This window comes from Bufo bufo, chromosome 4 (genome assembly GCF_905171765.1).
Source record: "Bufo bufo chromosome 4, aBufBuf1.1, whole genome shotgun sequence".
Lineage (NCBI taxonomy): Eukaryota > Metazoa > Chordata > Amphibia > Anura > Bufonidae > Bufo > Bufo bufo.
Window position 1 is genome coordinate 84,615,383 of NC_053392.1, and position 72,089 is coordinate 84,687,471.

Sequence of the window (72,089 nt, forward strand, 5' to 3'; positions counted from 1 at the left end):
CCGCCTACCCGACGTCAGCTACCTCCTATTTTCCTCCTTCCGATTGGTCCTCGTCATCGGATGATTCTGCGCATGTCCAGTAGGCTTAGGTGTTCGCCGATGCCTGTGTTGGTGCGCATGCCCTCCGACTTAGTTATCGGCCTCTTCCCATTCAGGATCTTACACTTAGCTACGGCGCATGCCCGCAGACTTAGGCTCTGGCTCTGGCGATATCATTATTCATATCGTACTTACTACTCAGTTTTCTTCAGGTGATATTTGCCCATATCCTGCGTTTGTAGCCATATTTTACTTTATACTCTGCCTTACCTTTGCCATGCTCACGTGAGCGTGAGGAGGACACGCTCACACTCTGCCCTAACCCCTGAAGACGCCGTGTAACGGCGAAACATGTCGGGGGGCAGCGTGAAGCTCTGATTTTATGGCAGTAAATCACTGAGGCTTATTAACATAAAGGAAATGAATCGCACAGTGCCTGGTGGCACAAGTGTGCATCAACCTTACTAACCCAGTCAGGTGACAGCCCTGACAAGGTGGTCTATGTGACATATAAAGGCCAGTGATCACTGAAAGTTTTAAACCAATTAGTCATTCACACCAGTAATATTAAACAATAAGAATTAAAAGTTAAGTCTTAGTTAAGTAGGTAGGTGCAGGAAAACTGGTGATATTCAGTCCAAATGGACATTAGTAGTAGCGTATGTTGGTTAACACACCATATCCCTGCTCTTAAAGGGGAAGTACAAAAATTGTAGTTCAAAAAATAGGGTCAAAATCCCATCAATTTCCCAATACCTGGGGAGAGATAACCTACAGGAGGGACAACAGTACACCTCAATCGGTGAGGAGAAAATCAATGGCAGGCTTTCTCTCAAATCCGACAACAGCTCAAGCGTTTTTGGCAGAGGCAGGGAGGGTGTTCTCTACTGAAAGTTTACCAGTGGACTGTCTGGATGTAGCTCAGGCCTTCAAAGAAATTAACAAAACGTATAGACGATATATCCGAGGCGTCTGGGAAACAGCTAGCCTCGAAACGTACATCCAACAAAAAAATCGTATACAGAGGGATGAGAATTAATATCACTCCCAACACCCATCAGGAGGACAGTGAATTTATAAAAGGGTGGGAAATACTCCTTACAGAAAACTCATTGCGGATGCAAGGGTATCTGCTAGACTACGAACAAAAGTCTTTGGCAAAGATTACGACGCAATTACAAAAAGAGATTCAGGAGATCCAAACATTTAGAACTAAACCAGAATTTGTGGAGTATGAACAAAAGCTGCAAAAAAACGTAGAAAGCCTTCAGGGAGAGATTAAAGAACGCAAACATAGGAAATACAATCGAGATAAAAAAGATTTCGATACCGGTAACATTTATCCTAGAAAACAAGGGGGGCGATTCCCGTTTAGACAAAAGGAGAACTGGAGAGAGTACACAGACATATCTGAATCAGAAACCTCTGAAATAGAGGGCAGTAACATTCAAACAGCAGGAAATACTAAACGAAAATCTAAAAATAAATTACCTTACTCACAGAGGAAAAACTCCCAAAGGAACGCCACCTCTAATAGTAATCCAAATCCAACTGGAAACACAACATGGGCAACAAATCAAGACCCAGGGCAAAACGTGCAAGCACAGTACTCACAATTTCCACAATATCCGCAATCATCCTCCTTACCTGTATCCACAAATACTGTCCAACAACCTCAGAATGTAACACAGGGGGGTTTTTTAGGACTAGGAATGGGAATACAATTACGCGACAGAGAGAAATGGGGCTACAATCAAAGAATGTGATAGTAAGAGCACCACAGACAACAGAGGGGAGTATAGACCTAAGTGCAGCACCAAATAGAAGTAATGAAGGGGCAATGCAGATTATCAATAAAACCAAGATAAATCTAACAACAGAGCATATCAGTCTGATACAAAAAGGTCTCTCCTTTACTCCAGCACCACATTTCAACTGTTTCCTGTGGGTGAAGGACATTAATTTGTTCGCTAGGAAACTAGCGCTGCATAAGGAATTTAATTCCAGTGAGCAAGCAGAAATTAGAGCACAAAAGCGCGAGAGGGAAGCAGTTGAAACGTTAGAGTTGCTGCAGAGAGAAGGAGAAGGTGAAATAATAGCCCCCAGTCCACCATTTAGCACTCTAACTCCCAAGTCCAGATTCACCCCCCCTTTTGGTAAATACGCTAACATTCAAACGTTTGTGGATGTTGTTACTAGGGACTTACAAAAAATCAGAGCCCCTAAAAGGAATAAGTATAGTAATTTAACTACAGAAGAGCAAATAGCTATGAAAGATCTAATGAATAATGACAACTTAGTCATAAAACCTTCGGACAAAGGAGGAAACATTGTCCTACTGGAAAGGAAAGACTACAAACAAATGATAATGGATCTCCTCAATGAGAGTAACACCTATAGGGAGCTAGGAACAGACCCCACGGAAAAATACGTCCTAGAGCTAAAAAAAAATCTCAAAAATGCCAAGGACCGTAACCTAATTACTAAGGAAGAGTATAAAATCATGTACAGACCACGACCCACCATAGCAACCTTCTATGCTATTCCGAAAATCCACAAACAAAGAGAAACAATCCCAGGGAGACCCATCGTCTCAGGTAACCAAAGCTTATGTGAAAGCATTAGTGAGTATGTGGAACAGGTTATTTCTCCATTTGTTAAAACACTACCGTCATATCTTAGAGACACTAAGGATACTGTCGTCAGGTTGCAGGAAATCCAAGTAAATTCACATACACTCATAGCGAGTCTTGATGTTGAGGCGCTTTATACCAGCATTCAACACCAACTTGGCATACAAGCAACACAATATTATTTGAATACAAAAGGGACACAGTACTATGAGCACAATAGTTTTGTTATTTCACTATTAACGTTTTTGTTGGAGCACAATTACTTTATGTTTAATGGGAAATATTATTTACAGGTCACCGGCACCGCTATGGGCACGATTTGTGCACCAAGTTTTGCTAATTTATTTTTAGGGTGGTGGGAAGATCGTATAGTTTTTAGGGACACTATGGAAAGATACACGCAACACATATTATTTTGGGGTCGTTATATCGACGATATTTTGATTTTTTGGTATGAAATTCACAGCCGATATACATAAAAATACCCTCAATTTCTTGGATCTAAAAATAAACCTGCAACCTGACGGCAGAATCCAAACCGAAATACATCGGAAAGCAACATCGACAAATAACCTGCTACACTGGCAAAGCTTCCATCCTGACTCTCTCAAGAGAGGAATCCCGGTGGGACAGTATCTCAGAGCCAGGCGGAACTGTTCCACCGAGGAAGCATTCCAAAAAGAATGCAGGATACTATACTTACGATTCTATGAGAGGGGATACTCCAAAAAATGCCTGCATCAAGCGTATAACAAAGCCAGAAGGACAGAAAGATTGGACCTGTTGACAAACAAAAAAACAAAAGAGGGAGAGAGGATTATACGGTGTATAGGAATGTACGATACAGAACACAGTACGATACAAAAAATCTTGAAACAACATTGGCATATCCTGCAGGCCGATATAGATCTACAACAAGTAATACCAAAATATCCAGCTATAACATTCAGAAGAGGACAAAACTTAAAAGAAAAGCTGGTTCACAGCCATTATCAATCCCATCAAACAGCTAAAAAAACTACATGGCTGTCTCACAATGGATCATACCCCTGTGGAGACTGTACCTTTTGTAGTAGGATGAAAATTACCAAAACCTTCACAAATCCAGTGGATGGGAAAAACTATGAAGTCAGGGATTACATCAATTGTAAGACAAAGGGGGTCGTATATGTCATCAGCTGCGAATGCCCTAAGCTATATGTTGGGAAGACTATCCAGGAGTTGAAAAGAAGGATATCAAAACATCTGAGTAGTATTAATACAGGAGAGGACACCAGCCTGGCCAGACATATGAGAGAAAAACATAAGGACCATGACACCGATTTTAAATTCTGGGGACTGATGAAAGTTAAATCAGGACCACGGAAAGGAGATATAGACAAAAAACTCCAACAAGAAGAAACCAAATGGATTTACCTATTAAATAGTCTAGCCCCGAGAGGGCTAAATGAGGGGTTCACGTACTCGTCCTTCCTGTAGGTATCATTATCCCCATCTAGGAAAAAAGAGAATAAAAACAAAATAGTACTATTAATAACTAAAATAGCAAAAGACACAATTTTGTATACAAAAAATAGAGCAACCTCCTCTACGGGAAGATCTATCAAAAAAGACAAAAGGGAAATAAAACAATGGAACCTCTATTGGAGAAAATGGCCACTTTGGAAAACCTCATTAACCTCTTTTAAATGGCTACCTCAAGAAAATCTCACAAGTCTACTGCACAAGAAATACGTAATGGAAACTATATATGTACTAAGGCTAGACATAAGGGGACAAAAGTGGGAGATACCACTGAAATGATAAAAATAAATGAATAAAAAAATAAAAAAATAAAAAATAAAAAATAAAAAAAGGAATGAAACCAACAGGATCAGAGGCAGATTGGGACGTGTAAGCAGATGTATATACAGGATACCTAACAAGGCGCTTCTGGTGGTCCCTGTCCTTGGGATATACCTATACCCCTGGACGTTCACTCTGCCAGCTATAGAGAAAAGGACTACGGTAGGTGGTGTATCCATTCCACTTTCTCCACCCCTGGTGATTTCCCTAGATTTGTTCCCCATTTTCCCCTTTCCCCCTCCCACCTCCCTTCCCCCCCCCCCCCCCCCTTTCCTCCCCAGTCTAGCCAAATAGAAGAAGATACAGTAAAAAGCACATTAGCATATGTATAAAAATAAACATGATGACTTATTGAGAAGGTAGTGAGGCTACATATTAGGCTGAATAAGGAACCACTCTAGCAGCATATACTTGGGGGCAGTCATCAATAGGGAGTAAACCTATAGTGGAAAGCGATTTGGGACATATTTACAGAAGAATAGATAATATCTGAGCTGGGCAACATTGAGTAAAAAGTAGGAGTAATATACAAGGTAACAATATGCCCATGCTAATATATTCCAATAATAATGAAGAACATCGGGACCTATAGACGTGAACATGGCAAAGGTAAGGCAGAGTATAAAGTAAAATATGGCTACAAACGCAGGATATGGGCAAATATCACCTGAAGAAAACTGAGTAGTAAGTACGATATGAATAATGATATCGCCAGAGCTGGAGCCTAAGTCTGCGGGCATGCGCCGTAGCTAAGTGTAAGATCCTGAATGGGAAGAGGCCGATAACTAAGTCGGAGGGCATGCGCACCAACACAGGCATCGGCGAACACCTAAGCCTACTGGACATGCGCAGAATCATCCGATGACGAGGACCAATCGGAAGGAGGAAAATAGGAGGTAGCTGATGTCGGGTAGGCGGAACCATGACGTTAGCAGGCGTTACCCGATGACGCGGACCAACTAGAATGTAGAAGATAGGAGGAAGCTGATGCTGGTGGGCGGCGGCCATGACGACAGCAGGCCGAGCCCTGTAACGCATCCAATCAACATCCTAGTAGAGACTCCCACCACGCCCCCTAGTGAGGCCCCAAGTAACCACGTCACCAACAAAGGTATTATAAGCCAGCCGTGAGGAGGACACGCTCACACTCTGCCCTAACCCCTGAAGACGCCGTGTAACGGCGAAACATGTCGGGGGGCAGCGTGAAGCTCTGATTTTATGGCAGTAAATCACTGAGGCTTATTAGCATAAGGGAAATGAATCGCACAGTGCATATTTAAACACAGGCAGCGCGCAGCCTGGTGGCACAAGTGTGCATCAACCTTACTAACCCAGTCAGGTGACAGCCCTGACAAGGTGGTCTATGTGACATATAAAGGCCAGTGATCACTGAAAGTTTTAAACCAATTAGTCATTCACACCAGTAATATTAAACAATAAGAATTAAAAGTTAAGTCTTAGTTAAGTAGGTAGGTGCAGGAAAACTGGTGATATTCAGTCCAAATGGACATTAGTAGTAGCGTATGTTGGTTAACACACCATATCCCTGCTCTTAAAGGGGAAGTACAAAAATTGTAGAAACAAGAAAACCACACAGATCGGTTCCTAGTATTATAAAACCCATGAGATAAAGAGATGACAGTCAATGAATATCTATCAGCAGATGTAGATCAGTTGTACAGTGTAAGGCACAACTCTGTTGAAACTATGTAGCATCTGGTGAATATCTGCTGCTCCCACCTACTTGGTCATTTGTAGAGAACCCAATCGTAATGATGAAAGAGTTAAAAATATCATGTTAGCGTGGTACTGCCAGTAAATGTATAAAGGAATTTCTTAAAAGAAAGTGTGCAAAGAGGAAGGATGGCCAGGGCCATATTTACAACAATGCACATAAGGGCATGAGCCTAGGGTGTTAGGGAGGAGGGGGCACCATAGTGCTGCTTCTCATGTCTCCTTATAACTAACTTTTGTTTATTGTGGCTACAATCAAGGAGATATAACCCTCACGCTGCTTACCTACAGCTAAAGTAACAGGAATCTCTTCAGGAAGGCAGTTTAAGAGTTAAGTCCCATGACTTGTTGCTGCAGTTAACAAAAGTGATAAAGCAACATCAGAGGAGTCAGGCGAAGAGAAAGATGAAGCCAGTATATGACCCATATCTATATTGCTAAATAGCAGAGAAGATTTCTCTGCCTGTCACACAGCAGACCATTCCATGATCCACACACTGATATCAAATTATTAACCCATTCAGCACCCTGCCATTTTACACCTTAAAGGGAACCTGTCACCAGTTGTATGGTGTCCTAACTAAGGGCAACATAAATAAGTGACTGATTCTCTTAGCAAAATGTTGGGTCACTTTCTTTAATTGACCCAGTCAATCTGCCAACATCTTGTATTGAATAGCTCCAGCTGATAATGATGAGTCATGAATATTTATGAGCTCCTGACTCTCCCCGCCTACCTGCTGCTGATTGACCGTTTTTTTCCATATGAATCAGCAGCAGGTGGGCAGGGGAGTGGCTATAGCTCTGAATTTTAAAAAACGCTGGACTCACTGACATCACGCTGGACTCAAATTAGCTCATTAGCATGTGGCATGCGGCATCTTTGTGTGTATATTATGAGGTAACCATCTGTCACACCAGTAAGTGAATACATCTAAGGCACTTTTTAGTAGTTAATGATTGTATATAATTAGTTAGATTATAATCAAATATCCACATGACAGGTTTCCTTTAAGGCCTCTTGCACACGAACGTTGTGCATACGTTCTGTGCCATGGCGGACCGCAATTTGCGGTCCCCAATGCACGGGCGGCAATACAGCCACAGGCACACAACGTCCGTGTGCAAGAAGCCTAAGGACAAGGCCATTTTTTGCAAATCTGACATGTTTCTCTTTATGTGGTGAAAACTTTAAAACACTTACTTATCCAAGCCTTTCTGAGATTGTTTTCTTGTCACATATTGTACTTCATGACAGTGGTAAATTTGGGTCAAAATATTTCATTTTTATTTATAAAAAAATACCAAATTTACCCAAAAATTCTAAAAATTAGCAATTTTCGAAATTTCAATGTCTCTACTTTTAAAACAGATAGTGATACATCCTAAAATAGTTATTACTTTACATTTCCCATATGTCTACTTCATGTTTGGATCATTTGGTAAATCACATTTTATTTTTTGGGGACGTTAGAAGGCTTAAGTTTAGAAGCAAATCTTAAAATGTTTAAGAAAATTTCCAAAACCCAATTTTTAAGGACCAGTTCAGGTCTGAAGTCACTTTGTGGGGCTTACATTTTGGCAGATTTTCCATTTTAATCCATTTTTTTCCAGTAGCAAAGCAAGGGTTAACAGCCAAACAAAACTCAATTATTATTACCCTTATTCTGTAGTTTACAGAAACACCCCATATGTGGTCGTAAACTGCTGTACGGGCACACGGCAGGGCGCAGAAGGAAAGGAGCACCATGTGGTTTCTAGAAGACTGGGATATTTTATTTCACTAGGATAATTTTAAGTTGCCATGTCACATTTGAAGACCCCCTGATTTACCCCAGAGTAGAAACTCCAAAAAAATTACCCCATTTTGGAAACTATGGGATAAGGTGGCAGTTTTGTTGGTACTATTTTAGGGTACATATTATTTTGTGAGGCAAGGTAACAAAAAATAGCTGTTTTGGCACTGTTTTTATTTTTTGTTTTTTACAATGTTCATCTGACAGGTTAGATCATGTGCTATTTTTATAGAGTAGGTTGTTACAGACGCGACAATACCAAATATGACTTTTTTTGTTTGTTTCAGTTTTACATACTAAAGCATTTTTAAAACAAATATTTTTTAGTGTCTCCATATTCTGAAAGTCACTTTTTTTTTTTTTTTTTTGGGCGACTGTCTTATGTAGCGGCTAATTTTTTTCGGTATGAGATGATGGTTTGAGTGGTACTATTTTAGGGTGCATGTGACTTTTTGATCGCTTGGTATTAAAACATTTTGATATGTAAGGTGACAAAAAATTGCTTTTTTGACAGTTTTTATAATTTTTTATTTTTTTTACGGTGTTCACCTGAGGGGTTAGATCATGTGATATTTTTATACAGCAGGTTGTTACAGACGCGGCGATACCTAATATGTATACTTTTTTATTTATTTAAGTTTTACACAATAACAGCATTTTTGAAACCAAAAAAATCATGTTTTAGTGTCTCCATATTCTGAAAGCCATTGTTTTTTAATTTTGTTTGGGTGATTGTCTTAGGTAGAGTCTCATTTTTTGCGGGATGAGATAACGGTTTGATTGGTATGATTTTTTGTGGTGCGTATGACTATTTGATCACTTGGTATTACACTTTTTCTGATGTAAGGTAACAAAAAAAAGACTTTTTAAAATTTTTTTTTTTTTTTACGGTGTTCATCTGAGGGGTTAGTTCATGTGATATTTTTATACAGCAGGTTGTTACGGACTCAGCAATACCTAATATGCATACTTTTTTTTATCTATTTGAATTTCACACAATAAAAGCATTTTTGAAACAAAAAAAATAATCATGTTTTAGTGTCTCCATATTCTGAGAGCCATAGTTTTTTTTTTTTTTTTTGGTGATTGTCTTAGGTAGGGTCTCATGTTTTGCAGGACGGGATGACAGTTTGATTGGTATGATTTTGGGGTGTGTGACTTTTTGATTGCTTGGTATTACACTTTTTGTGATGTAAGGTGACAAAGAATGGCTTTTTTTAACACCATTTTTATTTTGTTACAGTTTTCACCTGAGGGGTTAGTTCATGTGATATTTTTATACAGTAGGTTCTTACGGACTCGGCAATACCTAATATGTATACTACTTTTTTATTTAAGTTTTACACAATAACAGCATTTTTGAAACAAAAACAAATCATGTTTTAGTCTCCATATTCTGAGAGCCATAGTTTTTTTTATTTTTTGCCCAATTGTTTTATGTAGGGGCTTATTTTTTGCGGGATGAGGTGACGGTTTGATTGGTACTATTTTGGGGGGCATATGCCTTTTTGAATGCTTTGTGTTGCACTTTTTTGTGATGTAAGGTGACAAAAAAAGTATTGTTTTAGCACAGTTTTTATTTAATTTTTTTCTACGGCGTTCAGGTAAGGAGGTGGATTATGGGATATTTTTGTAGAGTCGGTCATTACGGATGCGGCAATACCCAATATGTCAGATTAATTTTTTTTCTTCTATTTTTTGTACAATTTTGTGTTTTATTTTGGGAATTTTTTATTTATTTATTTTTACTTGAAACTTTAATTTTTTAAATGATGAAAAACACTTTTATTTACTTTTTTTAATCCTTTTATTTTTGTCCCACTCTGGGACTTCAACTTCTGGGGTCTATATTGTAATGCACTGGCTGTCAGCTTTTGTGCTGACAGCCTGCCGGTGAGACTCAGCCTAAGGGCTGGATCTCACAGGCTTCCGTAGAAGGCAAACTCCGATGCCTATGGAAGGCATCTGGCTTGCCTTCTGTGCCATCGGGTCCCTGCCACTGCAGCGCGGGGAACCGATGGGGAAGCGGAGGGCACCCATACACTCCGCGAACCCTCTGCATGCCACGATCAGCTTTGACCATGACATACAAGGGGTTAACACGTCGGGTCCGTGGTCTGATCGGGCAGGCGCAGCTCCTGCACCCGCCCGATCAGCCCGCTGTACTTGTACGGCGCTGGTCCTTAAGTCACGTCCACCAGCGCCGTACATGTACGGCACGGGTCCTTAAGGGGTTAAAGCTCTTTAGTATCACTAAAAACAAAAATATAGCGGCCACAGAGTAAAGGTAGCAATGGACAGTACCTAGCAAGAGTTATGGCTCATTCAGATAAGCACTGCTAAAATCGTTAGGGTTCCAGCCTGTGAACATGAATGCATATTTATAAGGACCAGTCACAGATGATGTCCACGTCCTGTCTGTTTTTCTTGCAGACCCACTCACTTGAGTGAATGAATCAGAGCTGGATGGTGCATGCTATGATTTTTTGATGGAGATGCCTTTAGACTTAGGTTTATATTTTACTGGCAGATGTAAGGATACATTTAGATGAGACATTTTTAACCACACTGTCACAATTGCTTTAAAAAAGATGTTTTAAAACCACACTCCATTTTACCAGGTTTTGTGATGTGGTTATTTGCCATGCATTTAAAAATGTAAAATAAATGTCCTTCACTTGTATAAGCTGCATGGTCAAGAGCCATGCCATGACTAAGGAAAGGAAGTAACGCGTTGGCTGCAGTTTATCTACTGTATGCTTTTAGGATGTGTGCTGGACTGGACTTCATTTTTACATTGTGACCGTAGCTGAGGTGGTACCTTCCCATACCTGGGGTTGGGATGTCGAGATTAGTGTTCAGCGAATCGAAGTCCACGAAGTTGACTTCAATCCGAATTGAAGGGAAAATTAGATTCGCCACAAAGACACCACATGGAACATTATATAGCAGTACTGAACAGTAGTACTGTGGATAAAGCACTTTGGGTAAGAGAAAAAAAAACCTCAAGATTTGCTGCAGCAGCCTCTGTGTGTGTGCCTCTCTGCCTCTGTCTCTCGGCTCATCTTCCCCTCTCACTAGACTTATGTGCAGCATAACTGTGTTTGTCTCTCAGCAGCTCCTCCCTCGTTCACCTTAACTGTAATCTCCGCTGACCTCCTAATAAATCTGTCCATTGGACACAGCTTTATTTCAGTTATTTCAGAGAGTGCTGTGCAATATGGTTGTCATGATACGAGATTTGGATACTGAGTAAATGATCATGATACTCTATACCAAATCAATACTTAAAAAAAAAAAAAAAAAAAAAACACACATTATCCCCATCTTGTCCATTATGCTTGGAGGTACTTGATTGGATCATTTGCTATTGATGTGAGGGACATAGAGGTCCAAATGTATAAAACCATGTGCCTCACATTAAGGGCTCTTTCACACGAGCGGATGCTGTGCGGGTAATCCGCTGCGTGAAAGACAGTGAAGCCCCGTTCCGGACAGCAGGGACACGGAGCATTAACATGATTGATAATGCTCCATGCCTATGTGATCTTTTTACTACAAAATCACAGGGACACATTAATCTCACAGATTTTGTAGTAAAAAGATCAGTGCGGCACGGAGCATTATCAATCATGTTAATGCTCCGTGTCTCTGCTGTCCAGAGCGGGGCTTGGCAGTCTTTCACGCAGCGGATTACCCGCACGGCATCCGCTCATGTGAAAGAGCCCTAATAGTAACCTTATCAAGTTCCTCCTAACATAATGTGTTTAAAGGGGTTATCCGCCCATATATATTGATGACCTATCCTCGGGATAGGTCATCAATATCAGATTGTGGGGTCCGCAGCTGTTTTACACTGCACATCATCTTGGAAGTGCAGTATAATGACGAGTACTCACTCCATTTACTTGAAGCATGATTGGACGGCATAATCTGCTACCAGCAATGATTTTCGCAACCACTTAAAAGATTGCTAGTTCATCGAGCAATCAGCGGCACCTTTAGGCCCCTTTCACACGAGCGTGACGGATTCGTTCAGGGTGCGTTCAGTGAAACTCACACCATTTTGCAAGCAAGTTCAGTCAGTTATGTCTGCAATTGCGTTCAGTTGTTTAGTTTTTTCCGCGCGGGTGCAATGCCTTTTGATGCGTTTTTCACGCGCGTGATAAAAAACTGAAGGTTTACAAACAACATCTCCTAGCAACCATCAGTAAAAAACGCATTGCATCCAGACTTGCTTCCGGATGCAATGCGTTTTTTACTGAAGCCCCATTCACCTCTATGGGGCCAGGGCTGTGTGAAAAACGCAGAATATAGAACATGCTGTGATTTTCACGCAACACAGAACTGATGCGTGAAAAAAAACGCTCATGTTCACAGCCCCGTTCAAATTACGTTCACATCACTCACGGCACCCGCACAGAAAACTCGCTCGTGTTAAAGGATCCTTAGGCTGGGTTCACACGGGCGTCACGTTTTGACTCAGGATGCTTCGCGGCAAACCCGTGCGAGTAGGTAAGCAATTTCAGTCAGTTTTGACTGCGATTGCGTTCCGTTCAGTTTTTATCGTGCGGGTGCAATGCGTTTTGCACACGCGTGATAAAAAACTGAATGTGGTACCCAGACCCGAACTTCTTCACAGAAGTTCAGGTTTGGGTTCAAGGTTGTGTAGATGTAATTATATATATATATATATATATATATATATATATATATATGTGTGTGTTATAAGGGAAAATAATGGCTTCTGAATACAGAATGCTTAGTAGATCTATTGAGGGTGAAAAAATAAAAAAATATTAACTTACCTTCTCCTCTTGATCGCGTAGTTGCCGATCTCTTCTTACTTGTTTAATTATGAGCTGCCAGCTAAAGGACCTGTGGTGACATCACATGGTCCATCACCGTGGTGATGGACCATGTGATTAGATTATGTGATGAGCTCAGTGACGTCACCACAGGTCCTTTGACAATTGGAGGAGGTGAGTTAATTTCTATTTTATTTTTTAACCTTGTACTAAGCATTCTGTATTCAGAATGCTATTATTTTCCCTTATAACCATGTTATAAGGGAAAATAATTACATCTACACAACACCGAACCCAAACCTGAACTTCAGTGAAGAAGTTCGGGTCTGGGTACCACATTCAGTTTTTTATCACGCGCGTGCAAAACGCATTGCACCCACGCGATAAAAACTGAACGGAACGCAATCGCAGTCAAAACTGACTGCAATTAGGTACCTACTCGCGCGGGTTTGCCGCAATGCACCCAGGACGCATCCTGAGCCAAAACGTGACGCCCGTATGAACCCAGCCTTAAAAATAAAAAATTAATTAACTCACCTCCTCCAATTGATCACGTAGCTGCCGGTCTTCTGTTCTTTCTTCAGGACCTGTCAAAGGACCTGTGGTGATGTCACTGAGCTCATCACATGGTCCATCACCACGGTGATGGACCATGTGATGTGACGTCATCACAGGTCCTTTAGCCGGCAGCTTATGATTAAAGAAGTAAGAAGAGATTGGCAACTACACGATCAAGAGGAGGAGGTGAGTTAATATTATTATTTTTTTTAACCCTCAATTGACCTTCTACTAAGCATTCTGTATTAAAGAATGCAATTATTATCCCTTATAACCATGTTATAAGGGAAAATAATACAGTGAATAAACTTTCATCTTAGCAACCATGCGTGAAAATCGCACCGCATCCGCACTTGCTTGCGGATGCTTGCGATTTTCACGCAGCCCCATTCACTTCTATGGGGCCTGTGTTGCTTGAAAACCGCACAATATAAAGCATGCTGCGATTTTCACGCAACGCACAAGTGATGCGTGAAAATCACTGCTCATGTGCACAGCCCCATAGAAGTGAATGGGTCCGGATTCAGTGCGGGTGCAATGCGTTCACCTCACGCATTGCACCCGCACGGAAATCTCGCCTGTGTGAAGCCAGCCTTACACAGACAGAGCATCGCTAACGAGCATTCCTATGTCAGTATGGAACCAAGCAGGGAATAAAAGTATCAACATTTCGATACCAGATGCAACCCTACTATTGATGCTTATAAATAACAGGAATGTAATACATAATGGGGGACATCTATCAATAATGGCGTAATTTGTGCAAAAAGAAATACTAACATCGCAAATCAAAAGTTGTGATTTCTTTCACCTCATATATCAAAAGGTGCACATCACTGTTAAAATTAGACTTTTTTTAAAAACTTGATCATCCACCTATTTCTCTTGATTTGCGACATTTTAACTCCAATAGCACTAACATTTTGTGGAATGACACTTTACTGACAGAACCCTGTTGATTTGCTCATTTATATTAGTGAAAAATAAACGCATCCTATTGAAGCTACTTTCACACTCGCGTTTTGGCTTTCCGTTTGGGAGATCCGTTCAGGGCTCTCACACGCGGTCCAAAACGGATCAGTTTTGCCCTAATGCATTCTGAATGGAAAAGGATCCGCTCAGAATGCATCAGTTTGTCTCCGATCAGTCTCCATTCTGCTGTCCGCTTGACGAAACTGAGCCAAACGGATCCGTCCTGGCACACAATGTAAGTCAATGGGGACGGATCCGTTTTCACTGACACAATCTGGCACAATAGAAAACGGATCCGTCCCCCATTGACTTTTAATGGAGTTCATGACGGATCCGTCTTGGCAATGTTACAGATGATACAAACGGATCTGTTCATGACGGATGCAGGCGGTTGTATTCTTGTAACTGATGCGTTTTTGCAGATCCATGATGGATCCGCCCAAAACGCGAGTGTGAAAGTAGCCTAACACTTACCTATCACTTGTCCCCACAATGAGTTGTTTTTTATTTTCATAAATGCGACTTTTTGACAAAAAGTTGCTTTCTTTATGTCATGAATGCAACTTTTTAGACAAAACACCACCACATAAGCTGGCTTAATTGTCCGCTTCAATCTAAGGCATTTCTGCAGATAAGAGGATGATAAATGAGACTTAATATGCGCCAATTTGATAGCCCCGCCCACTTTGACATTTATAATTCCTTTCTGGCGTGATGCATTCTTTATGGTGAAAATTCTGGAGAAAACAGTTGATATATTTGGCGCAAATCAAAACGCCATTCTTTTTTACGCATTTTACACCATCATTCTGGTGCAACATGCTTAGTAAGTGTCCCCCCAATGTGTCTTTTTATACTTTGTGCCTGTACGCCAACAGTTTTTAGGTTTTTTTTAACTTTTAGTAGCATTTTTAGTTTGACTCTACAGATCTTCCCAGATTTTCCTGGAAGCCACTTGCAAGATCAATCATCTTATCTCTCTTTTTTCTATTTTCCCCTTGCGCCAAAGACTTCAAAACTTAAAAGAATACATTGCTCCTGCATATGGAACGTTCCGTACATGCCCCGGGCTGGCGGTATTAGTGTGTCCTGGTTTCACATGAATGATAAGCTTCAGCTTAATCTTTCCTGTGACTGTAACACAACATAAGAATGTGCTAGATTTCAGCTGTATGTGTCACTAGGAAGATGATTTAACCCTTTGGATTTTTGGATCTTTAGGGTGATTTTGCAAGCAGTTTCGGTTGGAAAACCGAGACCTACAAGGTTGGAGGAGAACTGTGAAGTTTCTATTCTTCTGTTCATTATTTCTTATGCACTGTGGTGCTAAATGAAGGCTTTGTGTTCCAGCTTATTAGATAGTAATTACAGGGGTGTCACAGTGGTGTGTGGGAGACTGAAAGAGGTAGTCCAAGTTTAGGAAATTAACAGTTATTCCAGAAATGCTAAGAAACTTTGTTTTACTTTTTTTCTGTGCATTTAATATTCATTATGGTAATGAAAATTGAAATGGGATTACCTCATTCAAATATTTCAGGAATTCTGAAACCTGAGACACCAAATAAATCCATCTAGTGTAAAACAGTCGTAGAAGACAGGTAGAAGGGGGATGGAGGGGGATGCAGCTGCAGCTACTCAGTGTTTTAGTGAAACGGCATGAGGTAGGGAGTGGGAATGGGAGCAGCAGTGGGGAGATAGCTGATTTGCTCAGAATGCACAACACAGCTCTTACATCAGACTAGTAAAGCCCACCCTCAGAGATAAAATGTGCATTTACATCATATGAACAGTGCACTGGTCTACCCTGTGTGAAAACTGGGTGCACGACCACGACTTGTTAATAAAAACTGGTGAAATACATGAATCAGTTTGGCTATTCTACATTTAGGCCTCATGCACACAACCGTTTTTTTTTTGCGGCCCGCAAAAACGGGTTCCGTTTTTCCGTGACCGTTTTATCGTCCGTGGGTCTTCCTTGATTTTTGGAGGATCCACGGACATGAAAAAAGTCGTTTTGGTGTCCGCCTGGCCGTGCGGAGCCAAACGGATCCGTCCTGACTTACAATGCAAGTCAATGGGGACGGATCCGTTTGACGTTGACACAATATGGTGCAATTGCAAACGGATCCGTCCCCCATTGACTTTCAATGTAAAGTCAGGAGTTAATATACCATAGGATCTGAGTTTTCTCCAATCCGATGGTATATTTTAACTTGAAGCGTCCCCATCACCATGGGAACGCCTCTATGTTAGAATATACCATCGGATTTGAGTTAGATTGTGAAACTCAGATCCGACAGTATATTCTAACACAGAGGCGTTCCCATAGTGATGGGGACGCTTCAAGTTAGAATATACTACGAACTGTGTACATGACTGCCCCCTGCTGCCTGGCAGCACCCGATCTCTTACAGGGGGCTGTGATCAGCACAATTAACCCCTCAGGTGCCGCACCTGAAGGGGTTAATTGTGCGTATCATAGCCCCCTGTAAGAGATCAGGGGCTGCCAGGCAGCAGGGGGCAGACCACCCTCCCTCCCCAGTTTTAATTTCATTGGTGGCCAGTGCGGCCCCCCGGCCCCCCCTCCCTCCCTCCCTCTATTGTATTATCATTGGTGGCCAGTGTGCGGCCTCCCCCGGCCCCCCCTCTATTGTATTAATATCATTGGTGGCCAGTGTGCGGCCTCCCCTCTCCCCCCCCCGATCATTGGTGGCAGCGGAGAGTTCCGATCGGAGTCCCAGTTTAATCGCTGCGGCTCCGATCGGTAACCATGGCAACCCGGACGCTACTGCAGGCCTGGTTGCCATGGTTACTTAGCAATATTACAATATTAGAAGCATCATACTTACCTGCTGCGCTGTCTGTGACCGGCCGGGAGCTCCTCCTACTGGTAAGTGACAGGTCTGTGCGGCGCATTGCAGTAGGAGGAGCTCCCGGCCGGTCACAGACAGCGCAGCAGGTAAGTATGATGTTTCTAATATTGTAATATTGCTAAGTAACCATGGCAACCAGGCCTGCAGTAGCGTCCGGGTTGCCATGGTTACCGATCGGAGCCGCAGCGATTAAACTGGGACTCCGATCGGAATTCTCCGCTGCCACCAATGATCAGGGGGGGGGGGGGAGAGGGGAGGCCGCACACTGGCCACCAATGATAATACAATAGAGGGAGGGAGGGGGGGGCGGGGGAGGCTGCACACTGGCCACCAATGATATTACAATAGAGGGGGGGCCTGGGGGGCCGCACTGGCCACCAATGAAATTAAAACTGGGGAGGGAGGGGGGTCTGCCCCCTGCTGCCTGGCAGCCCCTGATCTCTTACAGGGGGCTATGATACGCACAATTAACCCCTTCAGGTGCGGCACCTGAGGAGTTAATTGTGCTGATCACAGCCCCCTGTAAGAGATCGGGTGCTGCCAGGCAGCAGGGGGCAGTCATGTACACAGTTCGTAGTATATTCTAACTAGAAGCGTTCTCATCACTATGGGAACGCCTCTGTGTTAGAATATACTGTCGGATTTGAGTTTTCGGATCCGTCTGCATGAAAGTAGCCTACGGACACGGATCACGAACACGGATGCCAATCTTGTGTGCATCCGTGTTTTTTCACGGACCCATTGACTTGAATAGGTCCGTGAACCGTTGTCCGTCAAAAAAATAGGACAGGTCTTATTTTTTTGAAAATAGGACAGGTCATATTTTTTTGACGGACAGGATGCACGGATCACGGAGGCGGATGACAAACGGTGCATTTTCCGAGTTTTCAACGGACCCATTGAAAGTCAATGGGTCTGCAGAAAATCACGGAAAACAGAACAACGGCCACGGGTGCACACAACGGTCGTGTGCATGAGGCCTTATTATAATATCTAAAATTTGCTATGGTTTGATTGTGATTTTTGTTATGTTATTATAGTTACATCTTATTAGAGATCGCCTTGCGGTTCGCCCAGAGGTCATTTCATGGCGAACTTTGCTCGTTCGCGGTTCGCCAAACGGGCGAACATATGGCGATGTCCGCCGGCGCCATATTCTTTTACATTGTGAAGAACTTTGACCCATGACACATCTATCAGGTGGTACAGGACAGCCAATTGAGATGTTTCAGCACATGGACATACCCCCTACCTTATAAATAAACCTGATCTGGCCGCCATTTTACATTCAGTGTTTTGCCAGAGTAGGGAGAGGTTGCTGTGTGGAGCAGGGACAGACTGTTAGGGACACCAAACACTAGCTAATAAGGTCACAAAAGTCATTTTAAGGACTGGTATAGGTGTGCAATCGATAGGTGTGACATACTGAGGGGTGTAATATACTTATAATATACTTTCTAACATAGAAAGTATATTATAGTGCATTTGTATTGTGCAGCAGTTGTGTGCGGTTCTGCTGCGATACCGCAGCTACACAGAGGGACAAACGCTATTGGAACAAATAATTTCTACTGGTGTGATATACCAGTTGCCCCACAAAAAAACTGATTGAAGCGGGGGTGCTATATACCAATAATATACTTTCTATATAGTGCATTTGGGTAGTGCAGCATTTGTTTGCGGTTTAGCTGCGTTACCTCAACTACAGATAGTGACAAACGACATTGGAACAAATAATTTCTACTGGTGTGATAAAAAAAAAGTGGGCTACAGTAAAATTTTTATCCATTGACCGCATAATGTACCTCAAGCCACATAATCACAATTTCTTTTGTCAGGTGAATGCCTAATTTTTAAGGCCCGTATTCCTGTGGCCTAAAGTTACATTTTTCAGGGCTCCAACAGGGCACATTTCAGAGAATTTCCCTTTAAAACGCATAAAAATGTCCCCTGATACATATTTTTTGTTTGAATTTTTGCCATTGATCCACCTCTAGTATGTTACTGTCCATGTTGTGGGACTATTTGTGTACTTCTAGTAAGTATTTGGTGGCTGCAGATATGAGCTGAAGGTTTTTTAGGTTCGCCTGCCATTAAAGTGAATGGGGCCCGCCGCGAACTTGTGGTTCGCGAACATTTGATCGTGTTTGCGAACCGTCCTTTCGATGTTCGTCCATCACTAGATCTTATTGTTCCCGCTAAACAAACGTATTTGGCAGCAGAGTCTGCTGCTGCCCATTTTCCTGCTGCCTCTAGTTCAGCTCCCATTTCTCAGCATTTTTTCTTGGCATTGTGGCAAATACCGCAATAATACACGCAAATGCTCCCTGTAGGTGTAAAAGCTAAATTTAGATTCATTAGCAAAATTCTAAAATTCCCCCATACTAATATTAAAAGACAAGGGCAAACTGGGTTATGCCCCCATTGATATGCTGGGCAAACTGGGATATGCCACATTGTCTGAGATGTGAATACCCCTTTAACCACTTCCTGACCGCCCATAGGATATAAACGTCCTATGGGCGGTTGTTTATCTCTAAATGGACATTCTAAAACGTCCATTCAGAGATGGCAGCTGCACGCTAATCGTGCAGCTGCCGAGCGGGGGCCCTGCTGTCAGCTACAGCAGGACAACCCAGAGAGTAGGCAGGGACAGTTCCCAGGTGTCCCTGTCTTCTAGATCGCTGTATACACAGCGCTCAACGAGCGCTGTGTATACAGATCAGGAAGCGCTATGAAGTTAAATGTCCCCCAGAGGTCTTGTACGACCTTATGGGGGACCCAAAGTGAAAAAATGTTAAAAAATTAAAATAAAAAGGTTTCACATGTAAAAAAAATTTTTCCCAATGAAGTAATTTAAAAAAATGTTAAAACTGGAAAAAAAAATTAATATACATATTTGGTATTGCCGCTTCCATGACGGTCGGCTCTATAAATATATCACATGATCCACCGCATCAGATAAACACCATAAAAATAAGAAAAAAATGTGCAAAAAAAAGCCATTTTTGTCACCTTACATCACAAAAAGTGCAACACCAAGTGATCAAAAAAGGCGTATGTCCCACAAAATGGTACTAATAAAACCGTCACCTCATCCCGCAAAAAATGAGCCCCTAGATAAGAAAATCACTCAAAAAATAAAAAAAACTATAGCTCTCAGAACATGGAGACATTAAAACATAATTTTTTGTTTTAAAAATGCTATTATTGTGTTAAAGTGAAATAAAAAAAAAAAAGTATACATATTAGGTATCGGCGTGTCCGTAACAACCAGCTCTTTAAAAATATCACATTACCTAACCACTCACATTGTAATAAAAATAAAATAAAAACCGTGCCAAAAAAGCCATTTTTTGTTGCCTAACATAACATAAAGTGTAACACCAAGCGATTAAAAACACGTATGACCCCCAAAATAATACCAATCAAACCGTAACCTCAAGTCAAAAAATAAAAAAGCCATGGCTCTCAGACTATGGAGACACTAAAACATCATTTATTTAGTTTCAAAAATGCTATTATTGTGTAAAACTTAAATAGATACGAAAAAGTATACATATTAGGTATTGCCACGTCCGTAACGATTTGCTCTATAAAAATATCACATGAATTAACCCCTCAGGTGAACACTGTAAAATAAATAAATAAAAATTGTGCTAAAACAACCAATTTTTTGGTCACCTTGCACCATAAAGTGTAATAATGAATGATCGAAAAATTATATGTACCCAAAAATGATACCAATAAAAACATCAACACCTGCAAAAAACGAGCCCCTGCACAAGACAAATGGGAGAAAAATATAAAAATATGGCGTTCAAAATATGGAGACACAAACATAATTTTTTTTTTCAAAAATGCTTTATTATGTAAAACTGAAACAAACAAAGTAGACATATTTGATATCATTGCTCCCGTAACAACCTGTTTCATAAAAAAAGCGCATGATCGACCCTGTCAGATGAATGTTGTAAAAAATAAAAACCGTGCCAAAACAGCCATTTTTTGGTTACCTTGCCTCACAAAAAACGTAATATAGAGCAATTCAAAATCGTATGTACCCCAAAATAGTACCAATAAAACTTGCACCTCATCCCCTAGTTTCCAAAATGGGGTCAACTTTTGGGAGTTTCTACTGTAAGGGTGCATTAGTGGGGCTTCAAATGGGACATGGCATCTAAAAACCAGTTCAGCAAAATCTGCCTTCCAAAAACTATCCTTTAATTCTGCGCCCTGCCCTGTGCCCTTACATCAGTTTACGACCACATGTGGGGTGTTTATGTAAACCACAGAATCAGCGTAATAAATATAAAGTATTGTTTGGCTGTTAACCCTCGATGTGTTAAAGAAAGAAATAGCTTAAAATGGAAAATCTGCCAAAAAAGTGAAACTTAGAAATTTTCCATTTTTCTTTAAGGCCTCTTTCACACGGGCGTTGCGGGAAAATGTGCGGGTGCGTTGCGGGAACACCCGCGATTTTTCCGCGCGAGTGCAAAACATTGTAATGCGTTTTGCACTCGCGTGAGAAAAATCACGCATGTTTGGTACCCAAACCCGAACTTCTTCACAGAAGTTCGGGCTTGGGTTAGGTGTTGTGTAGATTTTATTATTTTCCCTTATAACATGGTTATAAGGGAAAATAATAGCATTCTGAATACAGAATGCATAGTAGGTGATCAATTGAGGGTTAAAAAATAAATAAATAATTAACTCACCTTCTCCTCTTGTTCGCGTAGCTCCCGTCTCTTCTTTACTTCTCAAAAGATGAACTATCGGCTAGGACCTGTGGTGACGTCAGATCACATGCTCCATCACCACGGTGATGTACCATGTGATTGGAGCATGTGATCTGACGTCACCAAAGGTCCTTTAGCCGATAGTTCATCTTTTGAGAAGTAAAGAAGAGACGAGAGCTATGCGAACAAGAGGAGGAGGTGAGTTAATTTTTTTTTTTTTTTTTAACCCTCAATTGATCACCTACTATGCATTCTGTATTCAGAATGCTATTATTTTCCCTTATAACCATGTTATAAGGGAAAATAATACAGTTTATAGACTGTCACCTAGCAACCATGCGTGAAAATCGCACCGCATCCGCACTTGCTTGCGGATGCTTGCGATTTTCACGCAACCCCATTCACTTCTATGGGGCCTGCGTTGCGTGAAAAATGCAGAATATAGAGCATGCTGCGATTTTCACGCAACGCATAAGTGATGCGTGAAAATCACCGCTCATCTGAACAGCCCCATAGAAATGAATGGGTCGGTATTCAGTGTGGGTGCAATGCGTTCACCTCACGCATCGCATCCGCGCGGAATACTCGCCCGTGTGAAAGGGGCCTAATTCTTGTGGAACACCTAACGAGTTAACAAAGTTTGTAAAATCAGTTTTGAGTAACTTGAGGGGTGCAGTTTCTACAATGGGGTCATTTAAAGTTTTTTTTTCCACTATGTAAGCCCCACAAAGTGACTTCAGACCTGAATTGGTCCTTAAAAAGTGGGTTTTGGAACTCTCCTTACAAATTTTAAGAATTGCTTCTAAAATTCTAAGCCTTCTAACATCTTAAAAAAATAACATGACATTTACAAAATGATGCCAACATAAAGTAGACATATGGGGAATGTTAAGTAATGAATATTTTATGAGGTAGCAATTTATGTTTTAAAAGCAGAAAATGGAAATTTAAAAAATTGCAAACTTTTCAAAATTTTTGGTAAATTTGGGAATTTTTCATAAATAAAGGTGAAATATATTGACTCAAATTTATGACTATCATGAAGTACAATGTTTTACGAGAAAAAAATCTTAAAATGGCTTGGATAAATAAGTGTTCCAAAGCTATTACCACATAAAGTGACACATGTCAGATTTGCAAAATGTGTCTGGAAGTGGTTAAAGGCTATGTACACCTTCGGAGGCAGTTTTTGTTTATGATTGTATTTTACACATTTTTGGCTAAAAATCATATTTTCAATTGGTCTTTATTAAAAATGTTGAGCCGTTCTATCACTAAGAGTTAACTGTTTTTCTAACTGTGTGACTAGTACTTTCACTTTGTGTTGGTCATCTAATAAACCTTATCTCTAAACTACTGAGAGGTCATAACCACTTATTTAAGCCACATTTTTATCAGTAAGATAAGAACTGAGATATAATGAGTGTTTATAAGGTCAGAGAGCAGATATAAGGAGTCTGTCAGCTCCCCAACTGATGGAAAAAAAGAGAGAAAAAAGGGCTCTATATTTTTAATAAAGACAAATTGAAAATATGATTGTTAGCAATAATAATAAAAAGTTGCCCCCAAAAGTGTACATAGCCTTTAAAGTGGCCCTGGAAAAAACAAAAAAATGGCCCATGTTGTAGGCAGGTCCAAATTAATAGGAGGTGGGGCGAACACATAACAAATAATAAATACCATAGTGTGGCACAAAATACAGCCCCCGCAGATCCGAATACCACAGTGTAGCACAAAATACTGCCCCAGCAGCACAAAATACCTTCCCCCAAAACTGCCCTTCTGTGGTGGCTAGCGCAAGCTGACATATTCTGTCCTTTTTAAGTTGTCTGTAAATAAGACATGGAAGAGGGGGCTGAGGAGGCGAGACACGGGTCACAGCACTGAGCCAGCCTCATCTTCAGCAGAGTTCAACACCACATACAGATGCAGCCAACCTTAACTTGATGGTTAACTTGTTAGGTAAAGAATGGCAAGAAAAAGATAACTAACTTTTCCATGGATTTCAATGACTTTTGTCATGAGATAACCAAGATAACACTGTGCCATGTGTTATCAGAGTCAAGTTTAGCTCGGCTACAGCTGTACCTCTTACATCCAGATTCCAGTGACTTCTCCTCTGATCTAGACATTCACTTTCCTCATCTCCATTTGCTCCATATATGTTGCTGTTATCTGGACAATTATAATCTATTATGCTCTTAATCAGACAAGATATATGTCATTTTTACACTAACAGCACACAATTTTGGGTGACATGAGACTGTCACCAGACGGTACAACACAAGGCAGGGGCGTAACTAGAAGTGACTGGGCCCCACAGCAAATATTTGTAAGGGCCCCCTCCCAGCGCGCTACGCACTTCCCTCCTCCTGTGTAAACCCCACTCCTTTGGCACAGTGTAGCGGTATACTGTATATTGTGTGGCACAGTGTAGCGGTATACTGTATATTGTGTGGCACAGTGTAGGCTATATGTGTATAACATAAACATATTTCACATAAAAACTTACAGTTAGGGTCCATTCACACGTCCGTTTTTTCTTTCCTGATCTGTTCCGTTTTTTGCGGAACAGATCTGGACCCATTCATTTTCAATGGGTCCTGGAAAAAATCGGACAGCACAATGTGTGCTGTCCGTTTCCGTTGTTCCGTTCCGCATGTCCGTTTAAATATAAAACATGTCCTATTCTTTTCTGCAAAATTCGGATCCTGGTACAATACAAAGTCAATGGATCCGCAAAAAACGGAAGACATTCGGATGTCATTACGTATGTCATCCGTTTTATGCGGATTCCGTTCCTGGAAATTACATTTTAATTTTATTAATTTTTTTCAAAGAAATCCAAACAACTTTATTTGCTTATTGAAATTTATACATGTTTCCGTTTTTTGCGGATCCGCAAAAAACGGATGACATACGGAAACATTTTCAGGAACAACGGATCCGCAAAAAACGGACCGAAAATCGGGATATAGAAAAATACTGACGTGTGAATGTAGCCTTACTTGACCCTTGGGGATCTCGGACACTACTTCAACACTTGGCCGGGGGGCTCGGCGGAGCTGATGTTGTGCTTTATCCTAATGAGAAAGATTTCATAATAAGGATTTGGAGAAGGGGCAGAGGGATAGCAGAGCAGGGAGAGGCTGGTGCTGCTACTAGGGGGTCATACCATGGGGGAGTAATAAAGCCCACCTTAATGCCCCCCCCCCCCCCAGTAGTAATAATTCTCCTTATAATGTGACAGTGCAAAAATACCCCCTTGTAATGCCCCCAGTTGAGCTAATGTCCCCATAGTGCCCCCATAATGTCCCAGTATAAAATACCGCTATATAGTGCCCCCAGTAAATGCCTCCATAGTGCTCCTCTCCCCCCTTCCTGCTAGTGCCCCCCATAATGTACCAGTATAAAATGCCCCATATATAGTGCCCCAGTAGATGCCCCTCAGTGTCCGGCCTCTGATAGGCTGCCGGCCTAGTGTCCCCCATAATGCCCCCCCATCATGTGCCAGTATCAAGTGCCTCTCTCCTCCCCCCCCACATGTCCCAGTATCATAGTGCCATCTCCCCCCCCCACAAAAAAAGTGCCAGTATCAAGTGCCTCTCCCCCCCCCCATGTGCCAGTATCAGGTGCCAACCACCCCCTTCCCCCCCAGGTGCCAGTATCAGGTGCCAACCCCTCTCCCCCCCCCCATGTGCCAGTATCAGGTGCCTCTCCCCCCCCATGTGCCAGTATCAGGTGCCAACCCCCCCTCCCCCCAGGTGCCAGTATCAGGTGCCTCCCCCATGTGCCAGTATCAGGTGCCTCTCCCCCCATGTGCCAGTATCAGGTGCCAACCTCCCCTCCCCCCAGGTGCCAGTATCAGGTGCCAACCCCTCTCCCCCCCATGTGCCAGTATCAGATGCCTCTCCCCCCCCAGGTGCCAGTATCAGGTGCCTCCCCCCATGTGCCAGTATCAGGTGCCTCTCTCCCCCCCCCAGGTGCCAGCATCAGGTGCCAACCCCTCTCCCCCCCAGGTGCCAGTATCAGGTGCCTCCCCCCCCATGTGCCAGTATCAGGTGCCAACCCCCCTTCCCCCCCAGCCCCTCCCAGGTGCCAGTATCAGGTGCCAACCCCTCCCCCCCCATGTGCCAGTATCAGGTGCCACCCCCCATGTGCAAGTATCAGGTGCCTCCCCCCCCCCATGTGCCAGTATCAGGTGCCAACCCCTCTCCCCCCCCATGTGCCAGTATTAGGTGCCTCTCCCCCCCCCCATGTGCCAGTATCAGGTGCCTCCCCGCCATGTGCCAGTATCAAGTGCCCCCCGCTGCCCCCATGGCAGTAACAGTCGGGTATTAAAAAAATAATAATAAACACTTCTACTTACCTCCATGTCAGCGATGCGATGCAGCCTCTTCCTGTGTCCCGCCCTGTATGTCCATATATGGAGTCAGTGCTTGTATTTCAGAAAAGGTTTCTGCTGGGATTCAAACCCACGACCTTCTGTATCAGAGGAAAAGCATCTAACCACAAGACCATAACAGCTGCCTTACTGCTGGTTGAAAAAATATGAGACTTCTACTGTTATAGCTGGCTAAGTGTACATCTATACACATGACAGCTGCTCATATATAGAGATATAGCAGTGCTGAGTGTGCTGGGACAGCTGTCATATAGAGATATAGCAGTGCTGGGTGTGTTGGGGCAGCTGTCATGTGTATAGATGTACACTTAGCCAGCTATAACAGCAGAAGTCTCATTTTTTTTCAATCAGTTGTAATGCAGCCATTATGGTTGTGAGGGTAAATGCTTTGCCTCTGATACACTTAGACATTGTGTCTGGTTCAAATGTGTCTGGTTCAAATCCCAGACACATCAGAAGACAGTAAGATTAGATCACATTAGCGAGGGGGCCTGGTCAGCTGCTGTGAAGAGGCCCTGAACAGTAAGACATCGATATTTAACGAACTTGAAAATAAACTGTCACACACGCTGCCGGGACGCCGGGCCCCGAAGCAGCTGCTTCCCCTGCTTCCCCGGTAGTTACGCCACTGACACAAGGGACCATCCAATAAATTATCAATCTTCCTAGATATGTGGTGGTAGATTCAACAATTGCTGCATTACTCTGCAACACTGCTATTACAGAATATGGGAAAGTTCAAAGCCAGCTGATATGGTGGCCCTAGCTGTTGACACCCAGGGTTCCAAAAAGCAATATAAAAAATGGCCTGAAAAGGTTATTCAAGTTATTTTAAAAATTTTTGTATGTTTCAAACTAACCAGATGTAATGGGTTTTCAATTCACTTCCTTCATCTACAGTGGCCCCATTCTCCTGGTTAGCTGAGGGTCACATGACCTGTGATGTCATCTTCTTTCCCTGATTTGATGATGTTCCATGCACAAGCCTGAGGGAGTAGGTCTGCCTCTGTGCACAGAGCCTCACTGTGATGGCTGTGCCGACCACGCCCCCTGCACTGCCGATCTACTGGCTGAGCCGTCTGTGCTGTGACTCCCCTCCCACTGGACTCTTCAGCAAAGTTTAACCCCTTCTACCATCAGCACAGACTCATGGTTGGAGGCTCTGTCTCAGGTACTGAGCAGCTGCAGGGTTTCCTCTTCTCCAGGCACTGAAGAGATTAATGCTGTAAACAGGATCCTCCCTCCTTACCTTCAGACACAGAGCTGATAAAGACTGGAGGAGTTCTCTCCTCTGTGAAGAAGTGTCTGCAGAGCATTGAACAAGAACAGGTAGGGGGGAAGATCATGTGTGTATCAGAAATGTAATTGTACTGTACAGCTGGGACTTGTAGTTCAACAGATACAACATGCTGCTGAGTATCCCAGCAGTCAGACTGCAGGCAGGGCAGCAATTTTATTCACTCCCTTTGCAGAGCAGGTGGAGGGGAAAGGCAGTCTTTGTTGACACCCACAAATATTCATGAGGAAAACCACAGAGATTGTTGTTACACGCCCCCACAGCTCTGCAACTGCATGTCAACAAAAGGCCAGAACACAACTAGGGAAATTAGGAAATATACATATTTTTTGGCCTAAAACTTGCTTAGCTTTTGTATATTGGCAATAAAGATGAGCGAATTTCATATTTTGAAATTCGCTCACGCTTCGTTTGGTGGTAAAAGCAGAATTGCGTTATGGATTCCGTTACCACGGACCATAACGTAATTCTATGACGGAATGCATAACGGAATGCCTTTAGAGGCATTCCAAAATTCAGTTATTTATTCCATCATAATAGAAGTCTATGAGCTGCAAAACGGATCTGCCCTCTCATGCATAACGGAAACGGGACGGATCCGTTATGCAGGCCATAGACTTCTATTATGATGGAATGCTGTGGTAAGGGAATCCCTAACGCAATTCTGCTTTTACCACCAAACCAAGCGTGAATGAATTTCATAACATGAAATTCGCTCATCTCTAATTGCTAACATCAGATTTACAGTGTTTTTTCTTTTTTTTTCTTTTTTTTACATAACTCGGACAACGCTATTAATAGAATTTTGGACAGACCTGACAGAAGGAAATTACTCTTTTTTTATATTAGGGAACTACCATAAGATTTGGGGGCACTACAGAGGGCATTGTGGGGATTCGCTCTGGTAGGCAGGTTAGCGGACGCAGTATAGAGGCAATCACAAAGTCTTTAACTTAAATAGTTCAGTGTTTATTCACACAGAAGGCAAAACAAAATAACAGTTCACACCATGGACAGTCCACAGAACACAAACGTTCACCTTGTTAGCGGTTTTTCATCAGCGATCCACAGCAGGCTTTAGGGGGCCCGTTTTCCAGCAATGCGGCTCTCAGCCCTTTAGCATGGCACACCTCATGCAGATCCCAAAACCACAGAGTCTCCAGAGCTTTACTATGAAATGTAGGATAATCCACACAGCTGAGACTGCTGGCTGGGTTTTTATATCCCAGCCAAAACCCCGCCTGGAGCGTGGGGAGCAGCCACCCACTCTGCACTTTGGCTGCTCCTAGTAAGAGCCGGCCCGGATCGGCTCTACAGCCATACTTAATAACAAATAGTGTCAGTCAGCACTAACTGCCGCTGACACTTAAAATTACTGGCTCTTACCTCACTGAAGCCAGGAATCTCATTGACAATGATGGACCCTTCCGCCTTCCTACAGCACTATAAGATCTGGGGGCACTGTAAGGTCTTGGGCACTACAGGGGGGCACTGTATGAACTTATGGCACTATAAAGGGCATTTAAATTACTGGGGCACTGAAGAGGCCATCATAGCTAGTGGGGGCACTATAGGGGACATTCTAACTACTGAAGGCACTATAAAGTGGCCATAATACTACTGGCAGTTCTATAAAAGTGCTTTATTAATATGAGAGATGCTATAGAAATGTATTATTACTACTGGATGCACTATGGTGGGCATTATTATTTGGCACAATATAGGAGCACTACTAATGGGCACTCTTAGGGAGTATTATCATTATTGGGGGCACTGTTACTAAGGAGGGCACTCTGGGAGAGAACTAATGCCATTGGTAGAACTTTTATATTACTATGGGAGGACTATCCTTATGGCAGTGTCATTTCTGCAGTATAGTGCTTGGGGGCGTTGGGAGCACCAGGGTGGGGAGGATGATGATAGAAAAGTGAGCAACCTTAGATGTCTTTATGTCAAACTCTACAGAGACAAAATGTGGCTGAAAGAAGTCGTCATGGTAGGTAAGGAAGATATGGAAGAGAAGATAAGGAAAGAAAACTTCTAAATCAGAGGAGAAGTCACCTGTAAGGCACTGGATGTTATAGGTATGTGGTGCTGTATGGTCCTGTATGTTTGGTAGTGTCCATGCCGAAAGTAAAATTTGTCTTTAGTGCTAGAGCGTGGGGCGGGGGTGACTTGGAAAATTGGGCCATATGCATTTGAGGCCATATGCATCTTTTGAGACCCTAGTAATGCCCCTGTCTGGGACTATAATTGAGGGACTATTTTGTATGAAGGGGAGAAAGTGGTGAGTGAGAGCTAATTGTGCAGTGTCCCACTCCGTAATAGTAGTGGGTCCTGTGTATATATAAGGATATTTGTCATTTTATAAGATGTATGCATATTGGTGTAATTCCTTCTAAGAGGGCTGTTTACACCTTGCATGTAGACACACTCAGTCACCCCTAGGTGGTGCTGGTGCTAAATATCTATATATAGCTGAAGTTATAGGAAGTGCAAGGCAGTAAGTAGCAAAGAAGAAGATTAGTTGGAGGAAGTGAGAGGAGTGAGTCAGTGAAGTGCAGCGCAGTCAGGTCACCATAAGGAAAGCTAACTCCAGAGTCAGACACCTCAGCGAGACAGACAAAAAAAAAAACAGCTGAACGAAGCTAGGGCTGGACCTGCTGAACCCAGAAGCCAAGTAAGCTGACAAGTAGCTACTCTTCTGAGTTGTGTGCAGACCAAGGGTAGGCCTCAAAAGAGAAATAACAGAAACTAAGAGTGTTGAGCGAGTATAAGGAGAGATTAGTGGAGATGAGAGTGTTACCTCAGCCTATGGACTCCATTAGCACCCAATGTGACACAGGAGTTAGCCTACGGTGCCTGTTCTCAGTCTACAGTGAAGTACAAGCTGTATTTGGAGCCACATTCCTCTATGGACAAAGTGGACGTATTATTGGAAATTGTGAGTAAGCTAAGGCAAGATATATGTAGCGGCTGTGTGAAACAAAGAAGTTAATGTATGCTCCACATCTGGACCAGAGTCCATATCTCCCCAAGAGCCTGTTATTAGGACTACAGATACAACTAACTTGTGTGCCTTTGAATGGATTACAACTACCGCTTGCAATGCAATAATCTTTACATCTACCTCAAGGCAAGTGATTCTCAGTAAATGTTCCAGTTATTTATTCAAACAGACACCTCATTTGCACCCAAGGGTGCTGGCGTCACGCCATAAGGGACTCTGCTTTCCCTGCACCTTAAACCCTATACCATCAAGGGCACCTCAACCAACTTCTGGCAGGAGATCCCTCAACACCAACGTGTGCCCGAAGGAATCTGGTGACTTCCTTCTAATCATTGCACTCTGGCCCAGGGAGCTCTTCAGGAAACCGTGATTACCAACTACTAAACCCATCAGGCCACCACACTCACACAGTGCCCCTGCAGTCCCGGTCGCTGCAATTGCAATGCATCCTGGGAGATTGAAATGCTTGATGAGCTGCTGCCCACCCACAGAAGGGGAAGAAAGTCATCTAGATATACCATATAAGCATATGTCAGTAAAAATAATATATTTCTAAATTTGTGGAATAACCCCCTTAAGTAGATTATATGATTTGGTCCTGATGAGAATAAAGCATTGACTATAACCTATAAGCCACAATTACTCATAGCATTATCTAAAAACCTGAAATAAAGAGTCTCTTCATCCATTTCATATTCAGTTTGATTGCACGATATAAAACGCTCCTCTGGATTGCATTGTTTCCAGCCCTCAGTAGTCCAATCGCTTCACTTTACATAACAATAGGCAGCGCTTTATGCAGCGCTCAGGCAGCATTAGTAAAACCACAGTTTCCGTATTCATTAGCTGATACAATCGCCGTGTACCTCCCTTTGTACCTTGTTAATTGCTACATCAGATAGAACAGTGAGGTTACAAAAAGTACCAGCGTATTCTGTACTGGAGAACTTTCATGGCCTGCTGTTCGGGGGATGAAAGATGCATTATAGGTTTTCTACTGAATTGCTAATCACATACCTTTTGTCTTCTCTGCGACATTCGGGGACCTTTAATTAAGCCCAGAGATTCTGCTTAATTTTATGTTTTGCATGAAGTTTCACATTCGCCATTACAAACAGTAGTTTACGCAAATTGTATGCTGCCTTGTATTCCATCATTACACCATTTACATCTCTCATGGTTGCCTTCAGTGGTAATCCCTTTATGTGGCAAAGGTTACGTAGGTTATGTAGGTTGAGCAACAGGGGCCTACAAAAAAATCATGGGGTCTCAGAAAAACTTAAAATCACGTCCAACCCCAGTTCATCTGCTTTCTTTTCTAGGTTCACATCTGGGTCTGCACTTCCTTTTTCCATCATAGGAAAAGAAAAATGAAAATGATGGAAGCGCCGGATCCGTCATATGATGGACATCAGTGGCGTCTAGCAAATAGCATTGACTGTTATGGGATCTGTCAGGTTTCTGTCTGTTACACCGATGGAACAATTTTGAACAAAATTTTTGTTGAGTTAGATTTTTCAGCTCATTTAGACTAAAATAGGCATGCTGATTTCAAAACTGCAGATAGTTTTCTTCTATCATGCCAGGTTTTTCCTCTACAGCTGATCGTAATGCTATTAATTTAGCCTGGGTCGAGGGGAGCACCAGTGCTCTCCTATTGGCCGAGAGAGAACCTCCCTCGAGTGGGGAGTGGTGGAGGATGACCTTGGCGATCGGCAACAGGTTGTTATTTGTCTAGGCTATTCGGTTTGTCTTTGTGAAGAATATGGAGACATAAAGGGAGTCGTTGAGTTGCTGCAATATCGCAAACACAATTGGATCATCTGTGTTGACCTTAAAATGGTACGCTTTTTCCGGATCAGCAACACGGATACACCAAGTATCCTTGTTTTGTGTCCATGTGGGACAGCAGAGTTCGTGAGAATCATTGGGTGGAGAGGAATTGGCCTCCAAGATCAGACCTCAAACCTGGTGATCCAAACATTCTACATGAGCCACTTGTTGACAGAACATTATGGGGGTCTTTTATGATTAGATATACGCCACTTTTTGGCATATATCTGTAACAGATTCGATCGCAAAGGGGATCTGTGGTCAAATCTGCAACTTCTTCCCCTTCCACACCGCATACTCCAGTTTTAAAAAAGGTGGTATGGCGTGGGTGGGGAAGAGGGAGGGCCAGCGGGCCCATCTCACTTATCATTCTCTACGTCAGTTTTTGGCATAGAAAATTAAATAAATCTACAGCAGCAAGGGAACTAGCATAGATTTAAGGCTGTTGTATGCCGGCGGTGGATGCGCCTAAGTTATGTAGAACATCTACATAACTTAGGCACATCAAGCGCCAGCGCAGGGTTATTAAGACTGGCATCTAAAATGCCGGTCTTAATAAATTACCCCATATATGCCCACCTCTGCATAGGAAACTGGGTCTCATGAAGCAATTTTTTAGAGCTATGCCAACTGAAGAAGACTGTTTCAAGTACCTCATTTTGTCATTTCCTCCCTTTTTACTCAAAAACCATAGAAAATTTATATACAATGAAAAAAAATGCAAAAATTACCTGAGTGTAATGTTTATTTAAAATTATTTTGTTTATACAAAGGATACTGTAAGGCCTCATGCACACGACCGTAGTTATGGTCCGCATCCGAGCCGCAGTTTTTGCGGCTCGAATGCGGACCCATTCACTTCAGTGGGGCCTGCCAGCCTGATGGAGGTAAGTATAAGTGTTTATTTTTTTAAATGGTACTACTTACTGGCACATGATTGGGGGGCATCTATGGGGGCAATTGTTATTGGCACATGATTGGGGAGCATCTATGGGGGTACTTGTTACTGGCACATGATTAGGGGGCATCTATGGGGGCACTTGTTACTAGCACATGATTGGAGGGCATCTATGGGGGCACATCTTACTGGCACATTATTGGGGGCACTGTGGGGGCATCTATGGGGGCACTTCTTACTGTCACATTATTGGTGGCACTTTTTACTGGCACATTATTGGGTGGCACTATGGGGGCATCTATGGGGGCACTTCTTACTGGAACATTATTGGGGGCACTATGGGGGCATCTACTGAGGCCACGAAGAAGGGGTATTTTATATGGGGGAAGGGTAAAGAGGGACACTATGGGGGCTTCTACTTTGGCCACAAAAAAGGGGTATTTTATATGGGGGGCATGGTATAGCGGCATTTTATACTGGGGCACATTATGGTGGGTATTATGGGGAAGGGGAGAGAGGAGTACTATGGGCTCATCTATGCGGCACTAAGAAGAGTTATTTTACACTTGCAAATTATGGGGGACACTGAGGGCATCTACTGGGGCACTATATATCGGGCATTTTATACTGGTACCTTATGGGGGCACTAGGAAGAAGGGGGGAGAGGAGCACTATGGGGGCATTTACTGGAGGCACTTTATAGGGGTATTTTATACTGGCGCATTATGGGGGCACTATGGAAACATTAGCTCAACTGGGGGCATCAAAAGGGGGTATTTTGTGCACTGCACATTATAAGGAGAATTATTACTACTGGGGGGGCATTATGATGGGCTTTATGGGGGTCTATGGGGAACATTATTACTAGTATGGGAGCATTATTATTTCTGGGGCACAGTGGGGACATGTTGGGGGTACTGTAGGAGCACTATTACTACCATGTGTGCTGTAGCAGAGAATTATTCCTATTAGTGGGACTTTTGGGAGCACTATTACTGTGGGGGCACCTTGGCACAGTATCAGCTTGCCACAATTATTTTTGGGGGACGTTATGTTTACACTATTAGTGTCAGGGGCACTATTTGCTGGGCGCAGTTATTTTAGGGCACTGTGTGCCAATAATTATTAAAGGGCACTATCTGCATGGTACTAGTATTATCAGGGGATTTATCTGTTTCTGCAGTATAGTATTAGGGAGCACAGCGGCACAATATTGGGGGTGGTAGGATGATTTGTCCAGAAGATGGGAGGATGATGGGAAAGTAGTAAACTAAGATTTTGTTTGTCAAACTGCACAGACGAGAAATGGCTGAAAAATGGTAGTCTGGTCTGAAGGTCGGAAAGGAGAAGATGAGGAAAGAATATCTACAAGAGACGTCACTGAATGTAAGAGGTATGTGGCGCTGTATTACCCTGTATGTAGGGGTGGATGGAGGGGTTAGTAGTACAGTACTATCTGCACATTGTAAAAAAAAAAGTAATCTGCAAAATACTATATGTTTGTGTCAGAAGTTGTGCTTTTTTAAAATTTTTAGAATAATGATACAGCCATTTTATTTGATACTTTAGTTCTGCCTCCTTTTTTTTTCTCTATATTAAGGGACACTATAGTCACCAGAACCACAACAGCTAAACGTAGTAGTTCTGGTGCCTAACATATCTCTGCAAGCTTTTTAATGTAAACACTGCCTTTTCAGAAAAAAAGGCAGTATTTACATTACTGCCAAGGAACACCTCTAGTGGCCACTTATTATTAAGTGTTTTTGCATGGTAAGACTACTTACTGTTATCTCACATATATACTATGCATCACAATTTAGGTCTGGGTCTTGTGATTCTCACAATATAAAGCTCTTCGCTGTAGGATTTATAATTTTTAAACTACAACCGTTTGAAGATGGCAACCGCCAGTGAAGTGAGCAAGTTGGAGCAGTTTGTTTTTAACCACTCTTCTCTGCCCTTGCTGTAGAGTGAGTTGCCATAAGAACCCAGGTGTGTGAGCAGCCAGCAGAGTGACAAAAGCTAGAGTGTGAGCTGAAAAATCAGGACATGATTTTTAAACTGCCACCACTCCCTCATTTTCAAGCCCACCTACACAAATCGGCTGCTAATGTTTTTATAAATGTATGTTTTAATGTAACTGTGAAGCACTTTGGGCAACAACATTGCAATTAAATGTGCTATATGAATAAATAAAAGTTTAAATGCATTTCTCACTCTATCAAGCTTGCCATGTGCACTTTTTAAATTTGATCAATCAATTGGTTAGTGTACTGTTTTTGCTATCTTTACTCACTCCAAACACTCCCCACAGTTACTCTGCCCACTCCATAAAGTTACTCTGCCCAGTCCAACCTTTCCACAGTTACTCAAGCCACTCCACCCAGTTACTTCGCCCACTCCAGTTGTAGACTACTGGTGGAGGCAAGAACACTTCACACAATTTCCCCAGAAATTGTAGCATTTCTAGTTAAAGTTTACTGTGTGTGGATTTTTTTTTTGTGTTGTGGTGGAGGGCGTGATTGCATGCTAGGGTGTGGGAAGGCGGGATCCAGGGGGCCCAAGTAAATTCTTGCCCAGAGTCCAATCAATATTAAAGACTGCCCAAGGCTGGTCCTTTCTCTGGCACCCCCCCCCCCCAATACTTTGAAAAAATTGTACAGTAGTATTGCCCTCATTGTACAACCTTCACAGTAGTTTTGTACAGATGTGTGCCCCCTCACAGTAGTTATGCTCACATTGTGCCCTCTCACAGTAGTTATGCCCTCTCTGTGCACCTTTCACAGTTGTAATGCCCTCTTTGTGACCCCTTCACAGTAATATTCCCCATTGTGCCCCCCTTCACAGTAATAGTCCCCATTGTGTCCCCTTCATAGTAATAATCCCCATTGTGTCCCCTTCATAGGAATAATCCCCATTGTGCCCCCTTTATAGTAATAATGCCCATTGTGCCCCCTTCACAGTAATAATGCCCACTGTGCTCCCTTCATTGTAGTAATGCCCCCTGGCTCTGTGCCCCCTCCATAGTAGAAATGCCCATTGTGCCCCCTTCACATTAGTAATGCCCTCTGTGCCCCCTCCATAGTAGTAATGTCCTCTGAGCCCCCAGCCTCCAGCTGTTTGAAGAGAGGGCAGCGCTCATATGAGAGCTGCTTTCTCTGTTCTGTTCACCTGCTCGCCGTAGCATTTGCAGTGATGAGCAGGTAAACAGAGCAGAGAAGGCAGCGCTCATGCCAAAAAAAAAAAAAAAGCGGACAACCCCTTTAAAGACATACTTGCAAAACATTACATACAGTGCTACAGAACATACAGGGTAATACAGCGCCACATATGTACCTCTTACATCCAGTGACTTCTCTTCTCTGATGTAGATATTCTCCTTCCTCTAATTCTCCTGTTAGATCAGACCACCATGGTGACTTATTTCAGATGCGCCTTGTCTCTGCAGAGTTTAACAAACAGCCATCTTACTTTCCTACTTTTCCATCATCCTTCCACCTTCTCAAAACCCTATCCTGCCACCCCCAATACTTTGTCCACTGTGCTCCCCAAAACTTTCCTGCAGAAACAGTCCCCCTGAAAATACTGGCACCACACAGATAGTGCATCAGTACAAAAACACCCCTTTATATTGTGCACTAGTACAAAAAAAATCCCCCCTTCCTTTCAGATCAGACCCCATAAAACCCTAAATGAGATCCCCATCTCAGACCAAATCCCCTTTAGACCTCTATGTCAGACCCCATATAAGACCCTAGTTTTAAACCTCAGATCAGACCCCCATTAGACCTCCATGTAAGCCCCAACCCAATATCAGACCTCAGATAAGACCCCCATATAAGACCCCCATTAGTGCTCCAGACCCCCATATCAGACCTCCAGACCCCCATATCAGACCACCAGACCCCCATATCAGACCAGACCCCCATATCAGGCGTCCAGACCCTCATTAGACCTCCAGACCTCCAGACCCCCCAGTCAGACCCCCATTAGACTTCCAGACTGCCCAGTCAGACCTTCAGATACCCATTAGACCTCCAGACCTCTAATCAGACCTCCGAACCCCCACAGTCAGACCTCCAAACCCCCACAGTCAGACCTCCAAACCCCCACAGTCAGACCTCCAGACCCCCATTAGACCTCTCCAGACCCCCCCCCCCCCCCCCCATTAGAGCTCTCCAGACCCCCCATTAGACCTCCATATCAGACCTCAGATCAGACTGTAAAATAATAAAGTAACTTACCTCTCCTATCACCACTCTCCCTGTCCTGGCTGTCTTCTTTTCTCAGGGCCAGCGCTGCAGTTACCTGACCTCCTGCAGCATCAGGTTAGAGTTCTCTCTGTACGTCCTGACAATGCAGGCAGCCAGGACACAGCAGCGCGGGCCCTGGAAGCGCTCACTAGTATTCCCTTTATAAGATGCACTGCATCTTATAAAGGGAAAAGCAATGAGCGCTTCCATCTATATTGATGGAAGCGCTCATTGCTTTTGTTCTGGCACCCCCCTGAGAGCCGACACCTGGGGCGGACCGCCCCCCCCTCCCTCCCTGCCCCTACCTGGGCACGCCACTGCCTACATGACCTTCAAATCTTGGTGGAATTAACAAGATGGCTCAAGATAGGATTTATCCGAAAGTCCTCCTCTCACTATGGAGCTGGCTTTTTCTTTGTTAAAAAGAAGGACGACTCTCTATGGCCATGTATAACGGTTATGGTGAAGAACAAGTACCCTCTACCCTTAATTTCCACACTTTTTGTCAGATTATGTGGAGTCAGAATATTAACAATGGACCTCTAAGTGGCTTACTTACTTGATTAGTATATGAGAGGGTGAAAAATGCAAGACTGCATTTAATACGCCCAATGGCCATTATGACCATTGGCCATTATGACTATTATCTCGTTATGCCCTTTGGTCTGTGCAACATTCCCGCTGTCTACCAGGAACTTGTCTTCCGTGATTTGCTATATGCTTGTGTTGCAGTTTACCAAGATGACATCCTAGTTTTATCCCCAGATCTGACCTCTCAATGCAAACATGTCAGTAATGCTCTACAGCAGCTTTGGGAGAACAGATTAAATGCCAAATTTGAGAAGTGTCTGTTGGCCTTTGCCAATTATTACAAGTAATTTATCCCTCACTTTTTCACTTTGACCACCCCTATCTCTGCCCTTACCCGCAAGGGGTATAATGCCAGGGAGTGGAAACCTGATGTGGAATCTGCATTCCAGATTCCACGTCAAAGAGGAGGTGGCTCCTGGAATGGGGAACATCACTCCAAAGTTGCTGTCCAACCTGGCCTCCATAAGACTGCCATCCGAATTTTTCTATATTATTGGTGGTCTAGGATTTCTTAGGACATCTGTGATTATTAGAGATGAGCGAAGTTTTGAAAAATTTGATCCGACCGCTTCACTGAATTTGGACAAGAAATTTGACTTGTTACTAATTACTTTGTCACAAATCAAATATCAAGGTAATACCGAGGCGCTGAATTCAAACTAGTCTTTATTATGATTATTTAATCAAAACAAACAAAAAAGGGGTGTATACGATAATCCTCAAAAGTAAAATAAAATATGGCACCTGCAGACCCCTAATAAGTTGGACCAACCAGAGAAATATAAACAAACAAATCCTGCGTGTCCATTAAAATAAAGGTGGTCCAAACTCAACCCGCAGTTCGGAAACACTGAGGTGGTGCACAGAAAAAAATATGTCAAAAAGACCACATGGCCAAATAATACTAATCCAGAAGGGTCTCTTAAATGATATCGTTCCCCAGATGGCGCAGCGTGGTGTCTTTGTTCCAGCTCTCTATGTTTTCGTGCTGCTTATTAAGGATATGTAAGCATTAATGATTTGCTGCCGTCACATCTGCAGTCCACAAAGTGTTTTGTGATGCCAGTTGCAATGAAGCAACAACGGGACAGAGTCCCTTTGAGGAAAGTAGTAATGGCCAAGTGGTATAGGGTGGCCTATAATGTCCCTTAATGTTTTGTGCACGTGTCACGGTGCTCCTACCTGGATATGCTGGAACCCCAGGCGTTGCCTTTGAAGCAGACAAAGGGGGTAGTTGAATTGTGGGATGAAGAATAAATTGAGTCCAGACCTTGTATATAGTTCAACAGCGAGCTTTACTCGAATAAATGTTCATCATAAACAGTCTTCAAACTTGTGTCTTGGTTCCAGCAGGCTTTAGCATTAAAACTGGTAGGCAAACTCGCCCCTGCTACATCTGTTGCTCTCTGGCTCTGCTGTACTAACAGGCTGGCTACATAATTCAGCTTTTGCTGTATGCTACACTTTCCTTCTGTAGTCTGTCTCTGAAGTTATACCAGGGAACTTTCTTCCTGGCTTCTGAGGCTTCAAGCTTCTGCCTCCATGTCCAGCTGAGCTTAGGGTGCTCTGGCTGGCTTGGTTTGGGCTTGGGTACGTCCCAAAGAGTTGTGGTCCTGCACACCTTCACCTAGCTTGGGGTAAGCTAGGACTGACCTCTATCTAACTAGTCTCCGCCCTTCCTTAGAGAGATGGTTAGAATGGCTTGCTGCCACCTACTGGTGAGCCAGGTACATTACATGAACATATACAGTTGCATAGAAATAGGAAATGCACAATGTAGAAGACTTAAACTAAATGCACAGGTTAAATGATATTAGCATACACAGATGGAAGCAGGGCGTATGAGTGGTAATGCCACTTGGGGGCGTTACACATCCCTTTTTCTTCTTTACCTGATGAGGGGCGGTTGACATATTCTGTGCGGCGGCATGGCGCTGGGGAATGAACAAGCGAGTTCGCCTGCCTCCTCGCCATCTGATTGGCCGCACGTCACTCTTGCTCCTCCTGTTGGGGGGCGTCTTTCCCTCTATTTAATCCGGCTTTCTTACGGCCATCCTAGCGCCGAACACGCCGCCACACACTACAGCAGCGTTTTTCTTAGCTATACTTACCATGTGCACACTTAATAGCTCCTAATGAATCGATCTTGATGAAATGCGTCGAGTCTAGACGTATGTTGTGGAAGTCTTAGCTAGCCATTTCGCTAGGCAGTTAGGGTGATGACCTCTGTCTGTTCCCTAGGGGTTTGGTACACTTAAACCATAGTGACCACTACTCCCCTTTTTAGGGCTCATGTGTATGTGGGACTTATACCTGTGGACTGCAAACTATTTTGCCCATGACAGGTACATATTGGCCCCCATCACCCTCATTTATAGGTGTCTGTTCTACCACGCTGGGCCATCCAGGGAACGGTATCATTTAAGAGACCCCTCCGGCTTAGTATTATTTGGCCACGTGGTCTTTTTGACATCTTTTGTCTGTGTATCACCCCAGGGGTTCCGAACTGCGGGTTGAGTTTGGACCACCTTTATTTTTCTGGACATGCAGGATTTATTTGTTTATAGTCCTCTGGTTGGTCCAGCTTATTAGGGGTCTTCAGGTGCCATATTTTATTTTACTTTTGAGGATTATTGTATACACCCCTTTTTTGTTTGTTTTGACTAGTTTTAATTCAGTGCCTCGCTATTACTATTGATATTTGATAACTTATAGAGACGCATACTTTCTCTTTATCATTTTTTCCATGATTTTCTTTGTCACAAATCACTTTCCTTCACTGATGATATCACCATGCGTGCCCAGTATGATCATGTGGTGACGTCATCACTAGAGATGAGCGAATTTTCAGAAAAAACTTGGTTTGATCCAAATTTATTTGTGGCGAATCGCATAAAAAACCCGGCTATTTTCTGGCTGCAGAGAGCCTTTGTAGTGGTGTAGAACATTGTGCCTTGCAGTAACACGCATAGGGAGTCTGCGGTGGTAGTGAAACAATACTGTGAGTCAGTATGACATGCGGCGCTCTTAGAATCGCTGCATACTTCACTTATTTGGGCAGTTACGGGGCCAAAACTCACCAAATAATTCAAGTGTGAACTCAGCCTTACAGGTTAATGTTAGCGCCAGGTATAAAGAACCGTGCAGAGGCCCAAGATCCTACTATAGCATGAAAGAGCGCACTTCTTTTACACCAATTCCACTAGATTTCGACAGAACCTGTTTTATTAAACGCTTATACAGGTAGAGCCCCCCCCCTGACAGTGGAGTGGAGTGGGTGTCAGCAGTAAGTTTGTGTTGACGTCACTGATTATTTTGCCCTTCCTCTGATCCGTCAGAACAATAACCCCCCAAAAGAAGATCCTGTCTGTGGAGCCTCCGCCTTCACTCGGTCAGCATTTGGTCAGTAATCCATCAATATTGCTAAAGCCAAAAAAAACAGGAGTGGATCCAAAACAGAGATGCCACGTGAATGGAATATTTGCATGTCTTCTGTGTTTTGTACCCACTCCTGCTTTTGGCTACTAAATCATAAGCCAATTCTGATGCCAAATAGGGACCATGTCATGCAGGCCTTACAGCTGTTACATAGACTTGATCCATTGTGCATCTCATTTTTCCTTCCTTCTGACAAATCAGAAGAAGGTTCAAATAAATGATGATTTCAGCCAATGCAAAATAGTGGACCAGTCATGAAGTGGGGAGGGTGGGAACGGTGGGAACAGCATGAGAAGTCCACAGAGTGGCCCTATGACATAGTGGTGATGTGGAAGCAGCATGAGGAGACCACAGAGTGGCCCAATGACAGAGTCTGGAGGTGGCAGCAGCATCAGGAAGAGGCCACAGAGTGGCCCAATGACATTGTGTCCGTGGCAGCCGCATCAGGAGGCCACAGAGTGGCACAATGACAGAGTGTGAAGGTGGCGGCAGCAGCAGCATCAGGAGGAGGCCACAGGGTGGTACAAACCGGATTCCAAAAAAGTTGGGATACTATACAAATCGTGAATAAAAACTGAATGCAATGATGTGGAGATGCCAACTTCTAATATTTTATTCAGAATAGAACATAAATCACGGAACAAAAGTTTAAACTGAGAAAATGTACCATTTTAAGGGAAAAATATGTTGAATCAGAATTTCATGGTGTCAACAAATCCCCAAAAAGTTGGGACAAGGCCATTTTCACCACTGTGTGGCATCTCCCCTTCTTCTTACAACGCTCAACAGACGTCTGGGGACCGAGGAGACCAGTTTCTCAAGTTTAGAAATAGGAATGCTCTCCCATTCTTGTCTAATACAGGCCTCTAACTGTTCAATCGTCTTGGGCCTTCTTTGTTGCACCTTCCTCTTTATGATGCGCCAATTGTTCTCTATAGGTGAAAGATCTGGACTGCAGACTGGCCATTTCAGTACCCGGATCCTTCTCCTACGCAGCCATGATGTTGTGATTGATGCAGAATGTGGTCTGGCATTATCTTGTTGAAAAAGGCAGGGTCTTCCCTGAAAGAGATGACGTCTGGATGGGAGCATATGTTGTTCTAGAACCTGAATATATTTTTCTGCATTGATGGTGCCTTTCCAGACATGCAAGCTGCCCATGCCACACGCACTCATGCAACCCCATACCATCAGAGATGCAGGCTTCTGAACTGAGCGTTGATAACAACTTGGGTTGTCCTTGTCCTCTTTGGTCCGGATGACATGGCGTCCCAGATTTCCAAAAAGAACTTCGAATCGTGACTCGTCTGACCACAGAACAGTCTTCCATTTTGCCACACTCCATTTTAAATGATCCCTGGCCCAGTGAAAACGCCTGAGCTTGTGGATCTTGCTTAGAAATGGCTTCTTCTTTGCACTGTAGAGTTTCAGCTGGCAACGGCGGATGGCACGGTGGATTGTGTTCACTGACAATGGTTTCTGGAAGTATTCCTGAGCCCATTCTGTGATTTCCTTTACAGTAGCATTCCTGTCTGTGGTGCAGTGTCGTTTAAGGGCCCGGAGATCACGGGCATCCAGTATGGTTTTACGGCCTTGACCCTTATGCACAGAGATTGTTCCAGATTCTCTGAATCTTCGGATGATGTTATGCACAGTTAATGATGATAGATGCAAAGTCTTTGCAATTTTTCGCTGGGTAACACCTTTCTGATATTGCTCCACTATCTTTCTGCGCAACATTGTGGGAATTGGTGATCCTCTACCCATCTTGGCTTCTGAGAGACACTGCCACTCTGAGAAGCTCTTTTTATACCCAATCATGTTGCTAATTGACCTAATTAGTGTTAATTGGTCTTCCAGCTCTTCGTTATGCTCAAATTTACTTTTTCCAGCCTCTTATTGCTACTTGTCCCAACTTTTTTGGGATTTGTTGACACCGTGAAAATTGAAATCAACGTATTTTTCCTTTAGAATGATACATTTACTCTGATTAAACGTTTGATCTGTCATCTACGTTCTATTACAAATAAAATATTGACATTTTCCATCTCCACATCATTGCATTCAGTTTTTATTCACAATTTGTTTAGTGTCCCAACTTTTTTGGAATCCGGTTTGTACAATGACAGTGTGGAGGTGGCAGCAGCAGCATCAGGAAGCTACAGAGTGGCACAATGACAGAGCTTGGAGGGGGCGGCAGCAGCAGCAGCAGCATCAGGAGGCCACATAGAGGCACAATGAAAGTGTGGAGATGGCGGCAGCAGCAGCATCAGGAGCAGGCCACAGGGTAGCACAATGACAGTGTGGAGGTGGTAGCAGCAGCATCAGGAGACCTGAGTGGTGAGTTGGCTGCAGCATCTGGAGACCACAGAGTGACCCATTGACAGAGTGGAGAGGTGGGTGGCAATACGAGTACCAGCTGAAGATGGTGGGCGAAAAAAAGAGCACTTGGCATCAGATGTGTTGCATAAGGCGGGTGGCAGCATCAGAATAGTAGCTGAGGCAGGTAGCGAGAATTAACCAGTCTCTTTTGTCAAAGTGTTGGTGTGGCACCATGGATGATCTAGTCTGATGCATCAGGCATTGGTGGGTGAAAATCCTGGCTGATCCACGCCTGATTCATCTTGACAAAGGTCAGTCTCTCCACATTTTGGGTGGACAGGCGAGTTCTTCTTGGGGTAACTATGGCCCCTGCCGCACTAAACACCCGCTCTGATGCCACACTACTGGTCGGGCAGAACAGCTTTTTCAGGGCAAACTCTGCCAGTTGCGGCCACAAATCCAAATACACAAATACTCAAGTTGTTGCTGATGGAGCTGTAACTGCTCCTACCCCCCCACCCACCTTGCCACAGCAGCCATGGCAGAGAAACGTGAGCGCAGAGGGCCCCTGCAGTCACACCTGCGAGAGGATGGACGATGGCGCAGATAGGCAGCAGCCAACTAACTACATAGGATGTCTCTATAGTAGTTCAGTTTGTCCTCCCTCTCAGCTGGTGTAGAAAAGGTCCCCATTTTAGACAAATAGCAAGGGTCCAACAAGGTGGAGAGCCAGAAGTCATCCCTCTGCCAAATGCTGACAATTCGGCTGTCACTATGTAAGCATGCAGTGAGCATGCATCGGACCATTCGTGCAAGTGACTCGGAGGTACTCCCTGCCTCCAACTCCACTGCATACTGCCACGGTGTGTCTGGGTCATCTGCCTTGTCTTCCTTATCGCCCTGTAGCTCCTCTTGCTGCTCCTGCTCCTCCTCTCCTGTCACCTGTGTATAAAAACCACCCATTTCGCAACAAATTGCTTGTTATCCAATGTCCTCCTCCTCCTCCAGTTCAGCCCCCACAGGGCTCATGTGGCCGTGAGATCTAGGCGCCACATCTCCAGTCCCCTGCCCAGCCAGATTTACCAGCATCTGTTCCAGGACATGAAGCAGTGGAATGACGTTGTTCATCCCGTAGTCCTGGCGACTGACAAATAACGTGGCCTCCTCAAAGGGCCTGAGCAAGCGGCAGGTGTCACGCATGAGCTGCCACTGGCTGACATGAAAGTTACACAGGGGAGTACTCCTGTCCGCTTGGGTCATCAAGAAATCGTTTATGGCCTTCCTCTGTTCGTATAGTCGGTCCAACATATGGAGGGAGGATTTCCAACAGGTGGAAACGTTGCATATCAGCCTATGTTAGGGGGTGCTGTTCTGCCGCTGCAGCTCAAGAAGGGTGTGTTTTGCGATGTACGAGTGGCTGAAGTACATGCAAAGTTTCCTGGCCATTTTTAGGATGTCTTGGAGATGGGTGGAAGACTTCAGGAACCGCTTGACAACCAGATTGAACACGTGTGCCATGCAGGCGCATGGCTCAGCCCTCCTTGATGCAGTGCCGACACCATGTTATTTCCGTTGTCTGTCACCATGGTTCTGATTTTGAGTTGTCGCGGAGAAAGCCAGGATTCGATTTCTTGATGTAGGACACAGAGCAGTTTGTCCCCTGTGTGACTCCGTTCACCCAGGCAAACGAGGTGCAGAACAGCATGACACCGCCATGCCTTGCACATGTGGTATGCTTGAGGGGCACTGTGAATTTTCCCTGCAGTGGAGGCTGAGGACACAGTGGAGGATGAGGAGGCAGAGGCGTACATTGTCGCAGGACCAACAGCGTGAGAACGTGGAGGCATAAGCGGCGTCACCTGGCCAAGTTGCTGGTTTGGTTGTGCAGGAACCACATTCACCCAGGCGGCCAAAAAGGACATATATTGTCCCTGACCGTAGTTACAGCTCCACATGTTGGCGCTGCCGTGCACTTTGGCAGACACCGACAGGCTGAAGGACTTGCACACCTTCTGTTCTTTATACGTGTGCAGGGCTGGTACTGCCTTTTTGGAAAAGAAATTACGGCTTGGGACTCCCCACCTCGGCTCGGCACAAGCCATCAGTTGTGCCACTGGGTGATGCAGCTGTTGCTGCGGCAGGCTGGACCACCACATCAGAGCCAAGGTTCTCCCAGGCCACTTTATGGTGACGCTGCATATGTTGACGCAGGGCTGTGGTGCCAACACTGCCCACAGATTCTACAAATGGCCATGTTCATCTCCTCCAGCGGTTTAACAAAAACCTGCCACACCGCCAAGTAGGTGATTTTACCCCTAACACTCCGCACTGACTGACTGCTACTGCTGCTGCTTTTGTGAACCCCTGCACCACTACTTTCCGGGCAGGTAGGCTCCTGCGAAGCGGTGGTCTACCCCGGGCACGTTTTGGATCCCGACCTCTCACTGCTGCCACCCTGCTGACTCCCGGCCATGCTAGCGACTTGCTGGCTCTGCCGCAGCCTCACAGGCAAGCTGCCACCCTCTTCTCCTGATGATGATGATGAAGCCCCTTTGTCACCCAGCTCCCAATTGCGATCAGCTACATCATCATCGAGTACTGTCTGCATGTCACTGATGTCCTCCTCAACGGTCTCTGAGCCAGAAGCCTGAACGCTCGCAATATCAGCTCCCACGCCACTCTCATCATCACTACTTGCCTGCCTACTGGAGGAAGCGGCGGATGTCTCCTCCACATCTTGGCTGGCCAGTAGCTGCTGACTGTCCTCTAGTAGCTCTTCCTCGCTGTATAGTGGAGCTGAGCCCACAGCATATAATACTTGTCTGGCTGAGGGAACAGAAAAGGACAGAGGCAGGTTGAGGACAGGTGAAGGCACAGGGCTTGCTCCCGGGCCATGCCAACTAAGGGCTGTGTCTGACGAACCCACCGACTCTTGGCTAGGGGGTGTCTGATGTCACTTGGGATGAAGTGGATGACCGAGTCAACCATTCAAGAACCACTGGGTTGCTGGTCAAGACACGATCGGGACGACCGATGACACCGGGTGCTCAGGCCTCTTGCTGCGACTCCTGCTGCCAAGCCCCCTTACTCTGCTGCGACCTGTGCCTGCACCAGAAACATTTAGGCCTCTGACACTCCCCTGTGCAGGGCCTGGCACTTCTCTGTCTGACATACTGTTAGACCAAATAAAAAAATAAAATCGAAATTAAAATTTTTTCCCACTAATACAAGCCAAAGAAGGCTTTAGAACATATAACAGCACCGCTGAACGGCAAGTAGACCTTAACTTTTTTGCCACTAATACACGCCAAAAAAAGGCTTTAGAACATATAACTGCACCGCTGAAGGCAAATAATATATATTTTTTACCACTAATACACGCCAATAAGGGCTGTGATTTTCTCACTTTACCACACAATGGCCATTTTTTTTTTTGTGCCACTAATACACGCCAGAAAGAACTGCACCACTGAACGGCCAAAGAGGCCCTTACTTTTTTCTACTTATACATGCTACAAAAGGCTTTAGAACATATAACTGCACCGCAGAACGGCAAATAATATATTTTTTTTTGCCACTAATACACGCCAAAAAGGGCTTTAGAACATAGAACTGCAACGCTGAACGGCAAATAGGCCCTTACTTTTTCCCAATAAATCACTAATGGATCCGCGCAATATAATACTGATGGTTGGAAATGTTGTATGATGAGACTGATCTCCAATGTCTCTTTTCATATAACTAACAAATCTGCGTGATGTCTGTAGCCCAGGGGCCGTAACTTTTCCACTGCCGGGTCTACACGCTTCTGTGCTGTGTACACGTGTTCCAAGACAAAACTTAACTCGTTACTCCAGATTGCAAATCCTCAATATAAAACATATGCGCATAGTGCTCACCGTTTCAAAGTATAACCAAAATACTTTATTGCACTTACAAGATAAAAGTCTTGATTATTTCACATAAAAATCCTTGCCCAACCCCGGTTTCGTTTCTGCTTTTTCTGGGCCGTGCCATAATTTGTTTCACGATCAGGTGCTATTTAACCCTCCTTTCGTCATATCCGCATATTTAAATCTTAGTACTACAATATCATTTAAATATAAATATATAAATACAAATAAACATCCAAAATATAAATTATTATATTAGTATTATGCAAAGTACTCCCAACAAACCCAGCATTTATTTTAAAAAAAGCTCCCACCATTAAGAACAAAATGGTTCATAGTTGCCTGCGTAAAGAACCAGATCTACCATCTGGAGCATTCACATGGTGCTGCCTTTGTACCGCATGTAAAAATAGGCTCAAAGATGAAAAGAAATATCATAGAAAATAAATCGTTAAATCTAATGTTGGAGAGAGAGAATTTAAAATTAAAGGATCTATTTCCTGTGAAAGTGCAGGGGTTATAAATGTTTTAGAATGTCCATTCCACTTACAATATGTGGGTAGGACTTTGAGAAAATTAAAAGTGAGAGTTGGGGAACATATTCGTAATCTAAAAAAAGGATTAGAAACCCATAGCGTGTCAGTTCATTTAAAAAATAAAAAATTATCATCAGCGGAATCCAGCAGGCTTAAAGTTTATGGGTGTTGAGCTTGTATGTAATAGATGGCGGGGGGGGGGGGGGGGGTCCGGTGGAGCATATTAATAAGAAGGAGGTGGAGTGGATATACAAAATGGGCACTCTGCAACCCAGTGGTATGAATATTGAGTGAGATGTGAAGGCAGTGTCTATGTATTAACCCACTCCACAGTATTCACATATGGTGACGGTACTGGAGCGGCACCTGTGAAAGTTGCTAACATATTATATTATTATTAGAGAAGAGTTTCCTATATGTAGATAAGGATCCCACTTATATTCAGCTACCAAGGACTTTAGGGTAGGGAGAGAGGCTGTAGGGAGAAATGTGCATAGTATACAATCACCGTTAGATAAGGAATATATTTCAATATATGTTTTAATATTGAGATGATATTATGAGGATTATGAGGATAATTTATATTTTGGATGTGTATTTGTATTTATTTATTTATTCATTTATAGTTAAATGATATTGTAGTATTAAGATTTAAATATGTGGATATGACGTTTTAAAGGAGGGTTAAATAGCACCTGATAGTGAAACAAATTATGGCACGCCCCAGAAGCAGCAGAAGCAAAACCCGGGTCGGAAAGGATTTTTATGTGAAATAATCAAGACTTTTATCTTGTAAGTGCAATAAAGTATTTTGGTTATACTTTGAAACGGTGAGCACTATGCGCATATGTTGTATATTGAGGATTTGCAATCTGGAGTAACGAGTGAAGTTCTGTCTTGGAACACGTGTACACAGCACAGAAGCGTGTAGACCCGGCAGTGGAAAAGTAAAGGCCTGTGGGCTACAGACATCACGCGGATTTGTGAGTTATATGAAAAGAGACATTGGAGATCAGTCTTATCATACAACATTTCCAACCATCTGTATTATATTGCACGGATTCATTAATGATTTATTGTTTATAAACGGAAGACTGGGACTACTCCTTTTTAGGGTCCTGCTGCAAAATGATCATACATACATCAGATATCTAACTCATTTTTTATATACCTCACTTTTTTTCCACTTACACATGCCACAAAAAGCTTTACAACATATAACTGCACCGCTGAACGGCAAATAATATATATTTTTGTGCCACTAATACACGCCAAAAAGGGCTTTAGAACATGTAATGTATCTTTTTTTGTCACTAATACACGCCAAAAAAGTCTTTACAACATATAACTGCACCGCTGAATGGCAAATAATATATATATTTTTTACACTAATACATGGCAAAAAGGGCTGTAATTTTCTCGCGTCACCACACAACGACTAATAAGCCCTTTTTTTTCCACTAAGACACGCCAAAAAATGCTTTAGAACATATAACTGCACCGCACTAGGGCAAATAAGACATAGAAATATTGCCTTGTAATAACCCCTGTTAATGGCTGTATCAAACAACACTTGCACCCTAATAAGAACGGTTTGCTGGAATTACAGAGCTGTATAAGGGCAAATTGGGTCCCCAGTCAGTGCAGCAAGGTGTAATAGGATTGTTCCTATTACCCAGGCTGTAAACTCCCCTACTGAACCCTGTTCTGCTTCAATACTGTGGAGTGATTCCTCACTATCCTTTCTCTGAACTTCTATACAGCAAAATAAAAGTTTTAAAGTCTTTCCTAGCACTGTCCCTAGCGCCTGATGACATCTCTCCCTGCACTAAGTACACTGGAAAATGGCTAAATCCAAGATGGCTGAGGCTATTTATAGGGCTGTTGCAGTGACTGGGCCACAGGGGCTGTATGCGTGAATGTAATGGTGGGCCTATGGGGGTAGTAGTATTACTCACTGTTCTGTAGCTCCCTGGGTTGGCGTGCAGTGACGGGAAGGACGGCACGACAATCCTTCGGGACACTCTCTATTGCACAGGGATCACCAGCCAGATGGTAGTTGAGGTGCCCTTGGTGGTGTGGGTATTTAGGGTGCCTTGGAGGGCGGGTCCCTGATGTTCGTGACGCCAGCACCAGTTGCGTTGAGTTGGTATAGAATGAGGAGACAGTCAGAAGTTGGACCAGCAAGAACTTTACTTGAAGATATTTGCCTTGAGGTAGATAGCATCCTTGCAAATAATGAAGGCGAGCTGCAATTCCAGACAACGATGAGACAGTGGTGTGCAGGTTCCAACTCAGGCCTTATGCACACGACTGTTAAATTTTTTGAGGTCCGCAAACCGCGGATCCGCAAAAAACGGATGCCGCCTGTGTGCCTTCCGCAATTTTCGGAACGGAACGGGCGGCCCATTGTAGAAATGCCTATTCTTGTCCGGACAAGAATAGGACATGCTATATTTTTTTTGCAGGGCCACGGAACGGCTCGGATGTGCATGAGGCCTCAATTTTGAGAGAGAGAGGGATACTTTCCTTAACTTGCTCAACTGGTTCTGACAACCCAGCCTTTCAGTCCTTTGGATCTTCTGAAACTAGAATTTGGCAACCAACAGAGCAGTCCACCTAGCGGCAGGCAATATTCATCTGCTCCATTATTTGAACAGGTTGCTTCAATAATAATAAGTCTACTTCGTCTCTGACTCCAGCACAGTGGCACTACAAAAAGGGATCCCGAAGTCCTTGGGCTTGGTTTTCCTATCTATCTTGCCCTATCTGGGGGGGTACCCAGCCGCACAAACACAAGTTACATGCTCTCCTCTCCTAATCTCCTCCCAACTAACTTTATGTGTCTGCCCTCTACTATATACAGGTGAAACTGGAAAAATTAGAATATCGTGCAAAGTTCATTTATTTCAGTAATGCAACTTAAAAGGTGAAACTAACACATGAGATAGACTCATTACATGCAAAGCGAGATATTTTATTTGTTAGAATTTGGATGATTATGGCTTACAGCTTATGAAACCCCAAAGTCACATTTTGAGGTACCCTTTGCTCAGGGGGTATGGATTAATTAGCTGACTAGAGTGTGACACTTTGAGCCTAGAATATTAAACTTTTTCACAATATCCTAATTTTAAGATTTAAATTCTTAGAGCCAGACATATACTGTAGCTGTTGGTAGCAGGGCTGTATATCTTACCTCCTTGGCTACCAAAGAAAAAATTACTAGCAAATAATGAAGCCTGTATAAATGAAATACTGTCATCAACCTCCTGCTGGTAATACCAGCAGGAGCCCAGTGACGGTATTTCATTTGTACTGGTTCCATTTTTTGCCAGGACCTTAGATGACCCCTACTTACCATGGGCTATATTGCAGTCATGTGGTTTGCCTGTGTGTATTTCTATGAATGAGAGAGCCCATTGTTGGGATAGTTTTCTAACTAGAGAAGTTTAAGCTGGCTGTGTTTATGCCTTCACAGCTGTTTCTATTGTTCTTTCGCCAAGTGCTTAGCATTTCTTTACTGTATTCATAACTGCTGGATATACAAAGCACACGCGCTGCCTCCTGGATCAGGGAAAGACGAAAGGAACTTATTGTGTAATACACTAACAGGGAGTTTGGTGTGCCTGTTACCCCCTAAAAGGCTTGTTGATTTTATCAGATGTTGCAGATTTGGTTGAGAATCCAGATTTGTTTTGATTTTTGACACAGGTCAATTTCTGTGCACATTCCATGCAGGTTTGTTCTACGGAGCGGGACTGAGACTTCGTAGCTGCTGAGATTTGCTGCTCCTGTAATACACTGCAGATTTTCCACCCTCATAACACGGATGGAAAATCTGAACCCTATCTGCCTCATATCAGAAGAGTACCTATGTGGTAGATATTTCCACCACAAATCCAGCAGCAAATTGCACCACAACATATACATTCACAAGTTTAACAAAGTTGGGGGTGAACTAAGTCCCCATTGGGATACCTTTCACTGGGCAATAAATTGTGTTGGAAACAAGAGAATAGCAATAGTATGTGCCATAAACAACTGAAAAGAAATTCCATTATTCATTGGAAATTACTGAGTAAAATCACATCAGTCTATAGAGTGGAGACATCAAGTTCTAGGAAAAACATTTGCAAAGGGCTCCTCGCCACAGGGCCCTCTATATCACATCCCAGGTTTGGTAGGAATACCGAGTGGTGTAGTACAGCCTAAATGTCTCTTTATGCATTTCACGGTGCTCCTACCTGGAAACGGCTGGACCCCAGGCTTTGGCTCCAAAGCAATGCAAAGGGGAATAATTCAGGGATTTGAAAGAATAACTTGAGTTCAGACCTTGAGATGAAGTTCAATGGCAGCTTTACTTGAATAAACGTTTCTTCAAACAGTTTTCAGGCTTTGTCTTGGTTCCAGCAGGCTTTAGCATAAACTGGCATGCAAACTCAACTCTGCTTTATCTCTTTCTCTCTGCTGTACTGATAGGCTAGCTTAGTAACTTTGATTCCTTCTTTATGCTGCACTCCACTGTTTAGTCTGACTCAGTTTCGGCCAAGGAACTATTCTCCTGACTCCTGAGGCTTCAAAGCTTCTGCCTCCATGGCCAGCAGAGCTTAGGGTGCTCTGGCTGGTGTGGGCACGTCAGGCAATGGCGTGTTCCTGCACTCCTTTCCCCTGTCTAGAGGAGAAAACTAGACTAACTCAAACTGGTCCCCACCCTTCCTTCAGGAAGTAGGGCTAGCTCACTTCTATCCAGAGGGGGGTTAGAATGGAGTGGCAAGTTCCATTCTAACTATAGCTCTGCCGTATTTGCTGCCACCTGCTGGTGAACCAGGCACATTACATATGAGCAATTGCATAACAAGATTAAGAATGCACATTGTGGAGGACCTGGACCAAAATACATAAGATGACATTGTGTTAGCCCATTAAAGACAGTAGCAAGGTGCAGGAGTAGTGACACCACTCTGGGGTGTTACACATTCGTACTCTACAAAAGGATATCTAGTTCCCTGTTTAAAGGCACTTGTCAGCAGATTTGCACCTATGAAACTGGCTGACGTGTTCACTGGCAGCTGAAGACATCTGTGTTGGTACCATGTTCATATGTGCCTGCATTGCTGAGAAAAATTATGTTTTATTATATTCAAATGAGCCTCTAGGAGCAACGGGGGCGTTGTCATTACTCCTAGAGACTCTACTCTTTCTGCAACTGCCGCGCCCCCTGCACTTTGATTGACTTTGGGAGAAGTCAGGGCCAGGCGTGATGACATTTACGCTGCCTTGCCCTGTCAATCAAAGACATTTGATTAGCAGCAAGAAGCAGTAAGGTTGTTCTTAAGTTTTCACACGCAGTTTCTGCATTTTGACCTAGTTTTTGTTGTACTTTCTCATGTGCTGTTGTTCATCTGAGGTTGTATGTACTTAATATTAAGGATCTGTTTTTTGTTTGTTTTTTATTATGCCCCGATACGTAAAAACCACAGAATGCGAAGAGGGCTTACTTTGGTTTTCTCATAATCCATCTCTTCTTTATTGAGGCAGTATTAGAGCTTTTTTGAGTGCATCACTCAATTGAGTCATCATAATTACTATGATGTAGGTTTCCTCATTTGTATAACTGCTTCTCCCCATTTATCTGAGGCTCTTATGACAATATCATAATTTCCCAGTAGGCATTTAATAGCTATAATCTCATATTTAAAGTTACTCTCGGATTGAACGTCGGTGTAGAGTTTGCTAAATTTTCTAGAGAGTAAGGAAACACATGAAAAACATATCCCCAGAACTGTGACTAGGGGACATCCTCTGTGTCTGGAGGAAAGAAGGTTTCTACACAAACATAGAAGAGGATTCTTTACGGTAAGAGTAGTGAGACTATGGAACTCTCTGCCTGAGGAGGTGGTGATGGTGAGTACAATAAAGGAATTCAAGAGGGGCCTGGATGTATTTCTGGAGTGTAATAATATTACAGGCTATAGCTACTAGAGAGGGGTCATTGATCCAGGGAGTTAGTCTGATTGGAGTCGGGAAGGAATTTTTTCCCCTAAAGTGGGGAAAATTGGCTTCTACCTCACAGGGTTTTTTTTGCCTTCCTCTGGATCAACTTGCAGGATAACAGGCCGAACTGGATGGACAAATGTTTTTTTTTCGGCCTTATAAACTGTGGTATATCTTTCTGTATGCTGACCTTTGCGGTTTGCTGGATAAAACAAGATTTTGCTTTCATATGGATGCAAACCCTCGCAGAGAACTGATTATTCAATTGAATAGGGTTATACTCTAGTGATATTAAGTCTTCTTCACATTTAGTAAAGAAAACTCATGCATTATGTCATCTGTCTAAGTCCTCATGCACACGACTGTAGTTATGGTCCGCATCCAAGCCGCAGTTTTTGCGGATCGGATGTGGACCCATTCACTTCAATGGGGCCTCAAAAGATGCGGACAGCACTCCATGTGCTGTCCGCATCAGTTGCTCCGTTCCGTGGCCCTGCAAAAAAAATATAGTATGTCCTATTCTTGTCCGTTTTGCGGACAAGAATAGGCATTTCTACAATGTGGAAGGCACACGGGCGGCTTCTGTTTTATGTGGAAAATGGCACGGTCGTGTGCATGAGGCCTAATAAAAATGTTAAAATTCTCTTGTAGGTTTTGGAACTGGACTTCTTGATCACTTAAGATTGGATGCATTACAAAAATAAATATTTTACTGTTCCTTTTCAGACACAGGGTTGAACTAGCCCAACAGAGTGCCAAAAGATCCTCTGGTGAACCCGTAGAATAATGGGCCCTACAGGTCAAGAAAAAGACAATCCAGTTGACTTTGGGTTTACACATTATGGAATGACTTACAAATAAGGCTTCGTTCACATCAGCGTTCAGCCTTTCCATTCTCCTACTATGTTATAGGAGCAGGAGAACGGAAAGGACGGATTCGGCACATAACTGAGCCGAACGGAGCCTACGGACCACATAGACTATAATGGGGTTCGTTAGGTCTCCACCCAGAGGAAGATTTTTGAAGCTGAGATAAAAGTCGTGCAAGCAGGACGGAAACCTAACAGACCCCATTATAGTCTATGGGGTCCTTAGGATCCGTTCGGCTCAGTTATGTGCCGAATCCATCCTTTCCGTTCTCCTGCTCCTGTAACGGAGCAGGAGAACGGAAAGGCTGAACGGTGATGTGAACTCAGCCCTACTGAATAGATTGTTCTATGTGTAAAAATAACAATAACATTTACTATTCAATTAAATGAGGACCTGTATATGTTCTATATAGATGTAGGGTGGGCACTCAGAATCACTTCCTCTAGAGCACGGATGCTCAACCTGCGGCCCTCCAGCTGTTGTAAAACTACAACTCCCATCATGCTCGGCTGTAGGCCGATAGCTGTAGGCTTTCCGGGCATGCTGGGAGTTGTAATTTTGCAACAGCTGGAGGGCCGCAGGTTGAGCATCCCTGCTCTAGAGGGTCCAAAGAAGCCCATTCTGCCATAAGTTAAGGCCCTTTTACATGGGTCAAGGAGTGAAGGAGGCAATATAAAGAACATAGGTTTGTACAAACGCTCATTCTAATTAGCCCATATCAATGTGCTGCAGTTTGGCAAAATCCTTGTTTGTTGGCAGCACATCATTCTGTGTAAACTAGGTTGTGCTGCCAACAAACAGGGAAACTATGAGGACGAATGATCGTAGTAAGGGCATGTAAGAAACACATCATAAATACAATGATTGTGAGCCAAAACCAGGATTAGAGCCTCCATAGACATAAGGCATAAGGGAAAGATCTGCATCGGTTGTTCTGTGTTTAGAGCCGCACCTGGTTTTGGCTCAAAATCACTGCTGGAAATCACTAGAGATGAGAGAATTTTTCAAAAGTTCGATTCGGCTAATTCGCCGAATTTTACAAAAAAAAATTTGGGTGCAATGACAGGGAGCTGTGATAGCGCAGCCCCCCATCATTGTACCCCTTAGATGCCGCGTTCATACATGATCGTGGCATCTGAGTGCTAAAAACAGTGTAAAATGAACATTAACATTTTTTTTTTTTTTTAAACTTACCGCCTCCATTTGCTTGCGACGGGCCGGCCGCCGCCATCTTGCTTGAAGATCTCGTGCAAAATCTTGCGCGTGAATACGTCATCACGCCAGCCGAGATCTTCAATCAAGATGGCAGCTGGTGGCCCGTCGCGAGCAAATGGAGGAGGTAAGTATGAATTTTTGGGTTTTTACACTATTTCAGGTTAAATTGATTCACTTACATGAAACACGAGGAAAATCGGCTTCGAGGCGAATCAAATTTATCCTGAAATTTGGATCCAATTCCACTTCGTGGGATTCGATTTGCTCATCTCTGGAAATCACTGACCAAAACACTAATGTGGGAATGAGGCTTTACACAACATCATTCACACAGGCAAGATCTAATAGTGATCTGCTATGCTGTGGATAGGGAATAATGCATTACAACCTGAATACCCCATTTTATTCAGAGGATGATTTCTCTTGAAGTCCGCTCAATATCAGCTGCATAGTTTTCAGCTTGTCATGTGAACATAGCCTTATGATCAACCGATATGTTTTTAGCAGTTATGGACAAAATACATACCCTTCAAAGAAGTTGAAGGTTAAAGATACAGAAAGTTTGGAAATTTCCATTTACCCATCCTAACAAGGGCATAGTCCCAGGTGTATACGAGATAATACTGGAGGCAGGTCACATTCTACGTACCTGCTGTCACTGTAAGCATTCTTTGACTTCTTTCCATAATTCTGTTTCATTCAAAGAAAATGGTGTAATAATATTTCCTTGACCCAATATAAAACCTATATAAAATATAAAACCTTACAGAAAGATAAGAGTGTAGCCATATAGTAATTTAAAACAATGATCAAATAATGTATCCATATAGTAATCCAATACAGGGTTCATTAGCCTTAAAGGGGTTATCCCATGATTAATGAAAAAATGAAAATCAGACATCATATAGGACATGACAATCTCTTTCTAATAAACCAGCCCTGTACCTCACATGGATCCAGAGATCTCCACATTCATTGCTCCAATTGTTCTGCCTGATGTATTTCAAGCTGGCAGCTTAGGGGGCATGTGCTATCTCAGGCAGTGGCGTACATAGAGAAATAATGGCCCCATAGCAATTATCAAACCAGGCCCCCCCCCACACAGGAGAGAAGGGTTTCCGTCCAAACCCCTCTCAATGACCCTTAGGCCATTTTTTTCCACTGCCTCATTTGCTAAAAGTTATTCCTTTAGAGTTTAGATAGTAGAGTCCTGACCAAGTTTTAACCCCCCCCGTAGAAGAGGGGATGATCCCAACTGGGCCCCCTCTTGCCCTGGGCCCCATAGCAGTCATATGGTCTGCCGCCATGGTAGTTACGCCCCTGATCTCAGGGGAGGTGCCCTTTCTACTGCAGCTGGAGGCAGTTGAAGGATGGAACTGAGCATGTGCTTCCATCTCAGTGAGCAGGACAGAGAAGTTAGGAAAAGAGCAAACAGCAGGTGGCGCTATACAGACAGATTTCAGTGACTAACTCAATAACTATAATACATTTTTAATTACATGCAATTACAAAAAGTATTAAGATCCAGGTTACAAAAATGTAGAATATTTTTCATGGGACAATGCCAAGGATAGGGGATAAGTGTATGATAGGCAGGGGTCGGGATAGTGATAGCCACACCACTGCTATGTGAACCAGGAAGGAGATTACTAGAGATGAGCGAATTTCTCAAAAATTCGATACGGTCGGTTTGTCGAATTTCCCAAAAAGATTTGATTAGATCCGAATGTATTTGTGATGAATCAAGTTAAAAACAGCTATTTCCTGGCTGCAGAGCCTCTATAGTGGCGTAGAACACTGTGCCTTGTAGTAACATGCATAGGGAGTCTGCTGTGGTAGTGAAATAATACTGTGAGTCCGTATGACATGCAGATAGATGACAGGCGTCACTCTTAGAATCACTGCACACTTCACTTATTTGGGCAGTTACGGGGCCAAAACTGACCAAATAACTCAAGTATGAACTCAGCCTTAGGCCTCATGCACACGACCATTGTGTGCATCCGCGGCCGTTGTTCCTTTTTAAATTTTTTTTCGCGGACCCATTGACTTTCAATGGGTCCGTGGAAAAATCGTAAAATGCACCGTTTGGCTTCCGCGTCCGTGATCCGTTTTTCCAGTGACTTGTCCTATTTTTTTCACGGACAACGGTTCACGGGCCCATTCAAGTCAATGGGTCCGTGAAAAATCACGGATGCACACAAGATAGTCATCCGCGTCCGTGATCCGTGTCCGTGATCCGTGTCCGTTTTTCCTATCATTTTCAATGCAAACTTGACTTAGTTTTTCTTTTCACTTTTCATGTCCGTGGATCCTCCAAAAATCAAGGAAGACCCACGGAAGAAAAAACGGGCACGGATCATGGAACAACGGAAATCCGTTTTGCGGACCGCAAAAAAAACGGTCGTGTGCAAGAGGCCTAACAGGTCGATGTTAGCGTCAGGCAGTGGCGAGTCTAGGACCAATATATAGGGGGGGCACAAAGATACCACAGTCAAAAATGGAGGGGCAAAAACAAAATAAGTATATATAAATAAGATTACAAAATACGAGAGAATTGCGGTCTGCAGGGATACATTTATAATAAAACAATTTACTTACAAAAGAAGCTATTCAGTCGTCTGCTGTGCCGTCCTCTGCTTGCTTCCGCGGATTCTTTCCCCTTCTTTCAGTCTCTCGTCAGTGCGCAGGCGTACTGTTATGGTGGATCTGTGGAAGACACACTGTTATGGGGGCATCTGTGGATGACACTTATTATGCCTCTCATCACTCCCATATCAGCCCCCATGCCTCTCATTAGCCCCCATATCAGCCCTTATGCCTCATAAGCCCCCATTATTCCTCTTATTAGCCCCCATTATGCCTCTTATCACCCCCAAAACAGCCCCCATACCTCTCATTAGCCCCATATCAGCCCTTATGCCGCATTAGCCCCCATTATGCCTCTCATCACCCCCATGTCAGCCCCCATGCCTCTCATTAGCCTCCCATATCAGCCCTTATGCCTCATTAGCCCCCATTTTTCCTCTTATTAGCCCCCATTATGCCTCTTATCACCCCCATAACAGCCCCCATACCTCTCATTAGCCCCATATCAGCCCTTATGCCTCATTAGCCCCCATTATGCCTCTCATCACCCCCATGTCAGCCCCCATGCCTCTCATTAGCCCCCATATCAGCCCTTATGCCTCATTAGCCCCATTATAAGCCCTTATGCCTCATTAGCCCCATTATGCCTCTTATTAGCCCCCATTATGCCTCTCATTAGCCCCCATATCAGCCCTTATGCCTCATTAGCCCCCATATGCCTCATTCGCTCCCATATGCCTCATTAGCCCCCATTATGCCTCTAATAGTCTAATTAGCCCCCATTGTGTCTCTAATTAGCCCCCATTATGTCTCTAATTAGCCCCATTATGCCTCTCATTAGCCCCTATTATGCCCCCAGCAGCCTCATTTTTTATAAAATAAAAAACCACTTACCTCTCCTGCTCCTGTACGCCGCCTGCAATTTTCTTTCTCCTCAGTCGACTGTGCTCTGAACTGGCGCGCACAGCGTGAGGTCACAGAGCGCCCTCGCGATGTGCGCAGCCCTGCACAGCCGACAGCCGAGGACCAGGAAGCGGTAAGTACAGAGCGTTCACCACTTCCTGGTCCTTCGGTAATAATGAGTGCTTCCATAATTACATGTCCCCCTGGCAGAGTGGAGTGGGTGTCAGCAGTAAGTTTGTGTTGATGTCACTGTTTATTTTGCCCTTCTTCTCATCCGTCATAAAAACAACCCCAAAAAAACGGATCCTGTCTTTTGAACATCCGCCTTCACTCAGTCAGCATTTGCCATATTTTAATGCAGCAGATAAATAATGCATTTGTTTACAGCACTGTTAAGTAAGGTTGTGATAATGCCAATTGCTGAGCTTTTTTATGTCTTTTTTTTTTTTCATAAAACAATAAATACGATTCTTTATAAAATTTTGATTATTAAACAAAATATACACCCTTTTTGGGGACACATATAGCTAGACAATAGTTTCTGATCTTGCAATCAGAGGTGAAAAACTACAACTCCCAGGTGGAGTTCCCAGGTGGAGGAGTTCCCAGGTCAGGGACCCTCAGGAGGAGTCATCTGTTCCCCTTTATGTCAGTGCGAGCTTAAATAGCATTTATCTGAATAAGGCCTCCTGCACACGAACATGTGCGCCCCATGGCCGTGCTGCGGCCCGCAAATTGCGGGCTGCAATGCACGAACACCGACCGCAAAAAGATAGGACATTTATATCTTTTTGCGGAACGGGAGTACGGGACGAAACCCCACGGAAGCACTCCGTAGAGCTTCCGTAGGATTCCGTTCCGTGCTTCCGTTCCGCACCATTCCGCATCTCCGGATTTGCGGACACATGGAAGTAAATGGGTCCGCATCCGTGATGCGGAATGAACACGAAATGGTGCCTGTGTATTGTGGATCCGCAAATGCTGTCCGCAATACGGCAAAGGGACACCTACGGTCGTGTGCAGGAGGCCTAAAATAGAGGAATCATGAATCATCACTATGCGGCCTGTTAAAAAGAACAGAACGTATCCGCTTCTCCTAAATACATCATGTATGTGCTGTATCTGATTGTCTCACATACACCACCAATATGTGCCAATATGTGGGTGCGTATACTGTATATACAGTATGTTTGTGTGTGTACTATGACTATAATTATATATATATCATATAATAAACAGCTTAATTTATAAAAGCAGCAGAAAGAGACTACTTGTACAATAATATACAAAGAAGGGCTCATGCACACGACCGTATGTATTTTGCGGTCCTCAAAAAACGGATCCGCCAAAAATACAGATGACGTCCGTGTGCATTCCATATTTTGCGTAATGGAACAGCTGGCCCCTAATAGAACAGTCCTATCCTTGTCCGTAATGCGGCCAATAATAGGACATGTTCTGAATGCAGAGATGATGTGTGTTGTGCACAGACCCATGTTTTAGCCAAATGACAAAGTCAGCTCTGCTGCATCTGTGGTTAGATAGTCAAGTTTAGGCCTCTTTCACACAAGCGATACGGATTGTGTCAGGATCTGTTCAGGGAAAAATGTATGGTTTTGCACCAGAGTTCAATCAGCTTTTTTGTGCGGATGCAATCAGTTTTCATGCGTTTTTGATGCGTGTGAAAAAAAATTGAATAAGGGCTCATTTACACGACCGTGGTTTGGTTCTGCATCCGAGGTGCATTTTTTGCGGCTCGGGTGTGGACCCATTCACTTCAATGGGGCCGCAAAAGATACGGACAGCACTCCGCGTGCTGTCCGCATCCATTGCTCCATTCCGTGGCCCCGCAAAAATTATAAGTCATGTTCTATTCTTGTCCTTTTTGCGGACAAGAATAGGCATTTTTATAATGGGCCGTCCATTCCGTTCTGCAAATTGCGTAAGGCACACGGGCGGCATCCGTGTTTTGTGTATCTGCAATTTGCGGACCGCAAAACACGGCACGGTCGTGTGAACAAGCCCTAACAAGCTACATCTCCTAGCAACCATCAGTGACAAACGCATTGCATCCGGATGCCTTCTGTTTTTCACACAAGCCCCAAACACTTCTACGGAGCCAGGGCTGCGTGAAAAATCCAAAATATAGAACATGCTGCGATTTTTCCTGAATGCAAAGATGATGTGAGAAAACTCATGTGCGCATACCCATTGAAATGAATGCTCTGTGTTCACAACACGGATCGCGTCCGGATGGAAAACTCAAGAGGCCAAAAAGGATTAAATATCAACACAAACACAAGTAATGCTCAGGGCACGGTCCCTCACACATCGGAGGCTGCATGTGGCTAGAAAACTCACCCAAACATGGTGGGTGCAGTTTTTAAATAGATTGTTAACAGCGGCGGATTAACATAGGGGAGTTCGGGTCTGCAGCCCCGGGCCCGGCATTGCTGGGGGGCCCAACACCGACCCGAACGCCCAAATACTGCGGCTGGGCACAGGAGCACATGGTTCCCTGCCCCGCTGCCGATCAACTCCATAGGCTTCAGGCCTAGTAGGCACTGAGGCCTATGTGGTAGTATAATCCCGGCGCAGGCGTGTGTGATGACATCATGGCGCGCCTGCGCCGGGACGCAGGACAATGAAGATTGCACGCCTGTGGCCTGCTTCACCATCCCAGATACAGGTAAGTATTAGCTTTTAGTTTTGTTTTTTTTTGTTTTTTCTGTGTGTGCCAACTTTGGGGGGCAGAGGAGGACATGGGGGCAGTGTGGGGGCAAATCACTTCAGGGGGCGCAGTGTGGGGGCAGATTATTACATGGGGGGCAAATCACTTCATTGGGGCAGATTATTACATGGGGCAAATTACTTCATAGGGGTGCAGTGTGGGGGCAAATTACTTCATGGGGGCAGTTTGGGGGCAAATTACTTCATGGGGGCAGTTTGGGGGCAAATCACTTCATGGGGCAGTGTGGGGGAAAATTATTTCATGGGAGAGCAGTGTGGAGGAAATTACTATATGCGGGCAGTGTGGGGGAAATTATTATATAGGGGCAGTGTATATTATATTAAAATTATTATATATTATATATTAAAATTATTATATAGGGGCAGTGTGGGGGGAAATTATTATATAGGGGCAGTGTGGGGGGAAATTATTATATAGGGGCAGTGTGGGGGAAATTATTATATAGGGGCAGTGTGGGGGAAATTATTACATGGGGCAGTGTAGGGGAGATTACTATATGGGGGCAGTGTGGAAGAAATTACTGCGTGGGGCAGTGTTGGGGCGTTGCTATTAGGGGACATTATTTATGGGGACACTGTACAGGTATTATTACCTGGAGCAAAATATAGGGTGTTATTATTACTGGGGGCACTCTAGGGGACATTATAATTGCTGTAGACACTATAGGGACCCTTGGGTCAAACTGGTGTAAAGAAGAACTGGCTTAGTTGCCCACAGCAACAGATTCCACCTTTCATTTTTCACAGCTCCTTTGGAAAATGAAAGGTGGAATCTGATTGGTTGCTATGGGCACCTAAGCCAGTTCTACTTTACACCAGTTTGATAAATGACCCCAATTATGAGAAATCTAACGTATCTGTGTAACAAACTCTGTAGAGACGAGATGCAGCTGAAAGAATTTGCCATGGTGGTCTGGGTAAACTGGAGGAGAAGAGGAAAGAGAAGGTCTACATGACAAGAGATGTCACTGGAAGTAAGAGGTATGTGTTGCTGTATTCTCCTATATGTAGAGCTGGCTCACTACTGTGACCTGCGTCTCATCTTCTCCTCTAAGTCTTTTTTATTATAATCATATGTATTTTAAATTTGGCAACTAAAATTTTAATTTGTCACCTACAGTCCTATGTAACAGCCCAGATAACAGTGATAACTTTCTGTGTGCAGATAATGTAGTAGAGGTTCCATGCAGTCCTATGTAATACCCCACATAACGCAATAGTTCACTTTCTTATGTGGGGTGTTACATAGTGAAAATATAGCAGAGCTGACAAAATACATAGATGGCATTGGTGTTAGCCCAATAAAGACAGTAGCAGGGTGCAAGAGTTGTAACACCACTCTGGGGTGTCCCACATAGGACTGCAGATAACATCTATGACATCTGTACTCAGAGAGTTATGAGATGGTGGGGGTCCGACCCCTGGCATCCCCGCCAATCAGCTGTTTGAGGAGACCGCGATGTTCCAGTGAGCACCGCAGCCTCTTTGCTCAGCGCTGTCCATTTGATAGCACTGTGCTTGGTATTGCAGCTCAGACCCAATCTCTCAGATGGGACTGAGCTACACCTTGGCCTTGTGACCGATGAATGTGATGTCATATGGCAGGGATGGCGAACCTGAGGCTCTCCAGCTGTTGCAAAACTACAACTCCCAGCATGCCGAGACTGCCTACAGCTATCAGCCTACAGCAAGGCATGGTGGGAGTTGTAGTTTTACAACAGCTGGAGAGCCGCAGGTTGGCCACGCCTGTCATATGGCCTAGGAAGAGACTGTGGCGCTCATGAGGCACCGCAGCCTCTTCATACAGAACAAAATTCAACTAAAATGGAGGGAGGGGCCCGAGTTGGATAGACAGCCCCGGGCCTATCGTGCACTTAATTCGCCCCTGATTGTTAATGGGTACACGATTTTGGAACGACCCCTCGGTGCCAAGCCACGACCACCTACAACAACCAATTGCATGCGACCTACTGCATTGTGGGGTCACACCCTTTTTAGGGGTGTGCATGAGCCCTAACATCCATAACGTAAGGACAATGGTCCGTCTTACAGTGACAAATGGGAGGAGAGATAAAGGTAGTCTCCGGGGGGCGTGGGCACTTGCATCAATGGGGAATGCCCCTGAGCACTTGCATCAATGGGGAATGCCCTTGGGCACTTGCATCAATGGGGAAAGCCCCTGGGCACTTGCATCAATGGGGAATGCTTATAGGCACTTGCATCAATGGGGAATGCCCCTGGGCACTTGCATCAATGGGGAATGCTTATAGGCACTTGCATCAATGGCGAATGCTTATAGGCACTTGCATCAATGGGGAATGCCCCTGGGCACTTGCATTAATAGAGAATGCCCCTGAGAACTTGCATCAATGGGGAATGCCCCTGGGCACTTGCATTAATAGAGAATGCTCTGAGCACTTGCAAGTCATTAGCATATATCACCAAATAACATTTTTTTCATCAGATACACAGAAAACAGAAAGAAAGGTCCGATCTGTTAACTGTTTATATCACCTACAGGACAATGAGCGTAATTTACTAAGTGATATACGCCATAGGTTATTTGCGCCACAATCTGCGACTTCTCCCTACTCATGCCAGGTCTAAACTGGAATGGGACAGGCCGGCGGGCTTGTCTCATTTATCATTTTCTACGCCTGGTTTAAGCGTAGAAAATGGTCTGAATTTAAGCCAGCAAGGAAGCTGTCTTACAGTTAGACCGGCGGTGGATGCGCCAAAGTTATGGAGAGGCCTGCTCTTCTACATAACTTCGGCCGATCCACCGCCAGCGCAAGGGGTTATTAACGCCGGTCTTAATAAATGACCTCCAATGAGTTTAATATGTGTAAAGTAGGTGACAGACTACCTTTAAAAATGCCATTACTTGCTAATCCCCCATGATATCTGTGTATGGTCCTGAATGTAAGCCAAATATGGCCTAAGGGCTCATGCACACGAACGCAAATTGCAGTCGGCAATGCACGGGTACCAACTTGTAGAACGGCCGTATGCAGAGGCAGGACCCATTCACTTGAATGGGGTCCGCAATCCGCACAACTTTTTTGCGGTACAGAGGCATGGAGAGAAACCCCACAGAAGCGCTACGTTCCGCACCGATCTTCCGGATTATGAACTGTTTGCGGGCTGCAATGCTGGCCCGGCCGGCACACGTTCCTGTGCATGAGCCCTAAGGCCTCTTTCAGACGAGCGTTGCGGGAAAATGTGCGGGTGCGTTACGGGAACACCCACGATTTTTCCGCGGGAGTGCAAAACATTGTAATGCGTTTTGCACTCGCGTGAGAAAAATCACGCATGTTTGGTACCCAAACCCGAACTTCTTCACAGAAGTTCGGGCTTGGGATTGGTGTGCTGTAGATTGCTATTATTTTCCCTTGTAACATGGTTATAAGGGAAAATAATAGCATTCTAAATACAGAATGCATAGTAAAATAGCGCTGGAGGGGTTAAAAAAAAAATAATAATAATTTAACTCACCTTAGTCCACTTAATCGCGATGCCGGCATCTCCTTCTGTCTCCTTTGCTGAACAGGACCTGTGGTGAGCATTAATTACAGGTAAAGGACCTTTGGTGACGTCACTCCGGTCATCACATGATTCATCACCATGGTAAAAGATCATGTGATGGATCATGTGATGACCGGAGTGACGTCACCACAGGTCCTTTACCTGTAATGAATGCTCACCACAGGTCCTGTTCAGCAAAGGAGACAGAAGAGAAGCCGGGCTGCGCGAGCAAGTGGATTAAGGTGAGTTAAATTATTTATTTATTTATTTTAACCCCCCCCAGGGCTATTTTACTATGCATTCTGTATTCAGAATGCTATTATTTTCCCTTATAACCATGTTATAAGGGAAAATAATAATGATCGGGTCTCCATCCCGATCGTCTCCTAGCAACCGTGCTTGAAAATCGCACCGCATCCGCACTTGCTTGCGGATGCTTGCGATTTTCACGCAACCCCATTCACTTCTATGGGGCCTGCGTTGCGTGAAAAACGCAGAATATAGAGCATGCTGCGATTTTCACGCAACGCATAAGTCATGCGTGAAAATCACCGCTCATCTGAACAGCCCCATAGAAATGAATGGGTCGGTATTCAGTGCGGGTGCAATGCGTTCACCTCACGCATCGCATCCGCGCGGAATAATCGCCCGTGTGAAAGGGGCCTAAGACATATGGGAGATTTATCAAAACTGGTGCTAAAGGAAAACTGATAGTTGCCCACAGCAACCAATCAGATTCCACCTTTCATTTTTGACAGATCCTTTGGAAAATGAAAGGATCAATCTGATTAGTTGCTATGGGCAGCAAAGCCAGTTTTCCTTTAGACCAGTTTTGATCATTCTGCCCAGTTTTGTGTGTAAAAAAAACTCAGGGGAAAACACCACAAAATCCACAGGTGGCCAAATTAAAAAAATACCTGCAGTTATGGCTCGTTCACACGACCGTATGGCTTTTTCAGTGCTTTGCGGGCTGTTTTTCCCAGATCCGTTTTTTACGGGGTTTTTTTCGTAGTGTTTCTGGTTCTGTTCTGTTTTTCTGTTCCGTTTTTCCGTATGGCATATACAGTATACAGTATTACATAGAAAAAATTGGGCTGGGCATAAAATTTTGAATAGATGGTTCCGCAAAAATGGAACGGATACAGAAGACATATGGAGTACATTCCGTATGTGTTACATTTTTTTTGCGGACCCATTGACTTGAATAGAGCCACGGAACGTGATTTGCGGGCAATAACAGGACATGATCTATTTTTGAACAGAACGGAAAAACGGAAATACAGAAATGGAATGCATACGGAGTACATTCAGTTTTTTTTTTGCGGAACCACTGAAATGAATGGTTCCATATACGGACCGTATACGGAACGCAAAAAACGTTCGTGTGAATGAGCCCTTAGGGTCCATTCACACGTCCATAGTGTATTGCGGATCTGCAATACACCCGGCCGGCACCCCCATAGAATAGTACAAGAATAGGACATGTTCTATTTTTTTCCGTAGCCGCGGACCGTAGATCGGAGGCGCGCTCCAGAAATGCGGATGCGGACAGGACACTGTGTGCTGTCCGCATCCATTCCTGCCCCATAAAGAATGAATGGGTTTGCACCCGTTCCGCAATTTGCGGAACGAATGCAGACACATTCACGGACGTGTGAATGGATCCTTAGGGCTCATTCACTCGACTGTGCCATTTTTTGCGGCCCGCAAATTGCGGATCCGCAAAAAATGGATGCCGTCCGTGTGCCTTCCGCAATTTGCGGAACGAACAGGAGGCCCATTATAGAAATGCCTATTGTTATCCGCAAAACAGACAAGAATAGGACATTCCTTTTATGATCCAGTCCTGGGTCTGGCTTCAAAATCTGCATAAAAAAAACACAGGAACACACCCTGAATGTGTATGGGCACCAAAAAATGCATGACTGAAAAAAAAAAATAATCCCTGTGTCCCTATGCTTACAACATCCTTTATACATGGACACAGTCATACGCCCAGAAGGAAAAAAACACATGGGGTCATTTATCAAACTGGTGTAAAGTAGAACTGGCTTAGTTGTCCATAGCAACCAATCAGATCCACCTTTCATTTTCCAAAGGAGCTGTGAAAACTGAAGGGTGGAATCTGATTGGTTGCTATGGGCAACTAAGCCAGTTCTACTTTACACCAGTTTGATAAATGACCCCACAGTTTGTCAATGCAGCCAGTGGCGTGCCTAGGGGGGCGGCCGCCCCAGGTGCCGGCTCTCAGGGGGGTGCCAGAAGCAATGAACGCTTCAATCAATACAGATGACTGACGCCCACATACTGCAGCGGGGCATGGGAGCGCATAGTTCCCTGCCCCGCCGCCGATCACCGCCATAGGCTTCAGGCCTAGTAGGCCTGAGGCCTATGCAGTAGTGACGTCATCACGTGCACCTGTGACGGGACGCAGCAGCACAGTGAAGTGTGCGCGCCTTCCTCTCCTCTGCAAGCGCAGGTGAGTATTTAGCTTTTATTTTTATTTTTATTTTATGCGCCAACTTTGGGGGACGACAAGGGGGATATGTTTGGGTTGGGCACACAGGAGGACATGTGGGGGAAAAATATTATGGTGGGATACTGTCTGGGGGAAAATTATTATGGGAGGGATTACTATGTGGGGGCAAATTACTGTGTGGGGGGCAGTGTGGGGGAAATTACTGTGTGGGGGGCAGTGTGGGGGAAATTACTGTGTGGGGGGCAGTGTGGGGGAAATTACTGTGGAGGGGAAGTGTGGGGGAAACTACTGTATTGGGGCAGTGTGGGGGAAACTACTGTGTGGGGGAAATTACTGTGGGGGGGGGGCAGCGTAGGGGAAATACCTGTGGGGGAGAAATTACTGTGATGGGGCAGTGTGGGGAAAATTACAGTGTGGGGGAAACTACTGTGTGGGGGGCAGTGTGGGGGAAATTACTATATGGGGCAGTGTGGGAGAAACTACTGTGTGGGGGGCAGTGTGGGGGAAATTACTGTGTGGGGGGCAGTGTGGGGGAAATTACTATATGGGGCAGTGTGGGAGAAACTACTGTGTGGGGCAGTGTGGGAGAAACTACTGTGTGGGGGGCAGTGTGGGGGAAATTACTGTGTGGGGGGCAGTGTGGGGGAAATTACTGTGTGGGGGCAGTGTGGGGGAAATTACTGTGGGGGGGCAGTGTGGGGGAAATTACTGTGGAGGGGAAGTGTGGGGGAAACTACTGTATTGGGGCAGTGTGGGGAAAACTACTGTGTGGGGGAAATTACTGTGGGGGGGGCAGCGTAGGGGAAATACCTGTGGGGGAGAAATTACTGTGATGGGGGAGTGTGGGGGAAATTACTGTATGGGGGAAACTACTATGTGGAGGGCAGTGTGGGGGAAACTACTGTGTGGGGGAAATTACTATATGGGGCAGTGTGGGAGAAATTACTATATGGGGCAGTGTGGGGGAAATTACTGTGTGGGGGGCATGTCGGGAAATTACTGTGTGGGGGAAATTACTGTGTGGGGCAAATTACTATATGGGGCAGTGTGGGGGAAATTACTGTGTGGGGGCAGGGTGGGGGAAACTACTTTGTGGGGGGCAGTGTGGGGTAAATTACTGTGTGGGGCAAATTACTATATTGGGGCAGTGTGGGGGAAATTACTGTGTGGGGGCAGTGTGGGGGAAATTACTGTGTGGGGAAAATTACTGTGTGGGGGAAATTACTGTGTGGGAAATTACTGTGGGGGGAAACTACTGTGTGGGGCAAATTACTATATGGGGGCAGTGTGGGGGAAATTACTGTGTGGGGGGCAGGGTGGGGAAATGACTGTGTGGGGAGCAGGGTGGGAGAAATTACTGTGTGGGGGCAGTGTGGGGGAAATTACTGTGTGGGGGGCAGTGTGGGGGAAATTACTGTGGGGGGCAGTGTGGGGGAAATTACTGTGGAGGGGAAGTGTGGAGGAAACTACTGTATTGGGGCAGTGTGGGGGAAACTACTGTGTGGGGGAAATTACTGTGGGGGGGCAGCATAGGGGAAATACCTGTGGGGGAGAAATTACTGTGATGGGGGAGTGTGGGGGAAACTACTGTGAGGGGGCAGTGTTGGGGAAATTACTGTATGGGGCAGTGTGGGGAAAATTACAGTGTGGGGGAAACTACTATGTGGAGGGCAGTGTGGGGGAAACTACTGTGTGGGGGGCAGTGTGGGGGAAATTACTATATGGGGCAGTGTGGGGGAAATTACTGTGTGGGGGGCATGTCGGGAAATTACTGTGTGTGGGAAATTACTGTGGGGGGAAACTACTGTGTGGGGCAAATTACTATATGGGGCAGTGTGGGGGAAATTACTGTGTGGGGGGCAGGGTGGGGGAAAAAACTTTGTGGGGGGCAGTGTGGGGTAAATTACTGTGTGGGGCAAATTACTATATTGGGGCAGTGTGGGGGAAATTACTGTGTGGGGGCAGTGTGGGGGAAATTACTGTGTGGGGGCAGTGTGGGGGAAACTACTATGTGGGGGCAGTGTGGGGGAAATTACTGTGTGGGGAAAATTACTGTGTGGGGGAAATTACTGTGTGGGGGAAATTACTGTGGGGGGGAAATTACTGTGGGGGGAAATTACTGTGTGGGAAATTACTGTGGGGGGAAACTACTGTGTGGGGCAAATTACTATATGGGGGCAGTGTGGGGGAAATTACTGTGTGGGGGCAGGGTGGGAGAAATTACTGTGTGGGAGCAGGGTGGGGGAAATTATTGTGGGGGCAGTGTGGGGGAAATTACTGTGTGGGGCAAATTACTATATGGGGGCAGTGTGGGGGAAACTACTGTGTGGGGGCAGTGTGGGGTAAATTACTGTGTGGGGTAAATTACTATACGGGGCAGTGTGGGGGAAATTACTGTGTGGGGGGCAGGGTGGGGAAATTATTGTGGGGGGCAGTGTGGGGGAAACTATTGTGTGTGCGCAGTGTGGGGGAAATTACTTTGTGAGTGAAATTACTGTGGGGTGGGCAGTGTTGGGGAAATTACTGTATGGGGGCAGTGTGAGGGAAATTACTGTGTGGGGGAAATTACTATATGGGGGCAGTGTGGGGGAAATTACTGTGTGGGGGGCAGTGTCAGGGAAATTACTGTGTGGGGGGCAGTGTGGGGGAAATTACTGTGTGGGAAATTACTGTGGGGGGAAACTACTGTGTGGGGCAAATTACTATATGGGGCAGTGTGGGGAAAATTACTGTGTGGGGGGCAGGGTGGGAGAAATTACTGTGTGGAAGCAGGGTGGGGGAAATTATTGTGGGGGGCAGTGTAGGGGAAATTACTGTGTGGGGGCAGTGTGGGGGAAACTACTGTGTGGGGGCAGTGTGGGGTAAATTACTGTGTGGGGGGGCAAATTACTATGGGGCAGTGTGGGGGAAATTATTATATGGTGGCAGCGTGGGGGGCGTTGCTATTGGGGAGGCACTGTTGGGGCAATTCTATTATTTCTGGGGAAACTATACAGGGATTATTGCCTGGAACACAATATAGGATGTTATTGTTACTGGGGGTCTCTAGGGGACGTTATAGCTGCTGTAGACTCTATAGGGACATTTGGGGTAATTTATCAAACTGGTGTAAACAGTAGAACTGGCTTAGTTGCCCATAGCAGCCAATCAGATCCCACCTTTTATATTTGACAGCTCCTTTGGAAATCCAGTTCTACTTTACACCAGTTTGATAAATGACCCCAATTATGTCTACTGTGGTCACTATTTTTTCAGCAGTATAGTACCTGGGGCATTGGGGAGCACAA

General features: G+C 44.2%; 1 long non-coding RNA gene across 1 annotated transcript; it reads left to right on the forward strand.

The window, feature by feature from the left end:
- The first annotated feature begins 2,928 nt into the window (after positions 1 to 2,928).
- On the forward strand, positions 2,929 to 31,102 carry LOC120999950. The gene is made up of 4 exons (XR_005778700.1): positions 2,929 to 2,940; positions 6,016 to 6,030; positions 8,145 to 8,148; positions 30,879 to 31,102. It is a non-coding gene; the product is annotated as an uncharacterized LOC120999950 (long non-coding RNA).
- The last annotated feature ends 40,987 nt before the right edge of the window (positions 31,103 to 72,089 follow it).